This window comes from Ovis aries, chromosome 2 (assembly GCF_016772045.2).
Source record: "Ovis aries strain OAR_USU_Benz2616 breed Rambouillet chromosome 2, ARS-UI_Ramb_v3.0, whole genome shotgun sequence".
NCBI lineage: Eukaryota > Metazoa > Chordata > Mammalia > Artiodactyla > Bovidae > Ovis > Ovis aries.
In genome coordinates this window covers 205,909,316-205,981,404 of record NC_056055.1, presented here as the reverse complement: position 1 = coordinate 205,981,404, position 72,089 = coordinate 205,909,316, and the positions used below count along the sequence as shown (strand labels likewise).

The 72,089-nt window shown below is 39.8% G+C and overlaps 1 protein-coding gene across 2 annotated transcripts; it reads right to left on the bottom strand.

Annotated features, from left to right (window-relative positions):
* Nucleotides 1-21,381: 21,381 nt before the first annotated feature.
* Nucleotides 21,382-45,711, bottom strand: ICOS (inducible T cell costimulator). 2 transcript variants are annotated; one of them, XM_042244066.2, is made up of 6 exons: nt 45,603-45,711; nt 34,320-34,370; nt 25,989-26,327; nt 25,300-25,406; nt 23,863-23,947; nt 21,382-23,440 (listed from the first exon to the last, which is right to left on the bottom strand). In XM_042244066.2, exons 2-6 carry the CDS (start codon nt 34,336-34,338, stop codon nt 23,400-23,402), a joined length of 591 nt encoding a protein of 196 aa, XP_042100000.1. In that variant the 5' UTR covers nt 34,339-34,370; nt 45,603-45,711; the 3' UTR covers nt 21,382-23,399. The 2 variants fall into 2 exon arrangements, with proteins under 2 accessions (XP_042100000.1, XP_004004895.2); XM_004004846.5 differs by lacking the exon at nt 34,320-34,370.
* Between the last annotated feature and the right edge of the window lie 26,378 nt (nt 45,712-72,089).

Genomic DNA, 72,089 nt, shown 5'->3' with positions numbered 1-72,089 from the left:
AGAGTCTTTTGTAGTTCATACAAATTTAGGATTATTTGTTCTACTTCTGTGAAAACTGCCTTTTGAATTTGGTCTTTGCTTTGGACAGTATAGACATTTTAATAATATTAACTCCTCTGATCCATAAGCATGGGATATCTTTCAGTTTAATAGTGTCATCAATTATTTTCACCAATATCTCATAGTTTTCAGTGTACAGGTCTTTTACCTCCTTGGTTAAATTTATTCCTAGGTATTTTAATTTTTTGCTCTTTTTTGATACAACTGTAAATGGGATTGTTTTCTTACTTTCTTTCTGATAGGTCAATATTCATGTATATAAATGTAATTGATTGTTGTATATTGATTTTGTAGCCTGCAACTTTACTGAACTTATTCATTAGTTCTAATAGGTTTTGTTGATGGAGTCTCTAGGATTTTCTAAAACTAGCATCATGTCATCTGAAAATAAAGACAGTTTTATTTCTCTGTTTCTGATTTGGATGCTTTTTATCTCTTTTTCTTGCCTACTTGCTGTAGCTAGAATTTTCATTACTATGTTGAATAAAAGTGGCAAAAGTAGGTATCCTTGTCTTATTCATGATCTTAGGGCAAGAGCTTTTAGATTTTCAGCATTGAGTATAATATTTGCTGTGGGCTTGTCATATGTGTCCTTTAATACATTGAGTTATGTTCTTTCTATACCCACTTTTCTGAGAGTTTTTATCATGATGGATGTTGTTTGTCAAATGCTTTTTCTGTCTCTATTGAGATGACCATGATTTGCATCTTTTATTTAGTTAATGTAGTATCTCATATTGATTTTGTGCATGTTGAACATCTTTCCATTCATGGAATAAATTCCACTTGATCATATTGTATGATCCTTTTAATGTATTGTTGAATTTGGTTTGCTAATATTTTGTTGAAGGTTTTTGCATCTATATTCATTAGGGACATGGTCCTGTAATTTTCTTTTCTTATAATGTTCTTATTCAATTTTGGTATCAGGATAATGCTGGCCTCATACAATGAGTTTGAAAGTGCCCCCCCCCCCGACACACACACTATGCCTGGCAGAATTCACCAGTGAGGCCCTCTGGTCCTGGGCTTTTTTTTGTTGTGAGGTTTTTGATAACTGATTCAATCTCCTTACCAGTAATCGGTTGGCTCAAATTTTTACATCTTCATAATTTATTCTTGGTAGGTTATATATTTCTATGAATTTATCCATTTCTTCTAAATTATCTAATTTGTTGGTATATGATTGTTCATAGCAGTCTCTTAAGATTCTTGGTATTTCTGTGGTATCAATTTAATGTCTCCTCTTTCATTTCCAGTTTTACACTTTTGAGTCCTCTCTTTTTTGGTAAGTCTAGCTGAAAGTTTGTCTATTTTTTAATCTTTTTTTTTTTTAAACAATTCTTGGTTTTGTTGATCTTTTCTACTACCTTTTAGCCTCTGTTTTTATTCATTTCCACTCTTATCTTTGTTACTTCCTTCCTTCTACTCTCTTTGGTCTTCATATGTTCTTTTTCTAATTCCTTGAGGTAAAAAATTAAGTGTTTATTTTATATCTTTCTTGTTTCTTAATGTACATATTTATCACTGAACTTCCTTCTTAGAACTATTTTTCCTGTTTCCCAAACATTTCGTTGTATTTCCATTTCTATTTGTCTTGAGATTTTTAAAATTTCTCCTCTGACTTTTCGGTGACCCGTTGATCTTTCATCGGTAGCATGCTGTTTAATCTCCACATATTTGTGAATTTTGAGTTTTCTTCTGGTAATTGATTTCTAGTTTTATACCATTCTGACAGGAAAAGATGCTTGGTATGATTTTTAATCTTAAATGTATTATGATTTGCTTTGTGGTCTAACGTATCTATCTGGAGAATGTTCTGCGTACACTTGAGAATAGTGTATTCTCTTACTTTTGGATGGAATGTCCTATAAATGTCTAAGTCCACCTGGTCTAATGTGTCACTTAAGTCCAATGTTTCCTTATAGATTTTCTATCTGAATTATCTGTCCATTAGTAATCCCCTACTTTTATCATATGGCTGTTTATTTCTCCCTTAGGTCTGCTAATATTTGCTTTATATATTTAGGTTTTACTGTGTTAGATACATAAATAGCTGCTGCTGCTGCTAAGTCACTTCAGTCATGTCTGACTCTGTGCGACCCCATAGATGGCAGCCCACCAGGCTCCCCCATCCCTGGGATTCTCCAGGCAAGAACACTGGAGTGGGCTGCCATTTCCTTCTCCAATGCATGAAAGTGAAAAGTGAAAGTGAAGTCACTCAGTCATGTCCGACTCTTCAGCAACCCCATGGACTGCAGCCTACCAGGCTCCTCCGTCCATAGGATTTTCCAGGCAAGAGTACTGGAGTGGGGTGCCATTAAATAGCTACCAATGTTATATCTTCTTGTTGCTAGCCCAGAACTCTTTGTCATACTGTTCTACCGCAAAGTCCTCTCTATCAAGACCACATCCTTGACACTCAATCATACATTGCCTTGTGACATCATTCACAAGGTTTCGAACAAGGGAATGTAATCCATGGCAATCTGTGAGCTGTGAGGGGGAGGATAAGCTGTTGCTACCTCACTTCTCATGTGCTGGTGACTTTTTTGCTCCCCAAAGAGTCTAAACTTCCAGTAACCATACATTCAATGTCTGTGAGAATGAGGACATCATCTACTATCCACATGAAAGCCTGTCTCTTCTCTCTCCCTCACTGGCTATTCAAAAACAGTTCTTGAAGTCATGGCACCTTGGTTCTTCAATATTGCTCAAATTGGCTATTTCGCTTACACCACTGCCACTGTTGCCTCAGTCCAACTCTCCACTGCAGCTGTCTCCAAATGTGTAGGCTCCCTCACTATAGTCCCATCTTTTCCATTCTCCCATCACATGTCACCCCTCTCCTTAAAAACTGCCAGTGCTTCTTCACTGACTACAGGATAGAGTCTAGTCTCCTCAGTATGACCAGCAGTTCTTTTCCTTCCAGAAGTCCCTGGCCACTCCCGCCACACCAAGTGCTCTATGATCCCTTGGGGTGTTTTATCTGAACACCCCAAGAGTTTCATTCCCTTATGCATTTGCACATACTATATAGTGGTAGTGGTTTAGTGCCCAAGTCGTGTCCAACTCTGCATCTCCTTGAACTGTAGCCCACCAGGCTCCTCTGTCCATGGGATTTGCCGGGCAAGAACACTGGAGTGGGCTGCCATTTCCTTCTCCAGGGGATCTTCCCGACCCAGGGATCAAACCTGTGTCTCCTGCATTGGCAAGTGGATTCTTTATTGCTGAAGCACCAGGGAAGTCCTGCACATATTCTGCTGCTTTTTCTCCCTCTCAGTGTTAGGAAAATTGAACTCCATGTTTCAATTCCTAGCTCAAAAAATCACCTCCCTTAAATACACACTTCTTTTAATTTTTTTTAATTTATAACACCATAACAAAAAAAAAAAAAAACCAAAACACCAAAACAACAACAACAACAAAAGGGTAGAAATCTGATCTTAGCTTCCCTGGTGGCTCAGTGGTAAAGAGTCTGCCTGCCTACGCAGAAAACGCAGGTTTGATCCCTGAGTCAGAAAGATCCCCTGGAGAAGGGAAAGGCAACCCACTCCAGCACTGTTGCCTGGGAAATCCCATGGACAAAGGCGTCTGGTGTCCACGGTGTCACAAGGAGTCAGACAGGACTTGACTGAACAACAATAAACATCACATACAGAGATACACTCTATATAGCAAAGTGAAACATAGTCTAAAATTTAGCAAATGATCTGGAAGTAATACAAAGACAGGAGTCATATTAGGCCACAAGATGTTCTCAAACAATCCTGCATGTCTGATAGCCCCTCAGTTATTCACTTTAGTCTCTGGGAGGTCTTTGGGGGTCTTATGTGTCTTCCTTCTTTCCTAGACTGTGATTCTTTGAGGAAAAGAAATTCATCTTATTTCCCTATTTTCAGTTTCTCAACGTCTAGCACTTGTTAAGTACTCAATAAATGGTTGTTGGATAAATGAGTAAATGAATGTTTCAGTGGCTATAATACTCATCTTTATATTCCCTCCCAAGACTGAATAATTTGTACCTAATGCATAAAATGGAGAGAATTCAAAAAGAAATTTCCAAGCACATGGAATACGGCCATCCTCTTCAGGGAAAATAGATTAATTTGGGGAAATGTAGTAAATATCAAGAAAGAAAACTTGGAAAAAGAGCCAGTGAAGGAGAAAAACAGAGAGTCAAAAAGGAAGGAGCAGTAAGGAGGCAGGGAAGACAGGGCCAGCGATGGGTCAATGGCCATGACCTTTTAGGCTCAGCAAGCTCTTGTTGAGCCTGATACATTTTGCATCCACTCTGCCCACTATATGTGCTAAGTCACTTCAGTCCACCAGTCTCCTCTGTCCATGGGATTCTCCAGGCAACAATACTGGAGTGGGTTGCCATTTCCTACTCCAGGGGCCCACTATAAATTTGGTACTAAATAAACATAGTCATGTCAAAAGTTGGACAGTGGGAAACTTTCAAGTCCCAAGTCAGAAGCCCAGCAGGGTAAATGACTTCCTTGTCCTCAGATTTAGTTTGCGCCCCCATGTGAACACACCATACTATTTGCTGTATTTTTGTTTATATCAGTTTTAACCGCTTCTGCCTATCTTTTCCTCAAACTCCAGAGCTGTTGGACACACAGCTTTTTATCTACATTTACCCACTCTGGTTGTTAACTCCGGAGAATAGGCATTCCTTCCAGATGCTAGTTGATTTCACAGCTGTTTAGGTGTTCTAAACTTTCTCACGCCCTGGGATGTATGTAACACGTGGGGCTTCCTATACAGTCCTGGAAAATCTCATCTAACTCTTCAAATGTGTATATGCCAACCTAGGCAGTTACCTGGCTCAAAAATTCTCATCTTCTTCCCCATTCCCACCCTTGACCTCTGTTGGCCCTGACAGACTTCAGAGATTAAAATGCTCTTTGTCTCTTGGAGTAAGTTTTTGAAGGTACTAGAAAATAAGACTATGTAGCTTTTTTATTTTCCAATATAGCTTTACTTAAAATCACTATAAATTCTTAAAAGACTGACAGCTGGTAACAAAAGACAGTGATTACAATGAAATACTCTTTATAAAAACCTGTGCCCCGTTTTGTGGAAATTTTCATCCCAATTTTTCTGATTTTGAAATTTCTCACTTATAATCGCTATTTAAGTCCAGGAAGCACTGAAATTGCCATCTATAACATTTGTAAAGGTTGTTTGTTTGTTTTACTTTGAAATCACTTAAAAGAAGTTTGTACCGCGTATATTCATATTCTGCAAACCTAAGAATTAGGCGGCTGTTAATTCAAACATATTACCCACGGAGAACTGCCATAAGCTAAACTGCTTGTTTTAGTTTCCAAAGTCATTCCTTTCAACTCATTCTAATTGGGTCAATCCCTTTCTCTCCATCTAACTTTCAAGATGGAAAAAAGTTACAATAAAAAATACTAAAAAATGGGGAAATTGGCACTTGATGATTGAAGAAAACAGACTACCTTTTCCCTTAGAAAGTTGTCAAAGTGTAGAAGATGGAAGTAGAGAATCTCTTGTGACTTGGGTGATTTTTGAAAGCTTGGGAGCTTTCAGAGTTTCCCAGAAATCAGAGAAGTAAACGACAGAGTGCCTGACGATGCAGCTTTAAGAAGTACAGACTCTACCAAAAAACAGAAATGTGTCTTGCTGATGAAATTTATGACATTTTACATACCAGGACGGTCATCTCACCCACCTGGGGAAAATGAAGAGCTGAAGTACACGTTTTCAACGGCAAACTGATAGGCTCTGATAACCTACAAAATGTTCACCACGTAAGGTCTTTAAAAAACACTGAAATTCAAGTGCTGGGAATGGAGCTAAAGATTCTAAAATGCCAGAAGGGTAAAAATTATAGTAATAGAAGCGACTTTAGAAACTATTTTGTAAATGAGGAAAATGAGACCTTGAGTGTATTTGACTGGCAGTGAAATGACTACTCAGTCACTGTGAAGATAAATGCACAGACAAAAGGCAACATGCTTTGAGAAATAAGAAAAATTATATGCGGAGGTTAAATGCGATTGGGTATAATTGAGATGGGATGTAGCAGTTCATCCGCAAAAATCCCCAAGCTTCAATCCAAGCTCCCCTACAGCACTCTCCCAGTTTCCTCCCCCATGAGTACAGAGAAGTTGGCAACAATGAAAGTGGTAATGTAAAGAAACTTAAAAATTCAAAGCTAGTGATAACTGTGAGAAAATGAAGAGGTGTGAGGTGTGAAAGCCAAAAAGCTCACAATAATTATGAGAATAGAAAACTGACTAATTTTAGACAAATTATTGGTGAAAATTGTATAATCACATTATAAACTTTCTTTCAAGCATGTAATTAAAAAGTGTGTCCCAATGTGTTTTTAAGTGTCAGTTTTGAATTCAGGCTTGTCTTTTTTAAAGATTCTTATGTTAATTTGTTCTACAGCAACACTAAGCACCACTTCTTTAGAAAAGCAAATTATACCATCGGAAAAGTGCTTAGCAAAGCTTATATTTTGTTCTTTGTGGGGGTGGCAAAGTTTCTTGGTTATAGGCACCAGAACTCAGTCTCATTTTCTCTCTAAGCATGGTGTCCTAAGTTCGTTATGCCTCTAAGTAAATATGGCTCCCAGATGTCTCCCACAACCAGCTGTGGCTCAAGGTGCTTTTCAAGTGAGTTGGGTGGGTTACTTGAAATTGTAATATTCAGTGCCTCCGGGCACCAGAGATTGCTGTTGATAATAAAGATAATGAAAGGAGGGGAAAACCCAGATGACTTCAAATAAGCCTAAACTTCAAAAGTTTCAAGACTTAGAAGCTGGTAATTTGAGGTAAAGATCTTTTGTGGGTTGAACTTGGCTTAATTAATTCCCCGCCCCTACCTTCACCAATAATGCATTCAAGAAAGGAAATTGAAATTGTCCCTTGGAAACTGGATAAGGAAAAAATTAGGTCCACTTGGCCCAAAGAAGAGAAGGTGGAGACAAGGTTTACTAACCATCTTCAAGGATATAATCCTCATGAGAGGATTAGTGGACTTGTCCTAGAGGTGTTCAGTAATAGTTACTGAATGAGCCATTTTCATTAATGGTAGGAAGAAGTTAGTTTAAATTTCAACAAATAAGAAAGACAGTCTAGTGAGAATTAATAAAAAATAACTATATAGGAACCATCCACCTCTGAATATTTTAGGAATAGAGAAGGCAGGAGAATAGATTACACTTCTTCTCAAGATCATATCATATTTGAGTTCATCAAAGTTCATCTTAACCTAATAAATGGCCTTGTAATATCTCTAGGATTATTTCAAGGGAAATTAATGTATTTGTCTATGTGCTCCCAAATTCCTACGATAAGTTTTACACATGGAAGAAAGAAAAGCTTTCTGTGGCTACAAACTTTCCTTCCTGAGCCTACAAACAGCAGAGAAGTTGAAATGAGAATCCTGGGAGGAAAGGAGAGGTGAGAGTGCTCAGAATCAAAGAGGGCCATCTCAAACCCAAGGAAGCACTGGACTGCCAAGTCAAAGAAGATGTCAATGACTCCACTTCCACCAGAGACCAAACTGCTCCATAGGACTTCTGGGAACACCAATTACAAGGTGAATATATCAGCTGCCAGCTCTGACTGTCCTACACCATTTTATCTGATCCCAAGTTTCTGGAACCATTGTCACCCCCTAGGAGATCATCCTTCCTTGCAAAATCCCAAGTCAAGTTGGGAAACAAACTTCTCAGAGTTGATTTCTTATTAAATTGGCCAAGATATATTTTCTAAGCTTTTCCTTTTCCTCTGAAGCTACCAGACTTTCTAAACTTAGGGAAGAATAATGATATCTGATGAAAACTCGCGGCTATCAGTTCTCTAGAAGATCACCAGAAAAACCTATTAATCAAGCAAAGCTCAGGCTACTAAATGTATTGAAGTAACAGAGGACACCACTTTGAAAGTCTCAAAATAGAAAATTGAGATAAGTTATCCATAGTGTTTTAGGGCCTAGACAAGATGACTTTAAGGTAGGTCTTCCAAGGCAAGAAATTGGTTGGGGCTGGGCAAAGTTTATGACAAAATAAGTTGATTTAGTAGGCACAGTAGGCAAGGTTGTTAAAGTAGGTTTGGATGAGCAAGCTGTTAGGAGTAAGTTATAGAGATGACATTACAGGTTGGGTTCTCCATAAAGCAGATCCTGGGGCAGTTTAGTATTTCAGATGGTCATTAGGGTGTGTCCTTGGGATCAACACCTGTGCAATAGAGGTGGGGGAAGGGGCAAGTCAGAATGGCCAGGAGGGAAGTCAACCTGTGATACAGTCTCCATAATCTCAGAAAATCCCCCATAGTGAGTTCTACATATTTAAAATGACTCATCAGAAATGTCCTTTATTGGGCCATGTCACTGGATATAGGCTAACCCCTGGAAGGAAGTTATGGTCAAGGCAGCTTTGACCAAGTAATTAGTGCTCAACTGCAGCTGAGATGATCTTGGAAAGGAATGACAGAAAAAGACATTCAGCCAATAGCATACCTAGCAGCTAGGGTAGAAGTCTCAAAGAGGGATCTAGACAGAGTGGTCCACAGTTTCATCATATTCCCTAATCACACTCCCTGAATAATTATCTATTATTATTGCTTGGTCTAAATACTGTCTAGCATAGGAGTAGGAAAATATGTCTGATCTCATTATTGTGTAACACAGGAAACAAGGAATTAGGACAGTTTCAGTTTTCAAAACAAGTTCAACTTCTGTCCTCCCCACATGAAATTTGTCTGGATCTCAGAGAAAGAGGTGCTTTTCCTCTGTATATCAGCTGGGTTCTCTATCCATCCATCCTCACCCCCTTTTCTCCACTCATGTGTTACATGTGTTATCCTTTTACCCTATGCGTGTCCATTGCCCCTCGCCTCTGATAACTTTTCTGCCAAAAGTTAACTTAATTAATTAATTTTGATTTATTTGGGCTTGTAGATGTGTATATAATCATCTATCTTCCTTTCATCATCAAATGGCTTCACTTAAGAAAAGAAATAAAAGATAGTTCTTACTGGCTTCATTTCTCTTACCAACCCTTCCAATTCTACCTTACTACTCTATGAAAACTACCCATTGGGAAGTCATCAGTAAGTCTCCCTTGATATTTACAAGATTTGCTCAGATTGACCACCTTCTTAAAACTCACTCTTGGCTTCTCACATTCTGCAACTTTTCCTTCTGCCTCTGACATAATCATTTCCTTGTCTTTTTTTTTTTTTTCTTTCCCTTCATTATCTGTCTCAAAAACAAAGATAGTTCCCATTTCTCTCTCTTTTCTTCTCTAGCCATACTTTCTTAGTTTTTGATCTCTATTCATATGAACAGCAGCTCCATGTGAATAATATATTTTTTTCTTCAATATCCAGTTGCCGACTAGAAATCTAGAAGTGATTCATTTGTCAGCACCCCAAACTCACCGTTTCTATTAGCAGACTTAATGTACACTCCTTCAAGCGTATAATTCTCATATTTCCTATCTGTATCCTCCCATATATCCCTATTCTATACAGAATTCTGGAGAAGAAAATGGCAACCCACTCTACTATTCTTGCCTAGGAAATCCCATGGACAGAGTCTGAGCCTGGTAGGCTACAGTCCGTGGGGTTGCAAAGAGTAGGACACGACTTAGCAATGGAGCATATACAAAATATAGTTCTGCGTGGATCAGCATTCAGTGAGGGAAACAGAACGCCACGCCAATTATTGCAACAGAGAAAATTTAATACAGGAAATAATTTAAATAGACCTTGGAGGATTGAAACGGCAGAGTAAGAGGGGATTCTGAGGTAACTCAAGATAGTAAGTCCAGAAAGCAGCTACCATTTGCAGGGCTGTTGGAACAGAGGGGAAAAGTTAGAGTTATTAGAACCTAGAATCTTGGATCTGAGGAGAGGTCTCTGCCTGTCTGGCACTGATGGCTCAGGAACTCAGAGGAAGATCCTCAGGATGACAAGACTCAAACCCCAGTGGAGGAGGTGCTAGGTGGGCTGGTGCTCACATCACTAAAGCAGTTCTATTAGAGGCTGGTTCTAGAAGTATGGAAGAAACTGGAAATCAGAACCCACTGCCGTTTCCAGAGTAACCAACCATTGTAATGACCCTGATGGGAACAGCAATTGAAACATGAAGGAGCATGTGCCTTCTCCCTGCTCCAGATCTCACAGGGAGCAGAGGGAAAGCAGAATTGTGATTTGCAGAGTCCCAGCCCCAGCATCCCAAGAGAACACGTTTATAGCCTAGAGGTGACAGCTTAATTAATATCAGCACTGGTGCCATAGTCTTCTAAGCCAGGGATCAGCAAACCACAGCCCACAGGCTGAATGTCTTAGCAAGTAAAGCTTTACTGGAATACAGCCTTGATTGTTCATTTATTAATATGTATTGTGTGTAGATGCTTTCATGCTAACCATGGAGAGTTGAAAATGGCCATGAAGTCTGTATAGCCCAAGCAGCAAAAATATGATTTTGTCCTTTATAGAAAAAGTTTGCCAACCTCTGCTCTAAACTTCCAAAGCTGAACAACTGCATTTTTTTTTAATTAACTGCACTTCTTTCACCCTCAATAGATCTATCAAGCTACATATCTATGATATTACTTCTCCTTCTTGACTGTTTCCTCAGCCATTATCTCTCTTCTTGGTTATCATCTTTCATCTGCCTTCAGTCTATTTACATACAGCTATAAGATTATTTATTTCCCTGGGCTCCAAAATCACTGCAGATGGTGACTGCAGTGATGAAATTAAAAGATACTTGCTCCTTGAAAGAAAAGTTATGACAAACCTAGACTGCATATTGAAAAGCAGAGACATTGCTTTGCTGACAAAGGTCGGTACAGCCAAAGCTATGGTTTTTCCTGTGGTCATGTATGGATGTGAGAGTTTGACTATAAAGAAGGCTGAGTGCCAAAGAACTGATGCTTTTGAAAAGTGGTGTTGGAGATGACTCTTGAGAGTTGCTTGGGCTGCAAGGAGATCAAACCAGTCAATCCTAAAGAAAATCAACCCTGAATATTCACTGGAGGGACTGATGCTGAAGTTGAAACTTTAATACTTTGGCCACCTGATGCAAAGAGACGACTCATTGGAAAAGACCCTGATGCTGGGAAAGATTGAAGGCAGGAGGAGAAGGGGACGACAGAAGATGAGATGGTTGGATGGCATCACCAACTCAATGGACATGAGTTTTAGCAAACTCTGGGAGTTGGTGATGGCCAGGGAAGCTTGGCGTGCTACAGTTCATGGGGTCGCAAAGAGTCAGACACGACTGAGCAAGTGAACAACAACAACTAGATTATTCCTTGTAAAATTTGTCTCTGGAAATGTTTCTTCCCTGCTCAAATGCCTCCTATGCTTCCCCTTTTTGCTAAAAATAAAACATCTAAAGTTATTCTTATGTTTGGCTCAAACTACATTTCCTGGCTTGTTTTCCACCATTTTCATGCACCTTCAGATCAATGAATTGTCTCTAACAAACTCTACTCTTAACTATCCTGTGATTTGCACTTACATTTCTGGTTTAACATAATTAAAAATAAAAAACACCTCTACTCCACACCTGAGTTAAAATCCAATTGAGAAAACCAACTCTAAACTGAATACAGGGAAAAGATCAAAATGTTAGATTTATTACAATGAAAGCTAAGGCACAGTATGTGGTGTCTGCAAGAAAAATGGATTACTGATGCTCTTTACTATCTCTCATTCACACACCAATTAGACCTTTTAGAAAGCCCACTCAAGGAGAAAACTTTGATCTTCAAAATAAAACAATATCCAGGACCTCTGCCTTCCAATGATACAGGATAGAGAGGACACGATAGAAATTAGCACCCAGGGCTTGGAACTTTGTGATAGACCAGCTCCACTAAATGGGGTTGGGGTTGCTGCTGCTGCTGCTAAGTCACGTCAGTCGTGTCCGACTCTGTGCGACCCCATAGACGGCAGCCCACCAGGCTCCCCCATCCCTGGGATTCTCTAGGCAAGAATACTGGAGTGGGTTGCCATTTTCTTCTCCAATGCATGAAAGTGAAAAGTCAAAGTGAAGTCGCTCAGTCATGTCCGACTCTTCACGACCCCATGGACTGCAGCCTACCAGGCTCCTCTGTCCATGGGATTTTCCAGGCAAGAGTACTGGAGTGGGTGCCATTGCATTCCCCCAAATATTCCCCCATTTTCCTCCCTTCCTTTGGGATTCATCATGAATTATGTCAACCAAAACAGTGATCATTCTCTGAAAGGGAGGAGACCAGCTGTTGATCAAGGCAGTCTTATTTCCACCTTCATGGGTTGCTTCCTTAGTACCACCTACTGATCATTTGGTATCCTTCTACAGAAGCATAAAAGTGCTCCAGACAGTATACTAATGAGATTAACTCCAAATCTACACTGTACCCAAGGCTGAGACTTTGCTTCCTCTTTTATTTCCCATCCCAAATGATGTCCAACTACACTGCCCACTGCAGCTTGCCAGAGATTAGGCAATACAATTAAAATGCTACACCAACATATTCTACTCAGAAATTTCCAACAACATAAAGATGATAGAACTTTGCATAGAAACGCCCTCCCATTGTGAAATTCCCAGAAGAAATTGAAGTCCAAATACTGAATTCTCTTGCAAGTTAAGGTTCAAATAATTTAACATGCAAAAGAATTAACATCCTTAATTCTTCCTCTCCATATTGCAAAATGGCTGTCTGAGGAGACCTTACAAATAGCTCTGAAAAGAAGAGAAGCCAAAAGCAAACGAGAAAAGGAAAGATATACCCATTTGAATGCAGAGTTCCAAAGAATAGCAAGGAGACATAAGAAAGCCTTCCTCAGTGATCAATGCAAAGAAATAGAGGAAAACAATAGAATGAGAAAGACTAGAGATCTCTTCAAGAAAATTAGAGATACCAAGGGAACATTTCATGCAAAGATGGGCTTAATAAAGGACAGAAATGGTATAGAACTTAGAGGAGCAGAAGATATTAAGAAGAGGTGGCAAGAATACACAGAAGAACTGTACAAAAAGATATTCACCACCCAGATAATCACAATGGTGTGATCACTCACCTAGAGACAGACATCCTGGAATATGAAGTCAAGTGGGCCTTAGGAAGCATCACTATGAACAAAGCTAGTGGAGGTGATGGAATTCCAGTGGAGCTATTTCAAATCCTAAAAGATGATGCTGTGAAAACGCTGTACTCAATATGCCAGCAAATTGGGAAAACCCAGCAGTGGCCACAGGACTGGAAAAGGTTAGTTTTCATTCCAATCCCAAAGAAAGGCAATGCCAAAGAATGCTCAAACTACCGCACAATTGCACTCATCTCACACGCTAGCAGAGTAACACTCAAAATTCTCTAAGCAAGCCAGGCTTCAACAATACATGAACCGTGAACTTCCAGATGTTCAAGCTGGTTTTAGGAAAGGCAGAGGAACCAGAGATCAAATTGCCAACATCCGCTGGATCATGGAAAAGCAAGAGAGTTTCAGAAAAACATCTATTTCTGCTTTATTGACTATGCCAAAGCCTTTGACTGGGTGGATCACAAAAAACTGTGGAAAATTCTGAAAGAGATGGGAATACCAGACCACCTGACCTGCCTCTTGAGAAACCTGTATGCAGGTCAGGAAGCAACAGTTCGAACTGGACATGGAACAACAGACTGGTTCCAAATAGGAAAAGGAGGACATCAAGGTTGTATATTTTCACTGTGCTTATTTAACTTATATGCAGAGTACATCATGAGAAACACTGGGCTGGAAGAAGCACAAGCTGGAATCAAGATTGCTGGGAGAAATATCAGTAACTTCAGATATGCAGATGACACCACCCTTATGGCAGAAAGTGAAGAGGAGCTAAAAAGCCTCTTGATGAAAGTGAAAGAGGAGAGTGAAAAAGTTGGCTTAAAGCTCAACATTGAGAAAACTAAGATCATGGCATCTAGTCCCATCACTTCATGGCAAATAGATGGGGACACAGGGAAACAGTGACAGACTTTATTTTGGGGGGCTCATAAATCACTGCAGATGGTGATTGCAGCCATGAAATTAAAAGACGCTTACTCCTTGGAAGGAAAGTTATGACCAACCTAAATACCATATTAAAAAGCAGAGACATTACTTTGCTAACAAAGGTCCGTCTAGTCAAGGCTGTGCTTTTTTCAATAGTCAGGTACAGATGTGAGAGTTGAACTATAAAGAAATCTGAGCACCGAAGAATTGATGCTTTTGAACTGTGATGTTGGAAAAGACTCTTGAGAGTCCCTTGGACTGCAAGGAGATCCAACCAGTCCATCCTAAAGGAAATCAGTCTTCAATGTTCACTGGAAGAACTGATGTTGAAACTGAAACGCCAATACTTTGGCCACCTGATGCAAAGAACTGACTCATTTGAATAGATCCTGATGCTGGGAAAGATTGAAGGCGGGAGGAGAAGGGGACGACACAGGATGAGATGGTTAGATGGCTTCACCAACTCAATGGACATGAGTTTGAGTCAACTCTAGGAGTTGGTGATGGACAGGGAGGCCTGGCATGACGCAGTCCATGGGCTCTCAGAGTTGGAAACAACTGAGCAACTGAACTGAACTGAACTGAAAGGATTTAAGCTCAGCTATCTGGTGGAGTCTTTTGATTACTACTGCCTGGGATTTTTATCACTGATATGGGCATCAATTTTGTTTTTCCCTCACATTTAAAGAAGTCTTACTTTGATTATTACAGCAGCACTGCACATGAAATTTAAAACAGGACAAAACTCAGACCCTAGAAATCTCATCTCAGGCAAAACTGTGCCCTGAACACAATACTTAGTCTAGACTCATGTTCATTTGGCCAAAGATCATGGCAATGAATCAGTGGTAATGAAGGGCAGTCAGAGTGGAGAAGTTTTCAATTTCAGTCGTGCCAGGATGCCAATCAGCTGATGTCAGTTATCTATAGTTCACGACTATGAACTTAAGCCCACCTGGGACAAATTTCTCTTAAGAGGTTAATACTACATCTGAGAAAAAAAAATCCAGAAGCATACTCTCTTTTTCTTGGAGAGAGGTGCTGAAGATGCAATAGCTGTCTTAAAAAGGGTAGAAATTTATAGTGGTTAGAGTACCAGTCACATGGTCTTATTTCCATTTCCCTTTTGAGTTTTGGGGTAGTAAAAGATAGGAGCTGAGACCCAGAAGTCAGGGATCTAGCCTTCATTTCCACTGACCATTTCATTCAAAACCAGTTTTGGGCCAGACTTCTCATGCGTGGTTAGAAGGAAGAGAGATCTTGGATGAAGAAGAGGGTTATGCCAGTGTCTCTTGGGTCAAGGGCAGAGGAGGGTGTTGAGAGAACACTGGCCCTGGAGGGCAGGTGAGGGCTTGGAGGTGGGGACAAGCCCTGGTGAATAAGGAGAAGAAAGAAAGGAAAGTGAAATTGACAAAAGGGCCCCAGTAGAGTCTCTCCACATGCTCCCCACCGTTCCTCTTTCCTTGTTTCAGTCTTCCTCCATGGGTGGAGAAGTTGGGAGATAAGAGGGGTGAGTTAACGTTTAGGGAGAGGATATAGGGTCTGTGAAATTGAGTTGTAAAAGATAAAGCAAGTGGGAAAACAGATAAGCAAAAGAAATAAAAGTTACAGTTTCTAGTCTCTTTATGATACTGGGAATGTTAGCCATGAAAAATTATTTTACTTCTTTAGACCATCAGCAAAGTTGGACTGCGGATCCTTGTAGACTCTGTGGTTGCAGAGCCTGTGGAGTTTCTGTGGTTATTCTGTTGAGTTTTATAAACATCTTTTCTTGTGATCAGATTTGATATCTCAGGCCTCACCTTCACACATGTAAAATTGAATATTCTAGACATTTTAAAATCTGGACAGTGGAATTTCTATAGCATTTTGTTTAAAATTCAGAAATTAACATAAAATTCCTTTAGGATGACAGAGTGGTATTAGACAGGGATGAGAAGGATGGAGAGGCACTTTGGTTAGTTTAAATCACTCCTTTGGTCCTCACATACCAAGAGGGTTTAATCTCAAAGTATTGTTTGGGAAATGTTAGGATGAATTCAAGCTTCAACTGGATGGCAGTCAGTGGTTCCCATATTTCTCATGTTCATTCACTTGGGTTTCTTTATGTTAAAAGAAGAATGCTTCCCAGAAATCGCCATTTTTCTTGACTGTTGCTAGAAAATAAATTCAAACCCCATAGCATTTAATATATATCATGGGATGGAGGAAAATAGAAGATCCCTACCTTGATTTCCATTAGAGTGGAAACTCTGACTCAAAATAATTTAATTAAGTCTAGCCCACTTCCCATGTTAATAAAGTGAACAGATATTAAAAATTAACATCAGCTTCTTTTAGGATGCTGGCAGGCACTTCCAGAGGATGCAAGATAAAAACTTATTTCATAGTGGTGAGGACCAAATGACTCCTGCATAAGTGAGGCAATTGAGTCTTTTCCTAATCTGAGCTTAAACTATACTGATTCCCAAGCACAGTTTGTTTGGGGGGGAGGGATTTGCTTACTTTAGTGGACCAATTAGTAAATAAACCACTGGGTCTACAGCTCCTTTTGGTGGATGTAATGGAAAGGAAATTGGACTTGACAAAACTGTTCACCATTGCCCACTGGACTGAAACCGATTCTGGCCCATCCTCCTTCCATCTCAGCACCTGCTCTGCAAAGAGTAATGAGCTTCAGCCATCCAGTGAGCTGAAGCCTAAAACGAATCACAACACTAGGGCCAAGAATAGGAATATTGTCCCCTGAATAGGGAAAGAATCTAAACAGGCAGTAACTGGAGCTTTGTCAAAGAAGGGTTTGAAATTTCAGAAAGAGAGAATTAGAGAAAGGGGTAGAGCATCCAATGTATAGAGACTCAAGTTGAGAGTGGAAGGAAAAGTTCATAAGGGATGCCCTTATGAGGAGGACAGGGTTTTTTTTTTAATGACATTTTTTTCTGTCCTTTGTGAATGAAACCCATCCCTATTTGGGCATGTTCTCAAAAGAGTGGAAAGAGATATATTTTCAGTCAACGTTTATTTCTGATGCAATGTTATGTTTTTCAATGTAATTCTGAGTAAGCTCGGAGATATCTGGGTTTTATACTGGGGATTTCAGAGAACTTCTCTGATGTTTTGGACCTAAAATGGAGGAGGTATTCAACTATGTCTTCCTAGCCTAGCTCAAGAGAGCATTTCATTATGACTTCCAAAGTAAGGGAATAATCATGGAAGAGAGTGTCATGTCCATTAGACAAGCTGCAGTTATTTTGGACTATGACCCATAATTACAGCCCAGAGGACAGAGTAGAGAGAGACCATACTGAGGAGAAGTCACAAATAGGGTTCAGTGTTTCTGGCAAAGAACCATACATAGATGCCATTATAATCTTCATATACATGAAAACTAAAAACTCCCCTATATAAAACGAGATTTGGGGTTTTTTTTTTTTCCAAAATGGCTCAATATAATTTTTGTATGTTAAAGTTTACAGAGTCCTTTTGAAAGGACTTGCTAGAAAGGGAATGGGAGGCAGATAGTGATATTACATACAGGAGAGGAAAGAGACTAGCTGGCCCAGGAGTGCTTGGCATGGAGAAGTACAAAGGTATCTAGAGGGGTCATGGCGGAAGGAGAGGCTGTTGAAATGTTGTTCAGTGGCTAAGTAATGTCTGATTCTTCAGTCCCCTGAAGTGGCCCCAAGGAGGCAAGGCTTCCCTGTCCGTCACTATCTCCCAGAGTTTGCTCAAACTCATGCCCGTGGAGTCAGTGATGCCTTCCAACCATCTCATCCTCTGTCACTCCCTTCCCCTCTTGCAGGGCTGTGAATTCAGTTTCTATTAGTTTACAATTGTGTTTCATTTTGTTTCATTAAAAAAGATATTTAACCAGGAAGCTCTCTTTTCCACAAGCCTTTTTGTGACTTTAAAATTATTGTAGAGGAAAGATTCTTTTCTATATTATAAAAAAATTATCCAACACAGTAATATTGGTATCTGTCATTTTTCCACTTGTGTTGAACCCAGACTCAATGGACACCCTTTCTTAAGGACAGAGGTCAGTGACACACATCCATGGTTTGGTGAAGGCTTTTATCCAGCAGAGATCAGGAAACTGAAATTGAAAACTTTCATTAAAAGCTCTGTGCTAAGGAGACTTGGGGAGAAAGGAAGATTTTTAGTCATGGTTAGAGCAGTCCCTAAAATGAGAAAAGAATGGATAGACTTGGAAGACAAAAATGTAAGAATCCACAAGTGTTGGTTTTAGGGATAATTTCTAAGTTTGTTGATAGACACTCTTAGTGCCTTTAGATGGATTATATGGCAAAGCGGAGAAAAGCTTAGACTCATAGATTGAATCACAAACACTAATCAGCAAGAGAAAAATAAAAGGTGAATGAATGACATCTAAGGGTAGCTTCCCTTTAAATTCACCAACATCTTCTTACTGAAAATATAGACTATGGAAGGGGAATTAAATGCTGATACTGATGCAATCACCCACCTAGAAAATTTCAAATTTCCCTGTTTCTCATTTTCACAGAACAAAGGTTGACAAGCAGGTAGGATGAGCATAGCCTGTCTTCCATGACATGCAGAGAAATCTTACGTACCCAATACAAGAGAAAAATTATAAAACAGACTGGGAAATGGGAAGAGGATTTAGATCACCCAAAGAACAAGTGGTCCCCTCACATAAAGAACGTGAATGTTACAAGGTGGAGAAGTGTATTCACCAGAATTCAAGATGACACTTCTAAGCAAGGAGATCAGATCCTAGGAAGACTCTGTGTCCCAGGTCGCTGGACACATAGCCAGAGGGAGTAGAAGGGGCAATAGATGGCAACTTAGTGGTTAAGTGAAAAGGGTAACAAAGAGATTTTTCCAAAGGTGTACACAGGGTCAAGGAACAAACAGGAGAGGATGAAGCATCAGTCATAAGCAATAGTGGGAAAATAGGCTTTCCCCTAGTCCTGGAGGATCAAAGGATATCTAAGCTGGAATTACCCCAGAAGCCAAAGCTGAGACAAGGATGCTAGGGCAGGAAGTTTATGTGAGAAGTGAAGGAGATGCCAGTAGGGATGTAAGCAGATAGGGAAGGAATGGCTGCCGATAAAGCATATCGATGAACCAGTAGTCATTGTCAGCAATCAGAACTTAACACAAAAGGCAAGCTCTGGGAGCCAGTGTAAAGCACAAGCCATAGGTTAGACATCCCAGGCCAAGGGAGCCACTGTGGCCCCCAGTTGAGGATGGAGAAGCCACCCAGACTGGGGTGTTAGAGCCCAAGCAGAGTGAAGGGGGCATCCATGGAGTAGGGTCATCCATGGGGTGGGAGCACCCCGCACAGGGAATGAGAACCCAGACAGAAAGAGGAAGCTATCATGTGGTGGCGGGAGGGGGTGCAACCAAGATGGGAGATCGGCTTCATCCTGGGGGACTGATCAAATAGTGACATATTAAGGATAATAAGAGTCATATTTCTCAATGTCATAAGAGGAACAGATAATAGAAAGGAATAAGTCTAGAATGAACTTTGTTGTGTTGCGTTAGACTTAAAGGCATAGGTGTGAACTCATGAATTTCAAAACAGCAGATGTGGATACAGAAATAAACACAATTGTGAATGTGTATATGTATGCATATAATGTATATATATATACACACATATTTATATCCATACCTAGGTATACATATTATATATACATGTATATTTGCATCCAGGCTTCCTAGGTGGTGCTAGTTGTAAAGAATGTGCCTGCCCATGCAAGAGACATAAGAGATATGGATTCGATCCCTGGGTCAGGATGATCCCCTGGAGGAGGGCATGGCAACCCACTCCAGTATCCTTACCTGGAGAATCCCATCGTCAGAGGAGCCTGGTGGGCTACAGTCCATAGGGTTGCAAAGAGTCAGACATGACTGAAGTGACTTAGCACGTACAATTTGTATCTACACACATACACACACATATTTACATCTACGTTTGTGTATATGTGGGTATGTATGTCCCACTTCTGTCCAGTAAGGATCCTGGAGCAAAGAAATCCCAATAGGAATGAACACTTACTAATGCTTAAATCTTGGCTTCTAAAAACCATTCTCCACTTAAAGAAATCAGGGATCCATGGGGAAACAACTGATTTCAGCACTGGGACAGGGGAAAACATGAGCTGGGGATCTTGTTCTGCCAGAAAGCAAGGAAGTGCTGAAGGAATGATGGACACCTGGTTGAAAGACACCAGAGCCAGTTTGAGTAGGTGCCCACTGGCCAAGGATGGGACAATTCAAGCATCAAAGCAGAGTAAAGAGAGTAATAGATGTTTACCACTGAATAAAACAGGAAATAATACATATATATTAAATAGATGGACAAATGACTAGATTGACATTTCAATGAGGAACAGATGATTCACAGAACCTGAAAGTACCTCCCTATAAACTGTCACTATAAACAGGAAAAGAGTTAACTTTACAGAGGAGAAGCTTGACAGATAACAGCTTAGTCAAGGGATCAAAATGCTTGTTGTCAGTAACATAACAAGTTGAGATTTCGAACCACCTGACAAGATGCAATTAAAAGAAAGTAGCATCGCTTCCCAGAGAAGGGAATGGCAACCCAGTCCAGTGTTCTTGCCTGGAGAATCCCAGGGACGGGGGAGCCTGGTGGGCTGCCATTTACGGGGTCGCACAGAGTCGGACATGACTGAAGCGACTTAGCAGCAGCAGCATCACTTCCATGTTATTTTGGCAAAAGGTCAATAAATGATTTTAATTATGAAGAAGCACCAGACTGAGCCAAATCAAAGGACCTTCTACAGAAGAACTGCTTATAATCTTCAAAAGAGCCAAAGCCATAGAAATCAAGGCTGAGGAGCTGTCCAGACCAGAGTTCGCAACAAAGCTGTGACGACTAAATGCAAAGGGTGATTCTGGATAGAATCCTTTGCATAGAATACATTATAAGGACATCTGGAAAAACTTGAATGTGGTCTGAGAATTAGGGGCAGCAACGTAACCATGTAAATTTTCTGATGTTGATGATAGTATTGTGTTTATGGAGAAAAGGGGCTTGTTTATAGGAAATACATACCAGTTGGAGGTGATAGGCTATTAGGTCAAAAACTTAGAACCAATGCCCTATTAGGGCATTTTGGTGGCCTTCCAACTATATGTTTAAAAAAAATTTTTTTTTAATTAAAAAAAAATGAGAACCAAAAGAGCAACTGTTCCAAGCTGTGTGACAATCTTTAAGAACAAGGTCAGATTTGCACATGCTGGCTACAGTAATCATTTCCCTCCTCCAAGAAAACAGATATTTTCAGTTGCTGAGTATCAAATGTTTATTCTCCAGCTTCCTACTACTAGTAAAATCTATTTCATAATTAGCTCCTCTTAAAACCAGCTTTTATTTCACAGAAATTGTATCCTTTAATAATTCCCTTTGAAACATACAGAGCTAAGGATGCAGGTGTGTCAGAGTACAACTCGGACAACCAGGAGAAGTGGACCACCTGAGGGCTGTCCTCCCCACTTGATACCCCGTACAGAAAGCCACAAACAATTCTGGGAACACCTCTGCAAAGCCAGCCAGGTTGTCCAACTCAGTAGAACATCGTACTTGATTCAAATTACACATTCAGTACTGTACTGTACATATCCAGCATCACACATGCTTAAAATAATATAAGTATGCATAATGACATATCAGGTCTCACTTTTAAAGTAACAATAAGCAGGCAACTACACATTCTAAAACTACTAAATAATCCCTTTTTACCTAAATTGAAAATGTCACATACACATTGGCTGCTTCAGAAGCCTTGGGCATGCAGACAGGAAGTGAAGAAAATATTTCAGCTAAGAATAATCACATGTTACATGTACTTTAGAATCTCTCAGCCAAATGAATGCAGAGGAAGACTGTCTTGAAGAGCCAGGGCCAGTTTCCAGACTGAATGGTTACTAGGAGAGGGGATCATACAGATGTTTTCCTGACACATCTGTGTTTCATCACAGATCCTGGAGGAAAAGTCAGGCAGACCCACTCTGGTTCCCAGGGTGGCCTCAGCCCCCGGGAGCAAGAGCACCTGGTTGTCCTGGCTCAGTAGAGTCTCTCGATTCTGGAAATTCCATCCAGGTCTGGATAGCTGCTCCAGGCTGATGGGGGCCACTTCAACCTGTAAAGAACAGCGGCATCATGGCTGAAGCTTGGCAGTGACCTCTAAGAACTTCAGCCTTTTGCTGAATGGATCATGGGCTTTACCTTCCAGGACAACGTTTGACAAAGAAAGATGGTTTTCTTAGTTTGTTCAAAATTTTAGCATGATCTCCAAAAATAGGCTGGTTTGTAATTAATAGCACCATGAAAACAAAAAAAATAGTAGAAAAAAGTGTCAAAAACTGAAGTCACTTTTGATTCTGAGCAATGCTTCCTCCCACTGGTGTCAACATGTCAGCAAAGTAAACCATTTGGAAAGCAAACTGAAGGCAAAGTAAATCTTTTTCATAGAATACATTGTAAGGACATCTGGAAAATATTGGGAAATTTGGGAAAATAAGGTATCTCTTTGGAGTAAAAATTATGCTTATTTAGGGAGAATATAGGCAAGTTACATTCACTAGACTGCAACTACATATATGTAACTGAGCAGCAAAAGGAAAAAATGTAGACAGTAGCTCCCAACTCCGTATGCCTGTCAAGTAGTTAGGTAGAAACATTTTTAAAAGGAAAATTGAGGGCAGAAGAAAGCATTTAAATTGTTGGGGCAGTGGTCAACTGGGGTTAAGACGTTATAAAAGAGTGTTGTGTACAAATGTATTAGTATGCTATTGTTACACATCCACACCTCAGAAATAAAATAAGTTTTCAAGCATCTTCCTCTACTGCCTGATTATGAAAGGAATGGTGATCCCTACAGAAAGAAGAGATAGTCTCTAGTGAAATGCATACTCTGGCTCTCAGCTGCCCATTTGCTTTGCAGATTTGGCACCCCTGTCATCTTTAAAACATTTTTGTAGATGTGTTTGTTCTCCTGGCTGGTGCTTTGCTAGAAGCAGATGTGAAAACAGGGATTCCATCCCAGTGAGGTCTGTTTGTTGAGCACACATGAGCTGGGCTTTCTATAAAGCTAGTTGCAAGAGGGTATTTGTTTTGAGAGAACTCAACAGTACTAAGGCAGTCTGTTAAAATCCCTGTTGACCAACACAGTCACTGGTCCAGACTGAACAAAACTCTAGTAGAAGATGTATGTAGTCAAATCAAGTCAGACTCTCTGTGGCCCAGGAAACAGAGAATCTTGCCCTCCAAGTTGTAGAGAACTGGCCAAGGTTGGTTCATGCCTGGGTGCCAGGGAGTTCCAAATTACGGGTCACATCTGTAACAGAAATAAGGCATAAATGCTTTAAAAGTTCTTTATGTGCCAAGCCCTTCAACAAAATTTCTCCTTTCCTCTGCCTCTTATAAACACACACACATATACACACACACAGGGGAACACATACCCCTTCCAAACTTAACGTTTCAAGATTGAGCACCAATTCTACATTTCCCATAGAGTTTGACCCAACCTCTATTGCAAACTTGGCTCCTATTGCAAACTTTGAGCTCTACCATATTGTTTATTTTCAATGAATGAGACAAAGCATCAATTCAGTGAAAATGAAGCTTTGGCTTTTTACAGAAAATACTAAAATTCTGTCTTAGAGACATCTTCCCTTCTTATAATATAAAAATTAAAATTATAAGCTTCATGTAAAGAACACTCTTCCCTTCCCAAATCCCCATGTGTCACTGTACCTGTGGGTGCCGGCTTTTTAGCAGTGTTCACTGCTGCCATGAACATGTATTCACTGTTAGGGTCATGCACGCTGGTGGGATACTTCTGCAAGAAAAGTCAGAAACATGGTTTGTCTTCTCCTCTTCCCCATCTCCATTCCTCTGTGTGTGTGTGTGTGTGTGTGTGTGTGTGTTACTGATTTCTATTCTTTGTTGAAGCAGTCTGTGACAAAGTGTTAAATGTGACTTAGGCTCTTGACTTTGGGATTCCCTGATAGCTCAGTTGGTAAAAAATCTGCCTGCAATGCAGGAGACCCCAGTTTGATTTCTGGGTCAGGAAGATTCCCTGGAGAAGGGATAGGCTACCCACTCTAGTATTCTTGGGCTCCCCTTGTAGCTCAGCTGGTAAAGAATCCACCCACAATTTGGAAGACCTGGATTCAATCCCTGGGTTGGGAAGATCCCCTGGAGAAGGGAAAGGCTACCCACTCCAGTATTCTGGCCTGGAGAATTCCATGGACTGTGTAGTCCATGGGGTCACAAAGAGTTGGACACAACTGAGTGACTTTCACTTTCAAGGGGAACCGTATATGTAAAGGACTTTAAATAAAAGGCTTTCTGCTCAATATCTTTTCTCACTTATGCCTTTACTTTTCCTTCCGCAGTAGACTTAAGACCACAGGACTTATCTTACTCTCTTCCTTCTTTGTCTCTCTTTTCAAATTCCTTTCTGGAAACAAATATACATACTGTGTGGCCAGTGATCACACTGTGGATGTACTTGAAGGTGCTAACATCCTTGCATAATACTCCGAATGGTGTAATTTCTTTGAGAACCCATTTTGTGATAGATTAAAAAGAATATTCTCCAGCACAGAGAGATTTTTGTTGTTACCGTTCTTTTATCTTTCCGCATAACTTTTCAGTGATTTTCTTTAAAAGCAAGGAGTCCTAATAACTTATCATGTAAAAAAAACTGGCAGTTTCTTTCTCAACTACTGATGGCATCTTCCAAGACTTTCTCACTGATTGTTTCTTAATTGACAAGTTGAGGAAAGCTTATAACAGTTTCATCTGCCCTGACTTTGGAAACTTAGAATTAAATTTGCAGTCCACATGGAATAATATTTTTTAAAGTCGGAAGCATCTTTTAAAAAATTTTTTTAACCTTCCTTTTCCCTTTTGGTCTTTTCATGGCCCCTTTCCCTCAGCATTTTGGAATAATAATAATGACATATCTCTCTGGAAGCCACTGAATTCTTCTTGGAATGAAGTGGCTATAAAGTAAATAAGCTTCTGTTCCAAGTTAGCGGTTTAATTAATAGGCACATCTTAAAGAAAAGATATTATCTGTCTGTTAATCAAATTATTCTAGCAAAAGCAATACATACTCTGATGAGTAAAGAACTGCTGATATCCCCAGTAAAGCTAGTGCAAGCAAAGATCGATGATGCTTACCTTTTTTGTAAGCCAAAACATAAGGACACATCCAAAAACGCAGACTATAACAAAAGCTGCACATCCTATGGGTAACCAGAACTTCAGCTGGCAACAAAGCTGTGATTCTGGGTTAAAAAAAAAAGATTGGATAAGGAAAAACTCTCAAAATCAAATCTCCCCTTTCACTGCTGAATTATAAGTTCATTTACTAAATTTAAAAGAGCTATTTAATCAAATAGTTTTTCTTCAGTACAACCATGAAATGCAGTAAATAGTTAATAAATAACATCATCTCAGTATGATAGCAAGGATCCAAAAATAAAGCCAAAAAGACCCTATGTACATATAAGTCTACAAATGTGATTAATGGAAAAGACTTTGCTGTCTCTGTTCTTGCAAAACAGTAAGAAAAGTAATGTAGAAAACTATTGTTTTCAATCATCTCACTTAATTCCACATACCCCCAACAAAAAACCCAAACCTTAAACTTTAGGTGAATAGAGGTAATAGCTCTTAAGCCATGGGTTTTGACATTTGTTCTCATTTTTTTCCTGATTTTCAACAGCATGTCTGTTTTAAAGACAATATGACCTATTTCTAACTCAGCAGTTTATATGATACTTGTTTGTTTAACTGTTTTCATTAGTGAGAAAAATGTTAAAATGAATATATACTCTTAAGTCTAGAAGATGAAAACAATATCTTACCATAAATATTCAAATATTCTCTGCTTAGAATATCTACTTGAAAAGGAGGAGGATCAAAAATTGACAATTTGCAGATGTAATAGCTGGCATAAGAACTGTCCAAATTATATAGAAAAAAAGAGACACTATTATTGGATAACTGAAATTTACAGACATTCAGATTCTTGGTGGATAACGTGTCTTCACTTCCCTTAATCTTAGTGAGATCACAGAGTACATTATCCCCTTTCAGCAACTGCATTTTAAATTGTCGAACAGTATCAGGGTATTTGCATAAAATTTGTACACCTCCATTGTGAAATATGAACATCTCAGATGCAGCAGAATCATTGAATTCTCCTGGGCAAAAAAAAAGAAAGCAAAATTTTATGATTTTGTTCCTCTAATCATTATGTTTGAATACAAAAGTCATCTTTTCTCTTCATAAAGTCACCATCATTGCAACAAAATGAAAGAACTTCACAACCAAAATATAGAATATGAAGGTAGAACTGTGAATGAGGAAAAAAGCTAACCAGAGACTTGTTTATCATACATAAGTACATAATATTTAATATATTAAATACTACATTTACATAGTATAAATCAAGCAAAAGTGGTTCCTTCCTTTTGGCAGACTTCGTATTGGAGACAGATGACAAATAAATATGCAGTTATGCACCCTAATTTATGCTAGAAATGGAGTACTATTCAAATATAGGTACATGGTCCTAATTTTGATTGAAGAATTCAGATAATGCCACTTGGAGAAAGTGACTTTGAAAATTAAAATTGAAGGAGGATTAGCACTTTAGTCAAACAATGAGAAATTCGAGGAAAGACATAGTTTAGGAAAAAACACTTTTTAAAGCACAAAACAGCTTAAACTAAAAATGAATGGTTATGTACAAATATATATTTACACTAATGCTCTAAGAGAGTGAAAGAACAAATGAAAATTATTTTCAAATGACATAAACATTTCTCTGAATCTCATCCATTGAGAACTGAATCAAAGTCTGATGATAAAGATCAAGATCCAGATTTTCTATTTACTTTCTCATTTTTGAAAACAAATTTGAAGCTTATAGGAAGCCAAAGTTGTTTTTGTGAGCTACATAGGGGATCACACAAGAAAGAAGCTGAAATGGTTTGGGACCAGTTGCAGATTCTAAGTTGAAACAACTCTCTGCCTTCCTTTTTCCTTTTTTCTTCTTTCTTTTTAATATGATGAAATTTCATGCTGCAATTGTTTGGAAAAAATTATTAGCATGGCAGTTGCTAGTTTAAATTTTGAAATCCCTGGTTTTATTCTTGAGAAAACTATGTAACAAGTACAAAGAATTTTTAAGGAAAAAAATGACCTTTGCTCCTATTCCAGTGGAATAGATATACTATTTGTGCAGTTTTTGCTCTTTACCTTCCAGATATATACTTATTTTATATAGCAAATATATTACTTAATGTTCTTCTATTGGCATTTAATATTATATTATAAATGTTCTATTTTTCACATAGTCATAATAATTATCCTGTTTAATGCCTATACAAAAGGCTTAATGTCAATCTAGAATAACTTGTTAGAGCATTCCATTCATGTTGACTGGTTGGGGTTATTTCCAGCATTTTGATTTCATGTAAATATTTCAACACGTGGTGAAAATCTTTAAAGACTCTAATGACACTCTACATGGCCATGTTGCTTTTGGAGAGAACTGTTCCACTTTTTGACAGGACTAGCATTATGCAGGAGAATTCACTTGCCACAACTCTGCTTATACTAGTGTCTCAATTTTTTTTAAGATTTACCACCGTTACTTATTTTTTTTTTAATATCTCTAGGCTTTCTATATCTCATATTGTTAGGAAATAGATTTTCAATTTGAGGATTTGATTGTGAAAATATACACAAGTGTTCCATTTTTCAGTTATGGCAGTCCAGATTTTTCAAACTAACTCCCACACTGAAATAACCGAAAATGCTGAATGAAATGCCTAAAATTATTAGTTTAAAAGATTAAATGGATATGGAATTTAGAAAGATGGTAATGATGACCCTGTATGCGAGACAGCAAAAGAGACACAGATGTGTAGAGCAGACTTTTGGACTCTGAGGGAGAGGAAGAGGGTGGGATGATTTGGGAGAATGGCATTGAAACATATATACTATCTTGTGAAAAACGAATCGCCAGGCTATGTTTGATGCAGGATACAGGATGCTTGGGGGTTGTGCACAGGGATGACCCTGTGAGAGATGATATGGGGAGGGAGGTGGGAGGGGGGTTCATGTTTGGGAACTCATGTACACCCGTGGTGGATTCATGTCAATGTATGGCAAAACCAATACAATACTGTAAAGTAAAATAAAGTAAAAATAAAAATTAAAAAAAAAGAGAGTAAGTGGTGAAAATAATGATGAAATTAACTAGATTAAACTTAAAGAACCAGAATCCAAGGAGAGAAGCAAAGGTTAGAACTTGCTTTTACTTTGAGAACTTATGCTGTTCTCTCAGATTTATACTTTTGTTTTCATGTCTCAACTTCCAGAATCTGAAAGTGAGAAATCTGGTAAAAGACATTTTATCAAATTTCTCCTTGGTAAGATGAAATCCCCAAGGTTTGTGTTGTTGGAATACAGGTAAAGCAGAAGTAAACCAGTTTTCACCCAGATTATGCCCCACCTTCAAATCACTCCAATGGTCCAGAAAAATCTCAATAATTGAACTTTGTTTAAGGTGATTGGGATTACTATTCAGTTCAGTTCAGTTCAGTTGCTCAGTCGTGTCCGACTCTTTGAAATCCCGTGAACCGCAGCACGCCAGGCCTCCCTATCCATCACCAACTCCTGGAGTCTACCCAAATCCATGTCCATCGAGTTGGTGTTGCCATACAACCATCTCATCCTCTGTCACCCCCTTCTCCTCCTGCCTTCAATCTTTCCCAGCATCAGGGTCTTTTCCAGTGAGTCAGCTCTTTGCATCAGGTGGCCAAAGTATTGGAGTTTCAGCTTCAACATCAGTCCCTCCAACGAACACCCAGGACTGATCTCCTTTAGGATGGACTGACTGGATCTCCTTGCAGTCCAAGGGACTCTCAAGGGTCTTCTCCAATACCACAGTTCAAAAGCATCAATTCTTCAGCATTCAGATGTCTTTATAGCCCAACTCTCACATCTGTACATGACTACTGGAAACATTTGTTGGCAAAGTAATGTCTCTTTTTTTAATATGCTGTCTAGGTTGGTCATAACTCCTCTTCCAAGGAGTAGGCATCTTTTAATTTCATGGCTGCAGTCACCATCTGCAGTGATTTTGGAGCCCAGAAAAATAAAGTCTGTCACTGTTTCCACTGTTTCCCCATCTATTTGCCATGAAGTGATGGGGCTAGATGCCATGATCTTAGTTTTCTCAATGTTGAGTTTTAAGCCAACCTTTTCACTTTCCTCTTTCACTTTCATCAAGAGGCTCTTTAGTTGACATATTATAATAAAAATCTTGAAAACAACCAGGGAAAAAGAGACTGGCTTTTTTTTTCTAAAAAGCAACTATTACACTGACAGGTCGTATCTCAAGATCAACAATAAAAGTTTTGATACAGTGGAATTACATCTTATATCTTTAGAGTACTGAACGAAACTGTCAACCTAAAACAGATTGTCTAGGGGGACAGAAAAAGTATATGTAACTTGAGACTTTGATAAATGAAGTACGCTTGTTGTGATTTCTTGATAATGACCAAAAGAATAGAAACAGACTATAAAACCCAAATGAATGTCACAAAATTTAGTACGATGCTTCTGTATAAAGGGGAAGAAGAGTTGGAATCAGGAAAGAAATACAGAGCGGAAAAGGTGTCTGTGTGCTAACAATGTTTAACTCCTGAACCTGTGGTAATTGTGGGAGTAAGGTAGTATGCTTAGTAGTTATTCATTAAATTGCACATTTTATTTTTTCACTTTTCTGAATAGATGCTTTGTTCTAGGAAAAAAAATGGTTTTAAAGTACAAAAAAGAAAACTAATGCTGTTTCATTTTAAAAATTGAGGGTAAATATAAGCAAAAGGCAAAGGGGAAAAATTGATCACATGAGAATAGGTGCAATCTACATTAGATTAAAATAAAAGATGATTTGCATGGGGACTTATTTGTCTGAAAGTAAATTATGTTGCACTACTTTTGCTTTGATGCAGAAGATAAAATCAGTGAGCTGGTTCACAGTTTCTTTAGAAATGTTCACAGCAAATTTCCCAAGGACTTTAGAATGGCAGTGTGTAAACCGCAAAGAAATCTTGGAACAAAAGTGTCTGCAGCCACCCTTGTGCTCACCCAGACACAAATGTACTTCTATTTCTGAAGATGATTCTGTCAGCACCTTTTTCTCCTTTTATACCCACACTATGACCTATAACCCAACACAACATGTAATATAATGGTTGGTGGTGCAGAGTGAGAGAAGTACAATGCAGTGGTTCCCAAGGAAACCAGAGGAAAATTCTGGCTTTGCCATTAGCAAGTCTCTGTAACAAGGATCTGTAGTTTCTAGACTGTAATTTCTTCATCTGTGAAATAAGGAAGTGGGACCAAGACATCTTAAAGTCCTTTCCAACACTTACTGTCTATGGATTCAGGATGAGAACATAACCAGATGAGACCATGAACAACCAAGAGAGATAACTTTGCTGTTGGATTCTTCAGAGGAGAAACCATGTTTCCATAATCCTCTCTCTGTCCCAGCATCTTACTGGTCTATTCCAGGAAGTCAGGAGAAATGAAAATTAATGAGACTATCTTCCTGACCTATAAAAACATTTAGGTATGGCTAGGAAGACTCTTCAGAGTCCCTTGGACTGGAGATCCAACCAGTCCATTCTAAAGGAGATCAGTCCTGGGTTTTCTTTGGAAGGAATGATGCTAAAGCTGAAACTCCAGTACTTTGGCCACCTAATGCGAAGAGTTGACTCATTGGAAAAGACTCTGATGCTGGGAGAGATTGGGGGCAGGAGGGGAAGGGGACGACCGAGGATGAGATGGCTGGATGGCATCACCGACTCAATGGACGTGAGTTTGAGTGAACTCTGGGGGTTGGTAATGGACAAAGAGGCCTGGTGTGCTGCGATTCATGGGGTCACAAAGAGTTGGACAGAACTGAGCAACTGAACTGAACTGAACTGAGGAAGACTACTCAAGTTTTTCTTGGGTGACAGTGCCGAGGGTGTGTGCTCGGGGAGTAACTGTTGCTGCTGCTGCTGCTGCTAAGTCGCTTCAGTCGTGTCTGACTCTGTGCAACCCCATAGACAGCAGCCCTCCAGGCTCCCCTGTTCTGGGATTCTCCAGGCAAGAATACTGGAGTGGGTTGCCATTTCCTTCTCCGGTGCATGAAATTGAAAAGTGAAAGTGAAGTCGCTCAGTCGTGTCCGACACCTAGTGACCCCATGGACTGAAGCCTACCAGGCTCCTCCATCCATGGGATTTGCCAGGCAAGAGTAGTGGAGTGGGTTGCCATCGCCTTTTCCATGGGGAGTAACTGGAGATCCCAAATTCTCATGTCTACTAGACACATTTTTTTTATTGGAGTATAATTGCTTTGCAATGTTGTGTTGGTTTCTGCTGTGCAACAAAGTGAATCAGCTACATGTATGTATCTATGTATATGTATCTATATATCCCTTCCTTCTTGAACCTCTTGCCCACTCACCAACCCACTCCCACCTCGGCCACCCGCCATCTCACCCATCTAGCTTATCACAGAGCGGAAAAAACCATCATCAAAAAAATCTACAAACAATAAATGGAGAAAGTGTAAAGACAACAGGACCCTCTACTAGACACTTAATTATTCATTTTATCAATTTTAACCTATAAATTGCCTAGGTCACCTTTTTATTATTAAATGTGGTGGTAAGAAGGCTGACTTAAGTGTCCACATACCCAATGCTTGGAGGAGGAAATTGAAACCTACTCCAGTATTCTTGCCTGTGAAATTCCATAAATGGGGGAGCATGGTGGGCTACAGTCCATGGGATCTCAAAGATTCGGACACGATTGAGTGACTAAGCATGCAGACACACCCAGTGCTTAAACTTTCCATCTGGAAAACCATTTAGTAACTCTTAATCTGCTATTTGAACATTTTCAACTACAGGACAGAGAAGGCGATGGCACCCCACTCCAATACTCTTGCCTGGAAAATCCCATGGACGGAGGAGCCTGGTGGGCTGTAGGCCATGGGGTCGCGAAGAGTCGGACACGACTGAGCGACTTCACTTTCACTTTTCACTTTCAGGTGTTGGAGAAGGAAATGGCAGCCCACTCCAGTCTTCTTGCCTGGAGAATCCCAGGGATGGGGGAGCCAGGTGGGCTGCCGTCTATGGGGTCGCACAGAGTCGGACACGACTGAAGCGACTTAGCAGCAGCAGCAACTACAGGAATCAGATAGGGCATGTAATCAATTGCTTCACAGTCACTCTGGATCCTGTAGGACCTCAAATCTCTCATCACAAAATCTCCTCATTCTTTGATGGCATTTGAAAAACAGTATCAAAAGGAGGTCATCCCTATAATCATGACTCAATTTAAGGAAAATCTGAATATATTAGTTCCTTATAACTATAGAAGCAGCTAGAATCTTTTCTCCACCTTTCCCAGATGTTATCTTCAAGTCTGATATTCAACCAGGAGTACTGGTACAATAGCACCAACTTTTATAGTCAGGGTCTGCTTTGATTGGGCATCACATCTCTTTGGTCAGTTCCCCTGCCAAGCCAGTGGTGGAAGATTGTGACCGTCCTCCTCATCAATGTCTTTCTTCTCACATACCACATTTTAATATAAAATCATCCTCTAAAATAGTCTCTTACACTATCTTTGATATGTTCCTCACTCTCGCTAAATCACCATCTCCATCCCCAGTACACATAAGTTCTCATATTCACTGTCTGCACATGTTTCAGGCATCCTGTAAACACCTCCTCCTTCACACTTGTTTCCTGTAACATGATTCAACGTCTGCCCAGTATCAGACACAGTCAGACCTAGCAAACATACAAATCATATAGCAAGTCCAATTTTTCCGTGTACAAACAACTGATGACCCAGACAGATTAGATTGTCTGTCTAAGGTCACACAACCTCTTGGGCACATGAAAGATTTGGGGTAAAATCTGAGGTTGAGGTGCCACTAGCAACAACCAGAGAAAGTACAATGGAAGTAGGCGACCACAAGAAGCCTCACAGTGATCACTTCAGATCGAGCCTTAGAGGATCACTGTTGAAATCTGTCTACAAGAAGAAAGTCTGATTTCCTGCACCTCTGTTTTAAATCCAGTAGAATCTACCCATTTCTGCATCTAAACTGCTAGTGGTCCAAATCGGCACCATCTCTCTCTCCGGCATGACGAGAGCTTCCAAAATTTCTGTTCCCACTCGTGCACATTCACCATCCATGCTCCTCAGGGAAGCCAGAATAATCTTCTTACATACATAATCCGATAGGGCACTTGCCCTGCTAATAAAGCATCCAGGGCCTCCCCATCTCAGTTAGAAGATAATCTAACTCCTTACACTGGTTTCCATGACTTACATGATTTACCCTGTCCTGCTAACACTATTTAATACCAGTCACTCACTACACTACAATCACACTGCTCTGCTTTCTATTCCTCAAACATGAGAAGTTGACTCCAGGGCTTTGAATTTCTTGTTTCTTTGTCTGGAATGTTATCTTTTTTTTTTTCATATGGCTGCTTCGTACTTCTCCAGCCACCACTGACCGCTCAATCCAAGTGAAAGTTAAAGTGTTAGTTGCTTAATCATATATGACTCTTTGTGACCCCATGAATTGTCGCCCTCCAGGTTCCACTGTCCATGGAATTTTCCAGGCAAGAATACTAAAGTAGATGGTCATTCCCTTCTCCAGGGGATCTTCTCAAACAAGGGACTGAACCCAGGTCTCCCACATTGCAGGCAAATTCTTTACCATCTGAGCTACCAGGGAAGCCCCATTCCAAGTCATGTTCTAGCATATTACCTGAGATAAAGTATCATTATATTATTTGTTTGTTTACTTATTACCCAATAACGTAAGCTTTAAAATCAGAGATCTTGTTGAGTTTATTCAGTGATCCATCGCAAGTATCTACAATAGCACCTGGTATGTAGTAAGTCGCAATAAATATTTATTGGATGGATGGATGAATGAATATGTAGAGCTCAGTGATGTAATAAACCTAGGGAGATAAAGCGTAGAATATAAAATAGAAGAACCAAAAAGGCTCTCAGAAATGATCCAGTTATGCCTTTCATTTAAAATTTAAATTTATCAAGCCAAACTGGGGTCAGAAAAGTGAGTATATTACCTGGGATTACACAGCTCATAGTTGGGACAGGATCCTAGGGTTGCCTTTCCTCTGCAGACAAGTACATGCAAATACACAATCAAATACAGAAGATACCTCCTCAACTGGGATGTCAGATTCTAATGAATATTACCTGAGTATTAAAGAAGCATGTTCTTTAACTATTATAAATATCTACCAGGTTCATAAAGACTTCTTTGTAGGTATGCATGCTAACTCGCTTCAGTCGTGTCCAACTCAGTGCAACCCTATGGACTGAGCCTGTAAGTCTTCTCTGTCTATTGGATTCTCCAGGCAAGAATACTGGAGTGGGTTGCAATGCCCTCCTCTCGGGGATTTTCCCAACCCAGGGGTCAAACTCAAGTCTCTTAAGACTCCTGCATTGGCAGGTGGATTCTTTACCACTAGTGCCACTTGGGAAGCCCAAAGATTTGTTTAGATTGTTGACTATTCTCTTGGTTCTTTCGTACCTACAGCTCTCTGTAGATAAGAAGACAGATTTAAACCTGGGTATTTTTTGCATCCTCCAGAGGGCAGAATCATTAAATTTGCCCAATGGATGTCCATGATAGATGCCTCTGAACCAATAACTGTTCTAATACACCAGGATATTTCATAACCAGAGCCTGTTAGTGATTTGTAATAGAAAGCGAAGTCACTCAGTCCTGCCCAACTCTTTGTGACCCCATGGACTGTAGCCTACCACGCTGCTCTGTCCGTGAGATTTTCCAGGCAAGAGTACTAGAGTGGGTTTCCATTTCCTCCTCCAGAGGATCTTCCCAAGCCAGGGATCGAACCTGGGTCTTCCGTATTATAGGTAGATGCTTTACCATTTGAACCACCAGGGAAGATATTTGTAATAGAAACGCAATGCTATCACACTTAGCACTTAATGCATCGTTAAAAACACAAATAGGATAATGCTCTCTTGAACTCTGGTGATGAGTTTTAAAATCTGGATAATAAGACTTCGTTTTTGTTTTGCTACCATATCTGTTCACTTCTTGTTGCTACTCCTAGATTATCAGTACTCTAGAATATAGATACTATACTTAATCACATTGACTACCATGTCTAAAGGGTTCAATCTTTCCAACAGAGGTTCAAATCTGTTCACTTTTGCTAACTGATTTTTATAACATTATCATTGATATTAGTAGACTAAGGTTTTAAGAGCAAAATCAAAATCTTTATGTTAGATGATTTCTTTAGATCTTCAAACATTTCAAAAGATAAAAGCATTTGCATCTTCTTTTAGGGGCAGCTATTAAGAAAAAGCTCTGAAGAAAAAGTTCACCTGAGAACTGCACTATGGTTCAGATGTTTATTTGCAAATTGATTCTTTTAATATCTGAACTATTTCATTTCTTCAGTGTCAGAGTGTCTTGTTAGAACCCATTCTGCCAGGACTCTTTATAAGCAGTCATATTATGCCTGTTTGAAAGTCTTTTGGCAAAAGCAGTTTAAAAACCCACACAGTGCAGCGGGTGCGAGACAGATCAGCAATTTGACTTAACTCTCCTTAACTCAGACTTCTAACCACAAACCTCCACAAAGATCTGAATGATAGAAAGATAAGAACTCCTGAGTATGCAATTATTGATGGGCTTATTAAAAATATTTTCTGTAATCCAATAATGATCATCGTTAGCTTAGCATAGCACACGAATGTGACATAAGATGAGAAGTTCTAAAAATGGCAATGTTTATGTTAGGGTTTTGTTACATTTGGGCTTTTACTAAGAAATTCTAGCATTTAAAAAATATGCTTTCTACCACTTTTTTAAAACCACTCAGGAAAGCACTGTCATTTCTTATATACCTACCAGCTAAAACTTTTGGAATCCTGATTAGCAGATTTTTATATATGTGTTGTTTCTATATTTACCTTATTATTCAAAGGCATCCATAATCTAAAGTAGAGATTAAAATCAGTAGCAAGGGTAGGCAAAATAAGCCCAATCCAAAGTCTTAACATTTGCAGAAAAGGAAGTAAAAAAAAATTAAGAAAAAAAAAAAGTAAGGAGAAAGTTAAAAAGCCAAAAGAGTATGTGTGTGTGTGCCTGTGTGCACGCGCACACTGACACAAGTATACATTGTGTGAATTGCTTTTTTCTCCAAGGAACTCTGTAGAGGGGGTAAAACAACTTTTGGTGCTCCAAAATGTGTAATGCTTTTAAATGAAAGATTGGTTTTCTGCTAGTGAAAACTGATGGAAAAATCCCAGAGATGCTATAAACTTTGTCGTGATATTTACCAGTAATTAAAGTAAACTCTACTCTCTACTCCAGTAACCTTTATCTCCAGCCCACCATTCCCCTTGGCTTAGTTCCTTCTTTCCGGCTTCCATTCAACATCTTCCTTTAACATGGTTACCTCTATGCCCATAGACTAGAACAGCCTATTACCTCTTTATTTGCTTAGAAATCCTTGTTCATCCTTTAAGAACGATTTTAAACTGGTCTCTGAGACCCCCCCAGACAAAGACTCCCATCTCTATGCTCTCAATTAATCTTTGTTTACACTGATATGTTTATAGTATGTATAAGTTTAGATCATAATTATTTTTGTCCATCTTCTTCATTTAACCAATAGCTTTACAAGTATAAAGATTGTATCATGGTCATTTAAATAATCCCAGGACCTGGAGTATATTAGATAATAATAATGAATGAATGAGCAGATGAATATGAAAAATGAGCATGATTGGTAAATGTCCTTCATTGGGTTGAGGAGGTGAACAAGGAAAACAGAGCAAAAGATCCTATTTACTAGATAAGGGAGAACGCTTATTTCCAAGTCCAAAGGCAAAGGCTCAGACTGAATGACACCCAACCAATTCTCTGAAGCCCAGTGGTTCTGGAGTTATACAAATATCTAAGCCTTCCAAAGATTCCAAATAACAATAATAATTGCAACTTATAAGCATTGCATGTTTCTCATATATTAAGGTTTAGATACATTACATGAAATATATCATTTGATGTGTATAACAGTATTTGACATCAGATTTTCTATATTTATCCCTATTTTACAGATGAGGAAACTGAAGCTTGAATAACGGGCCCAAATGAGGTAGAGCCATGATTTGAACCTAGACAATCTGAAACCAGAGTCACCCTTCCTAAAGAGCCCCTTAGTCCAATAATCTAGCCCAACTCTCTAATTTTATAGAAACTGAAGCACAGAAGCTAAAGAGACTTGCTGAGAAAAAGGAAGAAAAAGAATTTCTTAACATTAACCTAGATTTAGAAGTTATTTTCAAGTATTTCTTTTCCTTCAAGATGTATTAGGTATATAATTGGCCCAAATACTTAAAGTGGTGTTTATGTTGGTGCCAAGGGGACATTTTAGGCAAAGATGGGCTTGATAAAGGACAGAAATGGTATGGACCTAACAGAAGCAGAAGATATAAAGAAGAGATGGCAAGACTACACAGAAGAACTGTACAAAAAAGGTCTTCACGACCCAGATAATCACGGTGTAATCACTGATCTAGAGCCGCACATCCTGGAATGTGAAGTCAAGTGGGCCTTAGGAAGTATCACTATGAACAAAGCTAGTGGAGGTGATGGAATTCCAGTTGAGCTATTTCAAATCCTGAAAGATGATGCTGTGAAAGTGCTGCACTCAATATGCCGGCAAATTGGGAAAATTCAGCAATGACCACAGGACTGGAAAATGTCAGTTTTCATTCCAATCCCAAAGAAAGGCAATGCCGAAGAATGCTCAGACTATCACACAATTGCACTCATCTCACATGCTAGTAAAGTAATGTTCAAAATTCTCCAAGCCAGCCTTCAGCAATACGTGAACCATGAACTTTCAGATGTTCAAGCTGGTTTTAGGAAAGGCAGAGGAACCAGAGATCAAATTGCCAACATCCGCTGGATCATGGAAAAAAGCAAGAAAGTTCCAGAAAAACATCTATTTCTGCTTTATTGACTTTGCCAAAGCCTTTGACTGTGTGGATCACAAGAAACTGTGGAAAATTCTGAAAGAGATGGGAATACCAGACCACTGGACCTGCCTCTTGAGAAACCTATATGCAGGTCAGGAAGCAACAGTTAGAACTGGACATGGAACAACAGACTGGTTCCAAATAGGAAAAGGAGTACGTAAAGGCTGTATATTGTCACCCTGCTTATTTAACTTATATGCAGAGTGCATCATGAGAAACTCTGGGCTGGAAGAAGCACAAGCTGGAATCAAGATTGCTGGGAGAAATATCAATAACCTCAGATATGCAGATGATACCACCCTTACGGCAGAAGGTGAAGAGGAACTAAAAAGCCTCTTGATGAAAGTGAAAGAGGAGAGTGAAAAAGTTGGCTTAAAGCTCAACATTCAGAAAACGAAGATCACGGTGTCTGGTCCCATCACTTCATAGAAAATAGATGGGGAAACAGTGGAAACAGTGTCAGACTTTATTTTGGGGGGCTCCAAAATCACTGCAAATGGTGACTGCAGCCATGAAATTAAAAGACGCTTACTCCTTGGAAAGAAAGTTATGACCAACCTAGATAGCAAGCATATTGAGAAGCAGAGACATTACTTTGCAGACTAAGGTCCGTCTAGTCAAGGCAATAGTTTTTCCAGTAGTCATGTATGGATGTGAGAGTTGGACTGTGAAGAAAGCTGAGCACCAATGAATTGACGCTTTTGAACCATGGTGTTGGAGAAAACTCTTGAGAATCCCTTGGACTGCAAGGAGATCCAACCAGTCTATCCTAAAGGAGATCAGTCCTGGGTGTTCATTGGAAGGACTGATGCTGAGGCTGAAACTCCAATACTTTGGCCACTTCATGTGAAGAGTTGAGTCATTGGAAAAGACTCTGATGCTGGGAGGGATTGAGGGCAGGAGGGGAAGGGGACGACAGAGGATGAGATGGCTGGATGGCATCACCGACTCGATGCACATGAGTTTGGGTGAACTCTGGGAGTTGGTGATGGACAGGGAGGCCTGTCGTGCTGCGATTCATGGGGTCACAAAAAGTAGGACACAATTAAGCGACTGAACTGAACTGAGCTGATATTGGTGCCACATACGTTTTATATGATTGAAAAAGTTATTATACACCAAAAATATATAAAATATTTATTTTATATGAAATTACACTGTGTTTAATGCACTCATTTCCCTAGACGCCTCGAACCATTGTGTGTTGAGCTGCCTTGTGTACTTGAACCTGCAACAAAGTCTGGATCCTTGCTCTGATAAGGTCTAAATTCTTGATAAGTATTGAAACTTATTTGCCTGTAGACAAGTAAACAGATATATTCACATCTATAAGAAATTCTCATAGTTAAATAAGTGCAAACAGGAACTCCAAGATTTTGCTTCAGTCCTAAATAGTACAAAATGAACAAAACTTGAATTGAGAATGCAGTAGAGGTTTATTTCTGATTCTTGTTGTTTTTTATGAATGAATTTTTTTTTGGCTTTAAGCCCTAGGAGAGTATAATTGCTGACTGTACAAAGTTTGACGTCTTACATTTGAAGAAGTTCCTTCTAAGTGATCCTCTGTTGCTTGTTGGAAATGCCATGTCTATGGCAATACACTCAGACAAACAAAAGACAGTTTCAGAACTAGTGGTTGACTGACTCAAAATTCTTGAGTCCATTACCTTCCTTAAAGACAACCTGATTCATCTTGGCTTTTCTTCATGCAAAGTAGATCCAGACATCAGTATGTCTGCAAGAGTCAGAGGAGGTTCATATCCCAATTTCTGCCTCTCTCTAAACTTGCCTGTGTACTTCAATCAACCATACAGGCCAGACTAATGGGAAAAAAATCACTTGTTGACTAACAGCTCTCATTTGTGTTACATATTTTCTGCATACTTAAGTTACAAACTCCAAAGTGTAATTTTGAATTTTCCTTAAAAGGTGTTGAATGCCATATTCTTATTTTACTTAGAATGACCAAAATGTGTCATTTAAGAGACTCAATTTATTAGAATAGAAGTAGCACAGAGATGCCATTTATGGAGTAAATGTGGCTTTTTATTCAAACACTGAAGACGGCAAATAATGTGTACGTGTATGTATATATACATGGGTATATGTGTATATGAATGTGTATACATATGTTTATATATATACTGGGATTTGAAATTTTATCTTTTGCATCTTTTATGTATAAAACTCACACTGTTAGGATAGGGAGTCAGCATAAGCTATGGGTTTTGCTCAGTTTACAACTGTGAATACTGAGGCCAATTTTTTTTGTCAAGCACGTCTATGGATACTACAGTGAGGAAAGCTTAGATGAGAACTGAAATCCTCCCTACACACTTGCATTTTGTTTCTACTAAGAAACTGGAATATGCTGCTAGCAATTTAAAAACCAAAATATTCCATTACATCTGAGGAAGTTGTTAATACCAATTGCAAGTTATGAAAGTCATCTTGTTCACTAATTATGAAACAACAAGGACCTCAAGACCTTCATGAAAATAATACCCATTTCTAGAAAGAAGGAAAAAAAGACAAAGATGTGACTAAACAACCACTGGGAGAAAAAAAAAAATCCCGAAAGTTTAAAATAAAGAACTGAAATCTTCAGTTTGAAAAGACTCACTCAGTCTCAAACAATGTTAATGAAAACACTCACAGAATTAGGCATATCCTAGTGGAATTCCTGATTCCAGTATTAAAATAAATAACAAGATTCTAGAGAAATTTTTTTAAGCTACTTGCAAAATAATGAGAGTCAGACTAGCATGGAACTATTTACCCACAACCCTAGAAGCCAGCAGACAGTGAATGAATATCCACAGACAGATCAGGAATCTTATTCCCAGGAAAGATATCCATTATTCATTAGAGTAAAAGGAAAACATCTTTACCCATGCTGGAATTCAGAGACTTCAAGGTATCTGAAGAAAATAATAGAAGTCTTCTGAACATTGGGTAAGAACAGGGATGACAAGACAGGAGCAAATGGTAAGACTGATGCTGCCATTGAAAAGGGGTGATGTGAGTATAAGGAGAGAATCCTTCAATCAGAGGAGAAATACTGTTAGAGGAAATTTAGCAATGATCTGCAACTACAAGTTTTCATTTATTTCAACAAAACCCATATATGGGGTGTGCATGCTAAATCACTTCAGTCATGTCTGACTCTTTGTGAGCCTATGGACTGTAGCCTGCCAGGCTTCTCTGTCCATGGGATTCTCCAGGCAAGGATATTGGAGTGGGTTGCCATGTCTTCCTCCAGGGGAATCTTCCTGGTCCAGGGATTGAACTTAAAGTCTCCTGTGTCTCCTACCCTTTCAGGCGGATTCTTTACCACTAATGCCACCTGGGAAGCCCCATGTAAGGGGTAAGGGTGCACTAAAGAGAAAATATAGGAGTGAAAATAGACCATCGTGAAGTTCTCATGTCACTGCAGGAGGTAGGGGATAAACACGTCAAGCGCCTATTGTCATTATTGATTTTATTATGATTTTATCATTTTATTATTAAATTATGATTTATTACTTACAATAATAAATAGATATTCAATTAAGATGCTCTGAATATGACAATGACTTAGTCAACCAAGAAGTGTAGCAGACCTTTCAAATTACAGAGGGAAGACTTCCTCTGTAGTCTGTGAAAGAACCTTCCTCATTTCAACAAAAATAAAAGAAAATACCACAACCAAGGAAAATCAAAATAAACATAATGTTGAAGGAGTAAAATCAATATAGGGCTCCTTGGTGGCTCAGCAGTAAAGAATCTGCCTGCAATGCAGGAGACACAGTAGACTCGGGTTTGATCCCTGGGTTGGGACGATCCCCTGGCGAAGGAAATGGTAACCCACACCAGTATGTTGCCTGGCAAATCCCATGGACCGAGGAGCCTGGCGGGCTACAGTCCATGGGATCAGAAAGAGTTGGACACGATTGAACAACTGAACACACACACACTAAATCAACATAGAGTTATTGTACTGAGTGAGAAAATGGCCTGAATGCAACTACTGAAAGAAAAATGGACAATTTGGATTTTTTAAATGTAGCACAAACCCTGGAAGGAGGAGGCTCAAAGGTTGGCTCTACTCCTCCCCTTGAACTCTGGGGAGGAGCAGATGCTGGAGACGCCAAAGAGATGTTTTTTTTCTTCAGGTGATGGAGTTCAGGAACCACGGCTTCAATGTCTGGGTGACAAAATCAAGGCTCAAAATGAGCCTGAGGGTTCCCCTTCCAGTTTCCACCCAGAACACCCCCATGAGACATGCACATTTCTTAAACACCACCTCATCTCGGCCATTCACACTTCACTGCTTTCAAAGTGGTCTTTCCAAAACCAGAATTCATCAGATCACCCACAAGGTCTCCATTGCCCGTAAGTTCTGTCTTCTATGTAGACAGAAGGTCCCACTTTTCCCAAACGCTTCCACAACAAAGAACCTCCTATTCCTCCAGAATCATTAAAAGAAGATGATTTTGTTAAATTTTATATTGAGATTAGTAGAAGACTGAGAATCACCAAGATTTTTTTCCCTCTTAACTCACCAACCAAATAACAAAACTGGTAATTTCTCTTATTTGAGATTCATGTTATTTCTCCACTACTTCAACATGGTACAGAAAGATAGTGGGTATTGGAATCAGATGTATTTGAATTCTAATCTTGGTTCTGCCACTAAATACTAGGTAACCAAACATTTAGCCTTTCCTGGTCTGAGATTCTTCAAACATTAACTAAGAATGCCTACCTCTTCATGGGATGAGAAAGCCTACCTAGCTGGGAGGATTAAAAATACGCCAAAGGAAGGGAGCTGCAAGAACTTAGCTGACTTCAGTTTTGGTCTTTACTTTGCATTTAGAGTCTTTAAAACAGTAGTTGCTGAATAAATGGATTGTGATGATACTTTGAATAAGATGACCTAAATGGAAAGGAAATCCAAAAAAGAGAGAGGATATATGCATACATGTAGCTGATTCACTTTGCTGTACAGCAGAAACTAACACATCATTGTAAAGCAACTCTACTCCAAGAAGAATTAACTGTAAGAAAGGCATAGAGATTGCCTTAAATTAGGAGCATAGATGCTCAAGTTCATTTAATAAGGAATGCCTTACCAATGATAAATCCCTGAACCACCTGAATCAATTATATAAATTAAAGGAGCAAAATACAGCTAGAAAAAACAACTGTCAAGCAGTTTACTATCTCCATCTAGCCATTCATGCTCCAGTTCTGCCACCAGTCAAATAGGAAAACAGCTTGTTGCGTGGCATGGTTTTCTGTGTGATGAGAGGGAATGTTGATTTGATTCCACCAAAATTTAAGATATATATCATTCCAGAAGTACATTGTATTAATCAGCTTAGTCTGACAACTGGAAACAATTCCACCTAGGCTGGATCGATCCTTCCACGGTGGTAACACCATTGTTAATTTGAATCTCCTGAGCATAATATCATCACAAGTGCCCAGTTGGGTTTGGCATTTTGGGACACTTTCTAACAGTACAAACAACCCCTTCAGTGACTTGAACCAATGTTCTTGGGAGAAAATCCACAATCCTTCATGTGGCACATAAGGTCTGAATAGTCTAGCCTCTGCTTTCCCTTCCAGCCTCATCTTGCACCATCACCAACTCTTGACCTCTCTGTCCTCAGGCACATCCACCTTCTTCCTGCTCTGACTTACTTCCTTTCTTCCTGACACAGGGACTTTGTGCTTACTCTTCTCATGATATGAAATGTCCATGGTATGAATGTCCCACCATTCTCCCCACTTACTCTTATTTGTCCTGCAAATCTCAGCTCAAGGACCACTTACAAGACTTGGATGAGCCCCACCCCCCACTGCACCTCCATATCCACCCAGTCTACACAAGTTTTTTTGTTACATCCCCTGATAGAACTGAGTTCTGTCTGTAATTGTCATTTCATTCACAAAATTATCTGATTTGCCTCTCTCCAGCCTTTCAATTAGCTTCATGAGAGCAGGGAATTGCTCAGAGGTTAAAGCGTCTGCCTCCGATGAGGGAGACCCAGGTTCGATCCCTGGGTCAGGAAGATCCCCTGGAGAAGGAAATGGTAACCCACTCCAGTATTCTTGCCTAGAGAATCCCATGGACAGAGAAGCCTGGTAGGGTACAGTCCACGGGGTCGCAAAGAGTCGGACGCGACTGAGCGACTTCACTTTCACTTTCGCTTTCATACACACAGAGGCCAGCACAGTACTGCCTACATGGCAAGTTCTTGGTGCTGAATGAATGGATGGCTGAGTGAATGAATAAATGAATATCGATCCCCATGCTATTCCCTTGTTGCTTGTGCAGCTAAAGGATTTCACTGGGTTTAGAAAAGGAATAGTGGCCCCAAACTACCCTTGGGACCTATAAATAATTCCTCATTCCTCTTAAGAGCTTTGGAGCCACCTTGAGCCACCACAAGCTCAAATATTTGATCAATACACTTTTTTTTTTTTCCTTTGAAGATAAAAATAAAGTCTGCTTTTGGTACCACTGCAAAACTTATCTCTAAATAACAGTATACCAACCAAAGTTCTGCCTGCACTTTTAGTGTTAGTAAAACTTCCCAAAGTAGTGTAATTTCACTTTGTGTTTTCCCTACCTCGGGAACATGGCCCAGACTTAAAGATAAAATGAAAATAATTGAAAACATACCCAGTAAGAAGTAGAAGAAACACACATTAATTTCTTCTTCGGCAGCATTATTTAAAATATTCAAATAGAGTCTGATATATACCATATAAGAGAAAGAACTGAGGACTTCAGAATGATTTTTTTTTTTTTCAGTGTCTTCAGAGGCTATGGACTGTTTTACGTTGTCCACTGATCCCTGGCGTTTCACAAGGACCTTGACATTAGTGCTAAAAAAACCCTGTGGCAGCCAGGGCATTTCTGACAAAAGACCACCCAGATAAGATTAAAATGAAACTCCTTCTTTTCAAAGCCCTTCCGTTTTATTTTCTCCCAGCCCAGATGCCAGGCCTACTTAATTTTCATTCTGTTGACACAAGTCATTTTGCCTTTCATCTTCCTCTGAGAACAGTAAGCCACTCTTTTATTTTATCCACTAAAAGTTAACTTCAAGCAGGTAATTTAAAATTTTAATGATCTGATGAGACATTTTTCATCTTAAAACAGTAACATAAACGCTGTTGGCCATGGACTTGGGCTCTTCTGTAATTGTTCTTACTTTCTAAAAAACAAACAAAACCTTTCTATTTGGTGCCTAACTTTTCCACCTTTGATTTTTCTTAATGTTCACTTGAATTATAACTTAATAATGCATATTCAATAAGTCACTTACCTGCTAGAATTTCAACTTGGGTGCAGAAGAGAAAGAAATACCAGAGGTCTGACTTCATGTTTGCCAGAAGCAAATGCAGTTTTCTCCTTCAGTGTTTAAGCCTGACAGTGAATTCACGTCCTTAACTGTTTTCTATTTGCTGGAAAGGAAGTGGGTTGGGTGGGGGTTGATGTCGTGTGACACTTACCATCAAGGCAAGAAGGTGTCTCTGAAGTGATGTCAATGTCAGCGATGTTATTGCTCATGGAGGTTAAGTTTAATTCATGGATTATTATGATTTGTTTTATTTATTTATTTGGCTGCACGGGATCTTAGTTGCAGCACATAGGATCTAGTTCCCTGACCAGGGATTGAACCTGGACCTCCCATATTAGCAGCATGGCTTCTTAGCCACTGGACCACCAGAGAAGCCCCTTACTCCATGGATTATTGCTGATTTTGAAGACAAAGGAAAACTTTTCCCTCATTTCAATTCCAAGAAAACAAATGAAAGAGACAGCACCTGCTCTTTTCAGAACCACCCTATTCCCTCTGAATGAATAGTTGTTGGGTATAGCATGATCTAAAATTAACCATATGATAAATAGCATGTATTTTGATGCATTTCTATCTTATGCTATTTGCTCCAGAGATAGAAAGCCTTTGAAGTAGGACAAGAAATACATAAAATTACTACAGAAATTTGGGCTTCCTTGGTGGCTCAATGGTAAAGAATCCTCCTGCAATGCAGGAGACATGGGTTCAGTCTCTGGGTCAAGAAGATTCCCTGGAGGAGGGCATGGCAACCCACTCCAGTATTCTTGCCTGGAGAATCCCATGGACAGAGGAGCCTGGTGGGGTCACAAGGAGTCAGAGACGACGGAAGCAACTAGCGCACCTGCATGCACTACAGAACTTTAAATAATGATATCTGAAGGAGGAGCAACACAGAAATCTAAGAAAGAATTTTTTTATGGCATTCATTGTAGATGGTAACTTTCCAAGTGATGGAGTCAGTTTTAATCGAACTTAAAGCTTGTTTTGCAGAATACAGCAGAGTCTGTGCACACATGCTAAGTCGCTTCAGTTGTGTCTGACTCTTTGTGTCCCTGTGGACTGTAGCATGCCAGGATCCCCAGTCCATGGGATTCTCCAGGCAAGATTACTGGAGTGGGTTGCCATGCTCTTCTCCAGGGGATCTTCCCAACCCAGGGATCAAACTTGCATCTCTTATGTCTCCTGCATTGGCAGGTGGGTTCTTTATCACTAGTGCCACCTGGGAAGCCCCAGCAGAGTCTGTAGAGACAAGGGATTCTGAATCAATGGCCTCAGATGAGAGCAAGAAAGCTTAAGACCCTACCCAGAGTGTCTCCCTATCTGTGCAAGGAGATAGAGTAGATAACAACAACAGTAATAATAATATAAAGAATTCTGTTCATATGTATATAAATGTTTATATGAAATATGCCATGTGCTCTGTCATATCCATCTCTTTGTGACCCAAGAACTGTAGCCTGCCAAGCTCAGAGGAGCCTGGGATTTTCCATGGGATTTTCCAGGCAAGAATTCTGTAATGGATTGCCTTTACCTCTTCCAGGGACCTTCCCGACCCAGGAATCAAACCTGCGTCTCTCTAGTTTCTTGCATTGTAGGTAGACTCTTTACCTGCTGAGTCATCCAGGAAGCCCTTTGAATGAAACAATGCATGGTAATGCAAAACATATAAAATTAAATGTAAAATTACATATATCTAATATGCATAAAATATGTAAATGCAGCTAATATTTATATTTTTCACATTTATTTATGTGGATTATTTTCTATATATTTATATAATTTTTTACAAATGTATTAATTCATTTAATCCTCTTAACTATCCTATTAGATGGGGACTACTAATCCTCCCATTGTACAGATGAAGAAAACTAAGGCACAGAGTGGTAAAATACGTGGCCCAAGTCATTTAGTTAGTAAGTGGCAGTGCTAGGATTTGGAGCCTGTGGCTCCAGAATCTTCACTCTTAACCAAGAAGGTGAACCCAGTCATGCCAAGGCCTGCCAAGCTTAACACTCAGAGGTCTGAACCAGCTTCCAGAATGCTGGATTCAGGCTGGGTTTCTAGGGAGTAACAGGGCAGGATCAACCGTCAGTCTACAGAGTTGACACCCAAGTGAGATGCTGGAATCCTCTGGGCAGGGCAACACAGGGGTCAATCCAAACGTCCAGGCTCTGAAGCAGAATCCAGGATAGACTATAAGAAAGCAATTAAGGATACTGGACCAGAGTCAAGGGGTTCTAAAGATAAGGTAGGAGGCTGTTCCTATAGTGATTTCCAAGCTGCTGAGGCTTCCCAGATACCTATTTCAGGGCCCCTGAGCCTCCATAGTGGGTATGAAAGATGCTGTTTGAACCTGATTAGCACCAGCTGGGAATATGCTACCCCTATTTCCTTCCTTTCCCTTCTATCCATCCTTGACAGCATTGCAGGCAGATTCTTTACTGTCTGAGCCACAGAGCAAGACCACAACTAAGTTAGAAAAAGTCAGTTACTCTTCCCTGCTGTCTCTGAGGGCAAAGACTCCAGTACAATGTCAGTGGGACACTTGATGCTGTCAGGGGCAGAAAGGAAAGGAAGGAAATTCGGTTTATTGGGGCTTCGCAGGTAGCACAGTGGTAAAGAATCCTCCTGTCAATGCAGAGGACACAAAAGACACAGGTTTGATTCCTGGGTTGGGAAGATCCCCTGGGAAACGGAATGGCAACCCACTCCAGTAATCTTCCCTGGAGGATTCCATGGACCGAGAAGCCTGGCAGGCTACAGTCCATGGGGTCACACAGAGTTGGATAGGACTGAGCAACTAACACTTTCACTTTCTTTTCCAACCTAGTTGTGGCCTTGCTCTGGAACTAAGAATAGAGAGACTTTCCTTCATTTGATAAAAGCTGCTACAAATTCGCGAGTTCAGCTGCAGTTGCGCAGAGGAAAATGGGGGTGGAGGATCTAATAATGAACATTTATTGAGTAGCTGGGGCTTCCCAGGCGGCTCAGTGGTAAAGAATCTGTCTGCCAATACAGGAGATGCAGGAGACATGAGTTCGACCCCTAGGTCGGGAAGATCCCCTGGAGAAGCAAATGGCAACCCACTCCAGTATTCTTGCCTGGAGAATCTCCTGGACAGAGGAGGCTGGCAGGCTATAGTCCATGGGGTCACAAAGAGTCGGACACAATTGGACATATGCACAAATAGTGGGTAAGTATTCAGTCCATTGGGTTCAAAAGGGTCATTGGGTTTTTGCATAAAAGCTTATGGGAAACCCCCAAATGAATCTTTTAGCCAATCTAATGCTATGTGCCAGATACTGTGTGCCACATGAATTATCTCACAACTATTCTCTAAAGTATATCTCATTATTATACCCATTTCCCAGATGAGGAAACTGAGATTTAGAAAGATGAAATAAGTAGTCCAGGATCACACAGCTGATAAGTGATAGAGTCAGGTCAAACACAGACAACAAAATTCTGAATCCTGTACTCTTAATTACCACAGTATGCTCACATGCTGGTCTTCATTTATCTGGCCAGAAATTACTGGTAACATGAATTTTTGGCCTCAGATTTTGGTGGAAGAAAGACACTTAGGTCCTTGATGAAGTTCCCAAATATCTGAATGCAAAAGAGATTTCCTATAAAATTGAGATGCAATGTTTCTATCTCAAGGGGAGAAAAGTTACCCAAACTATGGTTGGGTTCTGCTTTAGTTCAACTGAATATACATGTTTTCATTTGATAGGAATCTGTTTGCTTTTTCCCAACCAAAAGACTTCTCTGTTTCAAGACTCTTGGTTGAAACTGAGCTCGAAGCAAAGCAGGCACTGCATCAACGATGTAAACGGTACTCATATCAAAGACCCTCCAAGGGATCTTTCCCTTACCTTCTCATCTCAGAAATCTCAGTTCAGAAAATAATTACTTGTGGTTTTAATTATTCAGAACTGCTTTTCAAGTGCCTGGAAAACAAACTGGGCAGAAATTTCCATTCACCCCACAGGAAGCACTCTTTGTTTGCTTTTACTTTTTTCGCTTTTTCATTCCATGACTTAAGAGGGTTTTGATTTGTGTGTGCAGATGCCTAGCATGCGGGTGGGAATGGAAAGTCTGTTACATTAAAGGTGCCGTGTTTATTATTACTTGCCTTGCGGGGACTGGGGTTGGGGAGACTATGTGCTTGCTTGTTTGAAGTTCTGCAGGTGAATACCTTTCGTTTGCTTTGCTTGAAACTTATTGAAAGCAACAATCACAGGTGTAAGAGAGCCCACACACCAAGGCCAGTGAATCCAAACAGTGGGGCTGAAAAGGACCCCCAAAGTGTCTCTGCTTCATTTGAATTTGGCTTGCTCATCTGAAATAGAAAAGCATTGGAAGAGAAGCGTTCTTCCTAACTGAAATTATTTCTCCTCCTGTGTCCCCAGTTGTTGGGCGACACCGTCATGCAGTCAGCCGGGAACTGGCATGTCAGCCCTCTCTGCTCCACTATTTCACCAACGAGCCCTGTTATTCTACTCTCTTGCTCTCTTCCACATTGTTTTTCTTCCTCTCTTGTCTCCAGCATCTCTCTCTGGATCTTTCTGTCCCACTCTTGCCCAGTTTCAATCTGTCTCCACACTATACCCAGAGTAACCCATCTTTGTAAAATGTAAATCTGATACAGCTGCTTCCCTGATTGTCACTCTCCCCTAGCCTCATGCCAGCCTTAGATAAGGCCCAAACTCCTTACAAGACCCTTTACAACAGGGTTCCAGTGCAGCGCCATCTCTTGCCACATGTCTTCTTTCTTCCTCCTGCGCTCAGTGCTTCAGCCACACTGCATGACATCATTCTCCAAGTTCCCCAGCGAACTCTTCCTCCAACCACCAGGAGCCTCTTCTTGTCCCCACTTCCTTCGTTCCTGCCCCAGCCTCCCTTCTTCTGCCAAAATCCTACCATACTTCAAGTCTTTGCTTACATGTCCATCAATTTATCAAAGAAGCCTTTCCTGACCCATTTACTCCATAGATAGAGTCCATTGGGTGGCTTTTCTGCATCTGCCTAAATTCCCTCCGTATCCCTCATCCTAAGACTCATTACACTAGTGCAGTGGTCTGTTTGCTTCCCTGCTGGACTGTGAGCAGCGTCAGAGCAAGGACTGAAGATGCATTGTCCTCAGCCATGTCCTCATGGTCTCACACAGTGCCCGGAGCTGACTAGATGCTCCATAACTGTTTATTGAATGAGTGAGAGTTTGAAGAATCCTCGACTATTGAAGAAACTATATTACCTCAGGAATCATCAGCAGTATTGCTTTTAGAATGATTATCTGAGAGCAGAAAGTTATCAAGATGTGTTTGTACTTCACATTGAAATTAACTCAGTAATATAATAATTAATCATCTTGATTTATCTCTTTTAACTGATCATTTGTCCATCCCTAGTCATCAAACAAATAAACATTCCATTTTAACAGCAAAATAATAGTTTTTCATTTAAAAGTTACTAATTCATCCCTAAAGCCCTGAAACCTAAAAGCATATTTCAGTTAATGGTGAAAAAAAAATCAGTGTAAGATGTGACTATGAAAGTGAAAGTGAAAGTCACTCAGCTGTGTCCGACTCTTTGCGACCCCATGGATTATACAGTCCATGGAATTCTCCAGGCCAGAATACTGGATTAGGTAGCCTTTCCCTTCTCCAGGGAGTTTTCCCAACCCAGGGATTGAACCCAGGTCTCCCCCATTGCAGGCGGATTTTTTACCAGCTGAGCCACAAGGCAAGCCCAAGATGTGACTATAATGTGACATAATTGAAATTTTTGACAATAAAAAAAACCCCACTTAGTCAATTTGGCCTCCATTCTGATAATGGTGCCATTGTCCCAAACATCACAAAGCACTTCTCTAGATTCCATTTCCTCCAGAATCTCCAGCTTATATTTCTCTCACTCCCACCTTCCACTCTTGGGTGGCCTTCTATAGCTCCTTCCCTTCTGTTTATAAGTGTGCTAGAATCGCTTCAACCATTAACATATATGAACACATTTCTTCTGACCCTACAGCCCCAGCCATTGACTTCTGTCTCTTCTTTCTTAGTAAAAAGACCTCACTCAGACTCACTCAGTCTCTGTCCTCCACTAATTCCTAGATGTTCCTCAACCCACTGTTTGTTGGTTTCTGTCTATTATGTCATTGGAACTGCTCTCCCTAAGCCTGCTCGTGACCTCCACATTGCCAGCTCCAAACAGCATTCTCCCTCCTTCCTTTCCTTGACCTCTCTGAATCATCTGATGCTATGCTCACTCTGTGTTGATGTTACACTTACTTTATGTTGAAAACGGTACCACCTGGTCCTGATGGAATTATCAGAACTAAAAATATTCTGATATATTCTGTGTTGAATAAGGTCCAGCTCTCAGAAGGAAACTTTTACCTTCCTAATTTCAAACAGGTCATCGCAGCCTGTCTGTGGTCTGCCTCAAAGTGATTGGTCAGATCATTGACCCTTACTTTTTAACCTCCATCTCTCAGACCGTTTTCTCCTGTGCCAGTCCTTCTAATTCCTCTCTCCTCCTCAATGTTGATGTTGAGGTTGATGTGGACAGTTCCCAGAATTTGAGCTTCATCCTCTGCTGTCTTCATTCTAAATACTCCACCTAAGTGACCAAGCAGATAATGTCACTGTTAATTTAAAAATTAAATGGGTTCCCTTTTCTCCACACCCTCTCCACCAATTATTGCTTGTAGACTTTTGGATCGCAGCCATTCTGACTGGTGTGAAATGGTACCTCGTTGTGGTCTTGATTTGCATTTCTCTGATAATGAGTGATGCTGAGCCTCTTTTCATGTGTTTGTTAGCCATCTTTATGTCTTCTTTGGAGAAATGTCTATTTAGTTCTTTGGCCCATTTTTTGATTGGGTCGTTTATTTTTCTGGAATTGAGATGCATAAGTTGCTTGTATATTTTTGAGATTAGTTGTTTGTCAGTTGCTTCATTTGCTATTATTTTCTCCCATTCCAAAGGCTGTCTTTTCACCTTGCTTATAGTTTCCTTTGCTGTGCAGAAGCTTTTAATTTTAATTAGATCCCATTTGTTTATTTTTGCTTTTATTTCCAGTATTCTGGAAGGTGGATCATAGAGGATCCTGCTGTGATTTATGTCGGAGAGTGTTTTGCCTATGTTCTCCTCTAGGAGTTTTATAGTTTCTGGTTTTATGTTTAGATCTTTAATCCATTTTGAGTTTATTTTTGTGTATGGTGTTAGAAAGTGTTCTAGTTTCATTCTTTTACCAGTGGTTGACCAGTTTTCCCAGCACCACTTGTTAAAGAGATTGTCTTTAATCCATTGTATATTCTTGCCTCCTTTGTCGAAGATAAGGTGTCCATGGGTGTGTGGATTTATCTCTGGGCTTTCTATTTTGTTCCATTGATCTATATTTCTGTCTTTGTGCCAGTAAGAAGGGAACCCTCTTACACTGTTGGTGGGAATGCAAACTAGTACAGCCACTATGGAGAACAGTGTGGAGATTCCTTAAAAAACTGGAAATTGAACTGCATTATGACCCAGAAATCCCAATGCTGGGCATACACACTGAGGAAACAAGAATTGAAAGAGACACATGTACCCCAATGTTCATCTCAGCACTGTTTATAATAGCCAGGACATGGAAGCAACCTAGATGTCTATCAGCAGACAAATGGATAAGAAAGCTGTGGTACATATACACAATGGAGTATTACTCGGCCATTAAAAAGAATACATTTGAATCAGTTCTAATGAAGTGGATGAAACTGGAGCCAATTATACAGAGTGAAGTAAGCCAGAAAGAAAAACACCAATACAGTATACTAACACATATATATGGAATTTAGAAAGATGGTAATGATAACCCTGTATGCGAGACAGCAAAAGAGACACATGTCTAGAACAGACTTTTGGACTCTGTGGGAGAAGGAGAGGGTGGGCTGATTTGGGAGAATGGCATTGAAACATGTATACGATCATGTAAGAAGCAAATCACCAGTCTAGGTTAAATACAGGATACAGGATGCTTGGGGCTGGTGCACTGGGATGACCCAGAGAGATGATATGGGGAGGGAGATGGGAGGGGGGTTCAGGATTGGGAATTCATGTACACTCATGGCAGATTCATGTCAATGTATGGCAAATCCAATACAGTATTGTAAAGTCAAAAAAAAAATTTTTTTTTAAAGAAGAAAAAAATTAATAAATAAAAATTAAATGGGCTAACATACCAGCACCATTTTTCTTGTGTGACTCTTTTTCTTTGAGTGGCTTGACACAATAGATATTTATTGGCTCCCAGTTCCAGAGGCTAAGAGTCTAAAATCATTATGTCAGCAAGGCCATGCTCCCTCTGAGGCTCTGAGTAGAACCTTTCTTTGCCTTTTCCTGGCTTCTGGCAGTTGCCTGTATCCTTGGTGTTCTTGACATGCAGTTCTATTACCCTGGTCTCTGCCCCTTATCCTCACATGGCTAGCATTGTTGAAAGGAGTACATAGTCTTTCCTGAAACACTGAAATTCAAAAGATTTGCAAGCTCATGTGTATACAAGGAGGCAGGCAAATAAGAGAAATGAATGAAGTCAGCCTGGTAGAAGGCAATAGGGAGTGACTGAAACTGGGGCACACAGGAGAGGACATGGGAGAAGCAGCCAACCAGATCCATTGCTACAAGGAAATACAACTCCAGTAGTCATAGCTTCTGCTTTTTCTCAAATATCTGTATGAAACTCCAGTCTTTGTAGGAAACGTCCCAATTTTAAAATTTTGCGACTTATTCAAAAAATTTAAAATCCATTATGAGTGAGCACTCTGGGGGTGGGGTGAGGGGGCAAACAACACGTATCTGAAGATCCAGTTTGGTTTAACTCCTCTAAAGGATAACTCTCAGTTTGCACTACAAACCCAGGCATACTAAGTCAGAAGGCTTGTTCTAGACCTGGATGCATCACTTAATAACTGTGTGGCCCTGAGCAACAGGCCTAATCTCTTTGAACACAAGTTTACTCATTTATAACCTCATAGAATTCTTGTGAGAAAAAGATAATGGATATAAACTCTCTTAAGAACTGTTACATGATACCAAGAAATCTAATTATTATAAATTTTAAATTGCATAACTTTTTCATAAGTGTTTGATATTTTTAAAATATATCATATTTTGACTCATCTTGAATTCTTATACATAGGATCTGTATTGTTGACCCTCTTTCAAAAAAATAAATAGCATAATTGACCCTCTTTGAATGGCTAACTCAGAGTAAGATTTTAATAACCTCTTCCCAGTAACTGATATATTTTTAGAATATTAAAGTATAAGCTTATGAAATTCATTCCATTTCAAAACTGTTCTTTTTTCTTTTTTCTTTGTAAGCACCTTGAGAGCTTTCTTTGTAAGCACCAGGGCTTCCCTGGAAGTTCAGCTGGTAAAGAATCTGCCTGCAATGCTCCGGACCTGGGTTGGGAAAATAACCCGGAGAAGGGAAAGGCTACCACTCCAGTATTCTGGCCTGGAGAATTCCATGGACTGTATAGTCCATGTGGTCACAAACAGTCTGACTGGACTGAGTGACTTTCACTTTCACTTAAGGGCAAAAGTCACCTCTTCTCCAGTTTCTATTTAAGACCTAAATACCCTTCACCCAAGGGGCTCAGCTAAGCCAGAATACAACGTTGGAGCTTGATATTAATAGACACTACAAAGAAGTCAAATTACATTAGTTGTCCTTGTTTGGGCTTCATGTGAATGGATGACACCTACTGGTGTAAACTGAAAATTTGCTTTTTCTTTTTAAGAACTAAAATAAATGTTCACCATTTAAGCCAAAATGAAGAAAAGAAATGAAAAGAAAACTACATCCATTAGAGTTCAACACTTTCAAAATGTAATTACCAGAAGTACAAGTCAAGGATTCCACAGAATCATGAAAAAATGTTTGATAGAGTAAGTGAAAAAAGCAAGATATATGTATTACAGGAGTACAAAGTTAATGTTTAAATTTTTATATAAAAATTTATAAAGAAAAAATAGAAACTATACATTAAAATTTGAAAAGATAGACACTAGAGTGTTAATTTGCTTGTATTACAAATGATTAGTTTTCCTTTCTGTTTTTCCACACTTTCGCAAATTTCTCCTATGACCATATATCATTCACATAACAGGAGTAAACAAGCACTGTGTGTTGTGTGTATGTGTGTGTGTATATAACTGTTTCTTTCCTAAAAGTTTTATGAAATTACTTCATGCATGAGAAAACAGAATACCTAAGACAAAAAGGATGAAAGTGATTAAAAAGCTTAATAAAAAGCTGTAAATTTTGGCCAGGCAAGGCCTCTGATTTGTTTCTTTTTTAAAAATATCCCAAGTGATTTTCCAAATGAAGCTGAGGGTCATTGTCAAATTTTTACAAGTTCTCCCTGTCTAACCTCCCCACTCCTCAAATTCCTTTGGAATTTTGACTCCATACAGGATTGGGTATTCAGACTTCCGCGTTCCTCATTCTGAGCTTGGGAGCATCCTATAGCCTAGCAACTCAAAGCTTCCATAAACCATTTTATTTTAAAAGTCAAAAGAAAGTTTGACAGATATAAAACTAATTCCAAATTTCTTATCAATATTCATCTTTATTTCTTAATTTACTATTTAAGTAGACTTAATTTACTATTTAAGTAGGTTTTAAGTAGACGTCGGTAACTATAAGAAATTAATTTGTGACAGAGTTTTCCCCATTCTTAAGAGCTGAACTACTTGAGAAGAGGGGCAAGGATGTTGCAAAGGCTAGTTGGGTCAACAGAAAATTAAAAGAGCAACAATAACTAAGGCAGGCAAATGAGCAGCTGTTTTGGACTCAGGATAAATCAAGAAAAATCAGATGGCAAAAAATGTTTGATGGATAATGTAAAGTGAATACTTTGATGATTAAAGTAGGTAAAGCAGATGATAAGAGAGAGAAAATATGTTAATTCACATTTGTATGGTACAGTTTGCATGCAAGGTAAGTCACTTCACTTGTATCTGCCTCTCTGCGACCCTATGGACTACAGCCCACCAGCCTCCTCTGTCCATGAGATTCTCCAGGCAAAAATACTAGAGTGGGTTGCCATGACCTCATCCGGGGGATCTTACCAATCCAGGGATTGAACCTGTGTCTCTTATGTCTACTGCATTGGCAGGCGAGTTCTTTACCACTAGTGCCACCTGGGAAGCCCAATATTGATACCTACACAAGCTTCATATGTTAAAAAACAATGACTTGCTCTGAGAATAGTTATTATCATTCCCGTGTTGTAGGAATGGAAACCTGAGTCTCAGAAAAGTTAAATGCTTTCTCCAAATTCTCTACGCCAAAGTCAAAACCCAACTCATATAACTAATCATATAATTAGATTAGTGTTCTTGTAAGTGTTTAGAAAGAATGAGAGAAACAAAAGTATAGGCCTTACAGAAGATTATTCTGGAATCTTCATTCTATTTCAGTCTCTCAGACTTTATGTTTTCTGATGCCTAAGGAATGCAGTTATAAATAATCTTGGTTTCAGCCTCATCTCACAAGAGTTAGTCGCTCAGTTGTGTCCAACTCTTTGTGACCCCAGGGGCTGTAGCCTGCCAGATTCCTCTGTCCATGGAATTCTCCAGGCCAGAATACTGGGGCGGGGGGGGGGGGGGTGTCATTCCCTTCTCAAAGGATCTTCCCAACCCAGGGATCAAATCCAGGTCTCCTGCATTGCAGACAGATTCTTTACTGTCTGAGCCACCAGCCCCCCACAAAACCATTGATTATTTGCCAGATTATAGATTCACTGGCATGTCCAGATGTATTTGATGTTAGCTTCTCATAAGCAATTTGATATAAAAATACAAGCAAAGTTTTGATGGGTAGTTATAAATCCCTAAAAATTAATTTTACATTTTATTATCAAAACTCCCAACTTAAATTATTGCATTGTGTCATGGCAGTTACACTAGGTTTATTATGCAGACACTGTGAACCTAGCCTGAACCCTCCCTCAGCCAGAAGATGAGCAGTTTCCTCAAACGGAGCACTGAATCAAAATCTTCAGGAAACAGGGGTGAGGACTATGAGGAAGTTGTCAGAGTGATACTAAAGTTCATCCAAAAGAAGAAATGTTTTTAGACTAGACCTGCCATATATTAAAACATACTATTCAGTTCAGTTCAGTTCAGTCGCTCAGTCATGTCCGACTCTTTGCGACCCCATGAATCGCAGCACACCAGGCCTCCCTATCCATCACCATCTCCTGGAGTTCACTCAAACTCACTATTAAGTTATAACAATTAGATCATTTTATACTGGCACAGGTACAAAGGTAGACAATTCAATGGAAAAGAGCACATATCCAGAACTAGGCACTTGTGAATATAAAAATTTGATACATATTTTAAAGCAGAAAAAAGTGCTGAATGAAGAGACAAATTATAAATTCATAAAAGTTCTATTTTTATTCTTTAAAAAACATTAACTTGAGCAAGACTATCTTAGCATGAGGAAAAGAAAACATATGTACATAATGTTAGAAGAAAAGACAGATACAGATGAGTTTTTTTTTTTAATTTTAAAGAAAATTCATCTAAGACATATACCAAAAATATGTTTCAAATGGCCAGTTTTCTGGGATTTGGGAAACTGGGACAAATAGAAGACTGAATGGACTTATAACCTTGGAAGAAAATGAAAATGAAACCAGGGGACTAGCCTGTACAAAAGGGCTGAACCCCATCTGTTGTACAAGCAAGTTGTTCAATGACTTTAAAAAAGTAGATAACGCTTAAGCTCTGGTCCACTAGAGGTAAAGACTGAAGATTTTCAGTTTACTTTGTGAAACTGAGATAATGCAGGTAACAAAACTCAAAAAAGGTTTACAGACCAAATCTCATTTATGACTATCGATACAAATGCTCCAAGCTAAATACTAAAAAATCTAACCCAGTGGTTTATTAAAGGAAAAACTCACCAATTGGGGTTTACTCCCTAAATGCAAGAATTTCTTAATATTAAGAAATCTAAATCTCATTAACTAAAAGGGGGGACATATACAATCATCCCAATAGATGCTGAAAAGAACTTCAATGGATTCATGTTTTTATAAAGAAAAATCTGTTATTAAAGCAAAACTAGAAGGATGTTTCTTAGCCAGATGAAAATTTTCTACCTCATATCACTAAACATTATCATCTTAGTTACAAAAAAGCTGAAGGAATCCCCTAGAGTTTGGAGGAAAGCAATACGCCCATGTGTTTTCAATATTCAGTAAGACATTTGAAAGAAACAAGTGCTATATATTTTTTAAAAGAGGAGAAACAATCATCAGATATTTGTTCTGATATAATTGATTACTAAGAAAATCCAAGAGAATAAACTGTAAAGGTGTTATGATTAATAAGAAAGTTTAGTAAGGCAGCCAAGAACAAAATGAACAAAGAAAATCATACAGCTTTCTATATGTTATGAGAAAAAAATGAACGTTTGAAAAGTTCAAGGGAAAAATAACAATAAGTACATACAGTCTATGCCAAGAAAGCTATGAAACTTACTAAAACATAACAAAACATTTGAATAAATGGAATGGCACACAATCCTTCTGAATGGGAAGACTCAATGTGATAAAAATAGGAATTCCCCCCAAATTAATTTATGGTTGTTGTTTAATCACTAAGTTGTGTCCAGTTCTCTGTGACCTCATGGACTGCAGCACACCAGGCTTCCCTGTCCTTTACTGTCTCCCAGAGTTTGCTCAAACTCATGTCCACTCAGTCCGTGATGCCATCCAACCATCTCATCCTCTGTCATCCCCTTCTCCTCCTGCCTTCAATCTTTCCCAGCATCAGGGTCTTTTCCAATTTGTCGGCTCTTTTGCTAGGAAGCAAAGAGAAGCAAGATACATGAACCCATGACATACTCTTTTGTCCTACCAAGTAGCACAAAATACTTTCAAAAAGTAAATAATTTTTAAAAGATATTAATACTATGTTGAAAGTATTAAATAAAATCCAATGTTCAGTTTTGGTAAGAAAATGGGCACTTTTTCCACAGCTGGTGGAAGTGAGCATTGACACAACCTTCTGAAGGGCAATTTGATAATAAATATCAGGTCTTAAAGTGCATCACACAAGCCCATGCTCAACCAGCATCTTTCGAGGAAGCCTCCTCTTCCTTTTTATGAGGCCTTTCCCAACAGGTCAGGACCCTCAGTGGAGCTACAGTGGACTCCAGATCCACATACAGACGTGCATCTACGTTATAAATTATGTCTTCATAGCCATGTATCAGTACAGTCAGCCAAATGATTGGATGAAGTTTACTCTTTAATTATTTAGTGTTGGTGGGGGAAATCCTGAACAGTAATGCGGCACAATACATACCTACGTCATCTTTGAAAATCTGCTCTGGAAATAGCCTTGGAAACACATTTATGGCCTGAAAGAAAATAATAGCAAAACAAATAGAAAATGTAACAGAAACTATTCTGTGTATATCCTTCCCAGACTGAGTGAATGAGGCTCTGGAATACAGTTAATGCAGCTTAAAGATTTATAGGAAACAGGAGCAATTTCTAAGCACACTGTGTCTTTCATCACTCTAGTAGCCTTGTTGCTATTCTATTAAGAAAAATAAAACTAAAAATTATTTGTTATATATTTCTCTGGATGGCCCATAACTGAATTTTGCATTATTTTACCAAATAAGTGATATTCTTTATAACTGATAGGTGGCATCTAGTCTCAAGAAAAAAGTGCGAGCTCACAGCCTGTAAAGTATCTTATTTTTCTGCTAACAAACATATTTTCAACTCTGCTTATCTACCTACGCCTGCCGTGCAACATGGAATTGAATCCATGCCACTTGATGATAAACAAGATGTGTAGAACTCAACATAAACAAATATGTTTGCCAGGAATTTCCATTATAAGTGACAGAAACTCAAACTGACTTAAGAAAAGGAATTGTGGCTTATATGAAAATTATAAGCCATAATGAAACTAAAACTAAGTTCAAGGGAACTTTAGGTACAGCTGGATCCAAGAATCTATCTTTATTTGTATCCCTTTTCTTCTGTTTCCTGTGTTGGCTTCACTATGAAGCAGTTATTTCAAGGAACACTGAGCTTACAAACCTGTGTTTGTAAGCCTTGCAAACCTGACAGCTTATAAAGGGTATACTGTACTAGCAGAAGCCCTACATCTTAGGCATGAGGCTGTTATGGAACACAAGGATGTTTTTGACATAATCCTTTTAGCAAAGGAGATGCAGAGCTCTGTTTGGCTAAGCTTAGTCATGTGCCTATTCCTGGAGCCCAGGGACAAGGTCAGCCCCGCCCACCTCCCACACACACACGAAAACTGAGAGTTGGGGAAAAATAGCCCCTAATGGCTCATCACAAGAGCTTCCCTTGTGACTCAGCTGGTAAAGAATCCGCCTGCAATGTGGGAGACCTGGTTTCGATCCCTGGGTTGGGAAGATGCCCCGGAGAAGGGATAGACTACCCACTCCATTATTCTGGCCTAGAGAATTCCATGGACTGTATAGTCCATGGGGTTGCAGAGTTGGACACGAATGAGTGAATTTCAATTTCACATTCAAAAGCAAATCAAGGTACTGTTAGCAGGAAAGAGGAAAAGGAATGTAGGTCAGACAAAAACAGCTGAAGTCTGCACAGACACAAACAGGAAAATTCTTCCTACATCTTGATGCTGGGAATAAAGTAAACGCCCAGGACACAGTATGAAAACTCACTGTGGTGGGTTATATGACAAAACTTTTACACTAAATAATTGACAGTGATTAAGAGAAGCTTTTTCTTAAGTCATTTTATCAGTCAAAATAGAGAAGGAGAAAATGGGGGTGTAGGATTAGCACTCATTCTTTGTTCCAAGGCCTTGAATGGTTTGCCTCGTGTGTGTGTGTGCTCAACCGCTTCAGTCGTGTCTGACTCTGCAACTCTATGGATTATAGCCTATCAGCCTCTTTATCCATGGGATTCTCCAGGCAAGAACACTGGAGTGGGTTGCTGTGCCCTCCTCCAGGGGATCTTCCCGACCTAGGGATTGAACCCACGTCTCCTGCATTGCAGGTGGATTCTTTACCACTGAACCACCAGGGAAGTCCCAGTTACCTCATATGCAATAAGAAACGAAACATGTGGAGTGAGAATGACCTTTCTCACCCTGCTCTGAGCTTTGGGAGGCTGACCCTACCGACCACATCAACTTCCTCAACCTCTGGCTTCCATTTGCTTGCAGCTGGGGGAAACAGGAGGGTGGGAGGAAAGTGAAGCTTAGTACTTATTCCCTGGACTACCTCCCTTCAAACCCATAGCTTCTGTCTGGGAGCCCTCCCACAGCTACCCCTAGCTACCCTAGCGCTGCTGGGTTCTGGTGAGTACTCCTTCCCCTTGACCTTCAGATCTAGAGGTGGTAATGGCTTCCTGCTGTTGCTGGCCCTGGGATATTTCTCCATCTCTAATGGTTTTCTTTAACCCTGCTTACACCTTCACAAATAGTCTCTTTATTAAACTTTCTTCAATTACTCTTGCTTGAGTTCATTGCCTGTTTCCTCTGTGTGTCTGTTGGCGGATTTGAGGGGGTGGAGTGATGCCCCCATTGACCTGAAAACCAATCTTGCAAAGAGATGAATTTAGTAGGTGCCTCGCTACCTATTGTTATTTCAGGGGTGAGACAAGGAAAAAAAAATCTCATATACTCACCACACACACAGGTGTTGATGTACTCATTGACGGGTGAATTTCCTTTAAGTGGAGACAAAGCCTTTCATTACACTATTCTGTAGATGACATACCATGCAAATTGCTCTGAGTTAAAATTGCTTCATTATATCCGATTCTTTCTCCAGAGATAGCATTAAACGAAGGGAGATAGAACAGTGAGGCAGAAAGTCTGATTAGTATAAACAACATGATGACAATATATTGGAGAAAGGACTCAGGAATAAAAAGGCTGTGGGTATACCAGAGATAGACTTTTTCAACTTTTAATTTAGAAAGCTAGCTCTAAAACTAAGCATCTCTTCTCTATCAGCTAGAATAAACGAGGTTATCCACAGTTAGGAGCTGAATTGTGTCTCCCTTATAAATCTAATGTTGAATTACTACCTCCCAACACCTCGGAACATGACTGTATTTGGAGTCAGGGCTTTTAAAGAGGTCGTTAAGGTAAACTGAGATCAAATGGGTGGGCCTCAATCCAGTATAACCAGCCTCCTTAGAGGAAGCGGAGATTAGAGCACAGAGTAAAGGACCTGTGAAGACACAGAGGAAAAAACAGCCATCTATAAGCCAAGGAGAGAAACCTGGAGCAGATTCCTCCTCCATAGCCTTCAGATCAATCCAATTCTGCCAACACCTTAACCTTATACTTCTAGCCTCCAGAACTGTGAGAAATTTATATTGCTTAAGCCACTCAATCTATGGCACTTTGTTATGGCAGCCCTAGCAAACTAACACACTCACCTCCAAGATTCCTAAAGTAAAGATTTCTAGGGAAAAAAGTCTCCTCCATCAGACCAAGAAAACCAAGTCAATCCATTATGTTAGTATCATGAAGCTGCAACTTATATATATATAAATCCTCAGGTGACTTAGCCATTTTCTTGCCTATCTAACCATCAATATATGCCATCAGATCCATCATCTGGGGCAACAGAATTGTCAGTGCATTTATTTGTCAGCTGTTTTGGGGAATTAGACTATGGTTGGACTACTGCCCATCCTACCAAATGTTGGGATAAACCTCCACTTCTAAGTGAGGACTTGGCATGCTAGGACTTAATGTGTTATCTCTTCTCCCACAATGATATTAGACAAAAACATTCTGGATAAAGATGTGTGGAAATTTGACTGATATGAAGAGTAAGAAATAAATGATTATAATAAGGTAAGATCACTATATTGCAGAGATCAGTTCCCTACCCAACCACTAGGTGTTGCTCCCCCAACAAAGTATATTTATAATGCCTTTTCTAAGACTGCTGGGTCTCCTTGAGGCCATACCCTGACCTATCCCTACCCCCATTACTTTACAGGATATGCTTGCTAAGGATTAGTCATCTATTTATCAGGGCGTCCCTCGTGGCTCAGCTGGTAAAGAATCTACCTGCAATGCGGGAGACCTGGGTTCAACTCCTGGGTTGGGAAGATTCCCTGGAGAAGGGAACGGCTACCCACTTCAGTATTCTGGACTGGAGAATTCCATTGACTGTATAGTCCATGGGGTCGCAAAGAGTTAGACATGACTGAGTGACTTTCACGTATTTACTTAGTTGGGTTTGGGCCACTGCCCTACATGAAAAACAAAAAGTCTAAACAGCAATGGAGAGCAAAGGCATGAAAGAGCCCCAGGCAATCACATTTTTTTTTCCTCTCTTTCTCCATAGGAATAAATACTGCCAGGATGCACCCTGCTTCTATTGCAATTATTAAGTAATAGAATTCTCTTTTGAAATGTGCGCTCAGAAACCCATCGCATTAGAAACAGCAAGTAGGTTTGGGCTGAGGAAAAAACAAACTCAAAGAAAATCAAAACCAAATTGCTGAAATTTTAGAGATTTCAGCATCAAAAATGGAATGTCATTTGCGACAGAAGCCCTAATAAAGGAGTCATTTGTCCTATACCATCTATTTCAGTTTCAAGCTCCAGAGCCTTTCATTTTTATTTAATTTAGTAAGGCTTCCTCTTCTTAACGATAGTTTATATGAGTGAGTTTTTTCTTCCTCCCAAATATATAAAATTAGAATTTCTTTTGAATTCTTAAATGTGATGTTTATTATACCCCGGTGCCCAGGAATTTTTCCAGTGGAATAAAACTTGATTTCAAAACGGAAAAACTGGATTTCCTTCACAGAGTCTTATTGGCTCCAAACTCTGGAGAAACAGTGCTTCCTCCAGAGGGCCTAGGGCCTGGTAGAGGGATGAAGAGCTGAGCTTCTGAAGCCAGGCCCTCTGCCTTTGAACTCAAGCTTCCCACCTTAGGTGGGCTTCCCAGGTGGCTCAGATGGTAGAGAATCTTCTTGCAATGCAGGAGACCTCAGTTCAATCCCTGGATCAGGAAGACACCCTGGAAAAGAGAATGGCTACCCACTCCAGTGGTTTGCCATTCCCTTCTCCAGTGGACCACATTGAACGGACCATCAGAATGTGGTCTACTGGAGAAGGGAATGGCAAACCACTTCAGTATTCTTGCCTTGAGAACCCCATGAATAGTATGAAAAGGCAAAATGATAGGATACTGAAGAGGAACTCCCCAGGTCAGTAGGTGTCCAATATGCTACTGGAGATCAGTGGAGAAATAACTCCAGGAAGAATGAAGGGATGGAGCCAAAGCAAAAACAATACCCAGCTGTGGATGTGACTGGTGATAGAAGCAAGGTCTGATGCTGTAAAGAGCAATATTGCATAGGAACCTGGAATGTTAGGTCCATGAATCAAGGCAAATTGGAAGTGGTCAAACAGGAGATGGCAAGAGTGAATGTTGACATTCTAGGAATCAGCGAACTAAAATGGACTGGAATGGGTGAATTTAACTCAGATGACCATTATATCTACTACTGTGGGCAGGAATACCTCAGAAGAAATGGAGTAGCCATCATGGTCAATGAAAGAGCCCGAAATACAGTACTTGGATGCAATCTCAAAAACAACAGAATGATCTCTGTTCGTTTCCAAGGCAAACCATTTAATATCACAGTAATCCAAGTCTATGCCCCAATCAGTAACGCTGAAGAAGCTGAAGTTGAACGGTTCTATGAAGACCTACAAGACCTTTTAGAACTAATGCCCAAGAAAGATGTCCTTTTCATTATAGCGGACTGGAATACAAAAGTAGTAAGTCAAGAAACACCTGGGGTAACAGACAAATTTGGCCTTGGAATACAGAATGAAGCAGGACAAAGGCTAATAGAGTTTTGCCAAGAGAACACACTGGTCATAGCAAACACTCTCTTCCAACAACATGAGAGAAGACTCTACACATGGACATCACCAGATGGTCAACACCAAAATCAGATGATTCTATTCTTTGCAGCCAAAGATGGAAAAGCTCTATACAGTCAGCAAAAACAAGACCGGGAGCTGACTGTGGCTCAGATCATGAACTCCTTATTGCCAAATTCAGACTTAAACTGAAGAAAGCAGGGAAAACCACTAGACCATTCAGGTATGACCTAAATCAAATCCCTTATGATTATACAGTGGAAGTGAGAAATAGATTTAAGGGCCTAGATCTGATACATACAGTGCCTGATGAACTATGGAATGAGGTTTGTGACATTGTACAGGAGACAGGGATCAAGACCATCTCCATGGAAAAGAAATGCAAAAGAGCAAAATGGCTGTCTGGGAAGGCCTTTAAAATAGCTGTGAAAAGAAGAGAAGCAAAAAGCAAAGGAGAAAAGGAAAGATATAGGCATCTAAATGCAGAGTTCCAAAGAATAGCAAGGAGAGATAAGAAAGCCTTCCTCAGAGATCAATGCAAAGAAATAGAGGAAACAACAGAATGGGAAAGACTAGAGATTTCTTCAAGAAAATTAGAGATAACAAGGGAACATTTCACACAAAGATGGGCTTGATAAAGGACAGAAATGGTATGGACCTAACAGAAGCAGAAGATGTTAAGAAGAGGTGGCAAGAATACACAGAAGAACCGTACAAAAAGATATTCACCACCCAGATAATCACAATGGTGTGATCACTCACCCAGAGACAGACATCCTGGAATGTGAAGTCAAATGGACCTTAGAAAGCATCACTACGAACAAAGCTAGTGGAGGTGATGGAATTCCAGTTGAGCTATTTCAAATCCTGAAAGATGATGCTATGAAAGTGCTGCACTCAATATGCCAGCAAATTGGGAAAATTCAGCAGTGGCCACAGGACTGGAAAAAGTCAGGTTTCATTCCAATCCCAAAGAAAGGCAATGCCAAGGAATGCTCAAACTACCACACAATTGCACTCATCTCACTTGCTAGTAAAGTAATGTTCAAAAGTCTCCAAGCCAGGCTTCAGCAATATGTGAACCGTGAAATTCCTGATGTTCAAGGAAGTTATCGAAAAGGCCAAGGAACCAGAGATCAAATTGCCAACATCTGCCTGATCATGGAAAAAGCAACAGAGTTCCTGAAAAACATCTATTTCTACTTTATTGACTATGCCAAAGCCTTTGACTGTGTGGATCACAAGAAACTGTGGAAAATTCTGAAAGAGATGGGAATACCAGACGACGTGACCTGCCTCTTGAGAAACCTATATGCGGGTCATGAAGCAACAGCTAGAACTGGACATGGAACAACAGACTGGTTCCAAATAGGAAAATGAGTACATCAAGGCTGTATATTGTCACCCTGCTTATTTAACTTATATGCAGAGTGCATCATGAGAAATGCTGGGCTGGAAGAAGCACAAGCTGGAATCAAGATTGCTGGGAGAAATATCAATAACCTCAAATATGCAGATAACACCACCCTTATGGCAGAAAGTGAAGAGGAACTCAAAAGCCTCTTGATGAAAGTGAAAGTGGAGAGTGAAAAAGTTGGCTTAAAGCTCAACATTCAGAAAATGAAGATCATGGCATCCGGTCCCATCACTTCATGGGAAATAGATGGGGAAACAGTGGAAACAGTGGCTGACTTTATTTTTCTGGGCTCCAAAATCACTGCAGATGGTGATTGCAGCCATGAAATTAAAAGACACTTACTCCTTGGAAGGAAAGTTATGACCAACCTAGATAGCATATTCAAAAGCAGAGACATTACTTTGCTGACTAAGGTCCGTCTAGTCAAGGCTATGGTTTTTCCAGTGGTCGTGTATGGATGTGAGAGTTGGACTGTGAAGAAAGCTGAGCACCGATGAATTGATGTTTTTGAACTGTGGTGTTGGAGAAGACTCTTGAGAATCCCTTGGACTTCAAGGAGATCCAACCAGTCCATTCTAAAGGAGATCAGTCCTGGGTGTTGTTTGGAAGGAATGATGTTAAAGCTGAAACTCCAATACTTTGGCCACCTCATGAGAAGTGTTGAGTCATTGGAAAAGACTCTGATGCTGGGAGGGATTGGAGGCAGGAGGAGAAGGGGACAACAGAGGATGAGATGGCTGGATGGCATCACCAACTCGATGGACATGAGTTTAGGTGAACTCCGGGAGTTGGTGATAGACAGGGAGGCTTGGCATGCTGCGATTCATAAGGTCGCAAAGAGTCGGACACGACTGAGCGACTGAACTGAACTGAACTGAACCCACTCCCGTATTCTTGCCTGGAGAATGAATCCAGGGACAGAAGATCCTGGTGGGCTACAGTCCATGGGGTCGCAAAGAGTCAGACACAACTGAGTAACTAACGCACATGTTCCCAACTTAGTAGCTGTAGGCTCACCAGGCAAGTGCCTGAACTTCTGAGTTCAACTTTTTCATCTGTAAAATGAAAATAATAATGATACTATCTGCCTCGTTAGTTCGTTCTGGTAATTAAATAAATTAACCCAAATAACCTATTTCCACCTATAGTGTTCTATTTGCTCAATTTTAGCTGCTGCTGGGGTTTAAAGTCACAGAAACAGCTCATGACTTCTCGCCTATTCTCCACACTGCTTGGCTCAGCCTCCTATTTCAGTCAAATGGCCAACAGAAGGACCAAGGGTATCTATATGACTCGCATGGTGATCCTGTGGTTAGCTGGTAAACACGTCAAGCTGTCTGTGGTGACAGTGGTGAGGCTTTGTGATTCCAGCTGTCTTGGTGGGTTTTGTTTTGAAGATGCAAAGATTGCTTAATTACCTCTAAAAGAACCGCTTGAAACTTTCTCTTGCTTGACCAGTAAAATTCAGCCAAAACTAAAGCAATTCCCTTATTATGTGTGCTCTAAGCTGAATATAGAAAGAAGACAACTAAGGTGAAATGTGTGAAAGGAAGAGAGGTGTGAAGAAAGCTAAGTGCAGATTTTGATGTTATTTTCAAGTCCAAGGTGGAAAGTTTTCTTATATTATCTCGTGGGAAAAAGTCTTATATTTTCTTATATTATCTAGTGGGAAAAAGTCCCTTGAAGCTTCCCTCCCAATCAAACTCCATCCATAATGATAGAGGAGAAGGAAACAAAAATCACTTTTCCCCCAAATAGTTTCCAGGTTGGCTGTTCAGTTTGATATACTCAACTTCACGTTGACAAAGTTTTCCCTAAATATCCCCAGAATTTAATGAAATAATACCAATTCTTTAAGGACATCAATTATCCAAGCCAGATTCATTTTGATGTCCCATTTGTGCCTAAAATAGATAGAACAGTGTGCGTGGTGACCTGGAAAACCCACCTGTCTTCCCCAGAATGTTTGAGAGCATCATGAGCAATGCTTCTCTCTATGAAGCATAGTCCCTTCCAGTTGGCCAGAACTGGAAAGTTCTTGCTTGTAAGTGCTTAGTCGCTCAGTCCTATCCAACTCTGTGTGACCCCGTGGACTGTAGTCCACCGGGCTCCTCCGTCCATGGGGATTGTCCAGGCAAGAATACCAGAGTGGGGTGGCATTTCCTTCTCTAGGGGACCTTCCCAACCCAGGGATCGACCCCAGATCTCCCATATTGCGGGCAGATTCTTTACCATCTGAGCCACGAGGGAAGCCACCAGGGAAGGTCCTTTTTTGGAGATATCAGAGGATGCTGAAAGCACAAGATGCCTGATGAAGTGCCCTGATTGGTCAGCTGGCAGTACACGCCCAATCAGAGGTGGGCAGTGATTGGAGGATAAGGACAGCGAAAGTTTGAAGGGAGATAAGAGAGGAAAATATGAGAGGGAGCAGAGAAAAGACTTGAGGGATAAGAAATAAAAAGGAGGGGGAAGGGAGATCACAACAGTCAGAGGAAGAGAGAACTGTGAGAAGGAAAGCAATGTTTCTAGGGAAAGATTTTAACAAGGAAACATTTATTGAGAACAACCCATTCCACCTGTGCAGGCTTAACTGGCTTCTTAAAGGCTTCGATAAGGTAGCACCTCTGAAATGAAGCATTGATCCCCAAATTTCAAACCTTCTTGTAGCCATCATTTTATTTTTGCTTTGGGTTTTTGTTTCTGCTTTCATTATTTCCCAGTGCCACTCGGACTGTAATTACCTTGACACATATTTTTACAAAATTTGCCCTTTTGTTTATATTTTTATTTAAAAGTTAAAGAAATCTCGTACCAGTAATTAAATGGAAAGATAGTATTATTTGCCATAAATAAAAGGTGATGAGATAAATAAAATAGAAACAATGCATTAAATTCTAGCTAGAGAGTGGGAGAGTTGGAGATTAGCAAATGTAAGGGAAGTGGTGAAGATATAAGGCTACTGAATGAGACTTGTCCTTTGATGTAATCAAAAAGAATGAAAGAGAATTGAAATGGGAAAAAATTATATTCTCACTTTGTGAGTCAATGTGATTTTATGTTATGTTCAAGTTCTATCTGAACTCATTTTTTCTCATACTCTCCAAAACTAGTGGTATCCATCACACACTTTGAAAAGCTTACAAAATGCTGTATTTTGTTTTTAGAAGGCACCTTGCTCTTTATAAATTGATACATTTTCTCCTTGACGAGCCATCAGTATCACCAGACTTTAGTTAACCTTCAGTTCAGTTCAGTTCAGTCGCTCAGTCGTGTCCGACTCTTTGCAGCCTCATGAATCACAGCACCAGGCCTCCCTGTCCATCACCATCTCCCAGCGTTCACTCAAACTCACATCCATTAAGTTGGTGATGCCATCCAGCCATCTCATCCTCTGTCATCTCCTTTTCCTCCTGCCCCCAATCCCTCCCAGCATCAGTTTTTTCCAATGAGTCAACTCTTCACATGAGGTGGCCAAAGTACTGAAGTTTCAGCTTTAGCATCATTCCTTCCAAAGAACATCCAGGGCTGATCTCCTTCAGAATGGACTGGTTGGATCTCCTTGCAGTCCAAGGGACTCTCAAGAGTCTTCTCCAACACCACAGTTCAAAAGCATCAATTCTTTGGCGCTCAGCTTTCTTTATAGTCCAACTCTCACATCCATACATGACCACTGGAAAAACCATAGCCTTGACTAGACGGACTTTAGTCGGCAAAGTAATGTCTCTGCTTTTGAATATGTTATCTAGGTCAGTCATAACTTTTCTTCCAAGGAGTAAGTGTCTTTTAATTTCATGGCTGCAATCACCATCTGCAGTGATTTTGGAGCCCAAAACAATAAAGTCTGACACTGTTTCCACTGTTTCCCCATCTAGCCCCTCTTCTAGGAGTTAATCACCTCTGGGAGTCCTAAGAGTATATGATAGGAGGAAATCCAGGATCAGAGCTGGGAGATGTACCACCCCAGAGAACCACTGCGAAGTAGTCACTGAGCACTGGGTAACATCCCATCCTACACCCACTCTTGCCCTGTCCAATATGGCAGCCTCCAGACCACGTGGTTACTGAGTACTTGGAAACTGCTAGTCCAAATGGCCATGCACTATCAGTGTAAAATACAAACCAAATTATTTTAGGACAGTAACCAAAAAAGTTAAAATCTCATTAAAATAATTCTAAAATGAATACATGTTGAAATGATAACATTTTGGATGTATTAGGTTAAATAAAATATGTTGCAATACTAAACTCACTTGTTTCTTTTTAATTTTTAAATTATTATATTCTGAACCACCTTCAGACTTTTCAGAATAGTTGCACAATTGTACAGTGTTTCCAAATATTCTTCACCTAGCTTCCTCTCAACACAGTATCTTTTGTAACTACAGTACAGTTATCAAAAGCAATAAATTAGTGTTGCCATAATGCCGTAAACTAAACTGCAAACTGTATTCAAATTTCACTTTTTTCCACTGATACCCTTTTTTGTTGTTGTCCCAGAATCCAACCCAAGATACAGCATCAAGTTTAGTTCCCTTAGGTCCTCCAGTCTAGGACAGTTCCCTGGTCCTTCTTGTCCAGATCCAGAATTTGAACACAGGGATTGAATTCCAGCACCTGGACTTAAAACTGCCACACTTATTAAAGCCACGTGTGTGTACATGCTAAGTTGCTTCAGTCATGTCCGACTCTTTGTGACCCTATGGACTCTAGCCTGCCAGGCTCCTCTGTCCATGGGATTTCCCACACATGAATACTACCCAGGGACCAAACTCAAGTCTCTGTTGTCTCCTGCATTGGCAGGCAGTTTCTTTACCACTAACACCACCTGGGCAACCCTTTCAAAGCCATGACATCAGTTACTTCATCCTCCACAACTCAAGATTTACCAATTGTAAACCCTCTGTTTTAACTTTTTCTCTGCACAACATAGAGTGGGAGAATTGACATTTATTTAAGCCTTCATACACTGTGCTACGAATTTAACACATATTATCTCATTAAATGCTCAGAGCAGTTCTATTTTACAAATAAGAAAACTGAGGCTCAAGAAAATAGCAACTGGCAGAGACTGCA

Bases quoted from the DNA above. Each gene is read 5' to 3' on its own strand.
- ICOS (XM_004004846.5), bottom strand. From the start codon at position 45,660: ATGAAGTCAGACCTCTGGTATTTCTTTCTCTTCTGCACCCAAGTTGAA. The intron at 25,407-25,988 runs GTAAGATATTGT...TTTTTAACCCAG, and splicing joins AGAATATTTGAATATTTATG to AATCACAGCTTTGTTGCCAG. The intron at 23,948-25,299 runs GTAAGCATCATC...CTTTTCTTGCAG, and splicing joins TGTTTTGGCTTACAAAAAAG to AAGTATCCCACCAGCGTGCA.